Raw genomic sequence first — 72,089 nt, 5'->3', positions numbered from 1 at the left:
TGCTATTTCCAAAATGTCACCGGTATTTCCAAAACAGCCTGAAACCATCATCAGTCGACTCAGTAAGTTGAAATCGAGGTTCGAGTAAAGTTTCGTTTTTCAACTTTATTTGGTCAAATTTTGTGGGATTTTCAGTTCAGAAAAATCTGCTGGCTCCAAAACTGCTTCAAACAGTTTTGAAACAGTTTTCAATCAGTTCAGCAAGTCGAGAATAAGCTGAAGGTTTGTATTATTGAAATTTTTATTCGAGTGGTCAGGCGCTCAATAGATTTGGAATTCTCTCCACTTTCGATTATTGATATGGTTTTGAAGCTAGTAAGAGTGATGTATCTGGCTTTACCAGGTTGCAATTCAAGTTGAGAAAAAAACCTTGAGTTGGTCGGCATTTTATCTTAATTTGAATACTTAATTTGTTTTCATTTTTCCTGTTTAGAGTGTATTGGACATTAGGAAAAGAGTAAGTAATCATCCATCATCAATCTTTTTTGTGCATTTGAAATTGAATTCGAAATAACAAACAAAAATATGGATCGATATTTACATCACGACAATTTTCATGGTAAAATACAAACGCTTTCTTAAAGGAAGATAATGCTGTGAGTAGAAGCCTAGATTCATGAACAATGGACCTATCCAATTTTGAAAAGTTAACGATAATGATAAGCAGTGAAATTGGAAAAATCGATTTGTTCAATGTTCAATATGTTTACATGATGACCTCATCTAGACACCGAAGATCCTCCCAATTCCAGAAGTTATCGATGTACAAATGCAGGTTGCTTGATAGCAGTGCAAAATCAAGCAGTGAAGAATTTTGTAGCAATGTTAGCTACATTAAGATAAAGCCAATAGCTACGGAATTGTCTGAAATTGATAACCATGCCGCGCCGAGTTAAGTACAATAGAAATTGAATTTTTGAACAATCTTGATAGTTGTACACATTCAAGACCTCTCCTGGCTAATTCAAGTAACCTATGTGCAACCCTGCAAGTATATTTTTCGATTTAGAAGTCAAATTGCGATCAAAAATAAAATCAAAATCAAAATTCCGCGAATTTGACCCTGATATTTGAAATTTGACGCCTTAGATTGATTGGAAAGAGTTTCAAAGAGCTTTTAAGCAATTCTGAAGCCTTCATCAGTAAATTTTCGAAAGTTAGAATTCCCATAAGATTTTACTCGATGAAGTTCAAACGCTGAAATTCGTACATGTTCCATAAAATTCCACAACGTTGAGTTCCATGCAGATGGTTTTCAATGGAAATTCCAGATTTTCAAAAAGTGCCATCACATTGTTAAAATTGACTTTGCCATGTGAGTTGAGTAGACGTAAGGGATAGACTTATTCCTGACCGGCGAAAACTGACCTTGGAAAATTGATGAGTAAATGGTCAAGTGGGGGAGGGGGTGCGTTAACAACCATTCCTAATCGCGTTTCACTTTCCAAGTATGTACAGTTTGAACACTTTTTATGAAAATTCTTGAAAATCTGGAATTTCCAAAATATGACTTGGAAGCTCCACCTCTGATCGACTCAGCATGTCGAAATTTTATAGAGCAAAGCGAATCAAGCTACAACTGTTCGACTTCATCGGTAAAATTCTGTGGAAATTTCAAGTTTCAAAAATCTACTGGGAGACTCTAGAACTCCTCGAAACAGTTCAAAGTCATTCCTAATCGATTAAGGGAGTCCAAAAAAACTTAAGGCACATGCAAAATTACAGATTTTTCTACGTTAATTTGGCGAAATTTCAATTTTTTTTCCTTTGTCAACTCACATTTGATTTTTAAAAATTCACCAACAAATCGAAAAAGGTAATTAGGTTTAGGTAGTCAACGATGAAACGCTCAGAAGTCGGCCAGGGTTTCGAGGACTATTCTCTCGGAAGCAGTAGGTACATAAACAGTTTATTGCAACCGACCACGACGACCATTCAGGGTCGTGGATTCAATATCAATATTCAATATATCCAATTATCCAACCCCATTGCGAAACAATTTTTCTGTATATAACTATTGCGGATCATCACAATAATTAGGAAGTAATCATCCACCATCGATCATCATTCGGTCGAAAAGCTGGCATTCATAGGCTTCCTGTTCATCGGTTGGAAAAACTGCAGAATTCAAGACAATGTACCGGTCTCAAAATCAAGCAACAAGTAAGTAATTCAATTTTTTTTTCAATTTTTTGAAAAAACATTGATAGTTGCATACTTTTAGGACCTCTCCTGGATGGATTAGGATTCATTCAAGTATATAAGTATGTAGATATATTTTTCAATTATTGTATCAAATTTTTAGAAGTCAAATTGAGATCAACAATGAGAGAAGAATCAAAAATTCTTCGAATCTGACTCAGAAATCAGAATTTTGACACGTTTGCTTGATTGCAGAAAGAGTTTCGAACATTTTTGAGCAATTCTGAAGCCTCCAGTAAATTTTAAAAATTGGAGTTTCCATAAAATTTCGTTGAATGAAGCAGAAAAGCTAAAAATTCGCACTTCGTTCCATAAAATTCCACTACGTTGAGTTAATTACCTATACAGATGGTTTCAAGCTGGTCTGGAGTCTCTGATAATATTTTGGAAATTCTAGATTTTCAAAAAGGTGTCATGAAAACCGTTCAAATTGACATATTACAAGTAGAGGGAGCGGATCACCGCGCAGAAATTGCACTTTTTCAATGTTAGCCATTTTGGAGAGCTTTTCTAAACGACTAAGTATATGACACCCTCAAGCCCCTATACCTCATCATCCATCTTTAGGAACTTTATTTATCTGCCAAATTCGAAACCTATAGTCGATATATTGAACACTTGTTTAACCCAAATTTCAAGTTTAGCCCCCCCCTCACCCTACCATCAACTCCTACTTAGAAAATATGCCAAATTTTGACATTTTGACATTTAAAACGCTCGAAATGTACAGATCCATATTATGCCATCTTAACGATTAGGTATACTACAAAAAAAAAGTGAAGAGTAGGAAACTTTTTTTTTTTTGCAGTGACTCGTAAATACCCAAGGCTCAAATTTCGACTTTATGTACGACCAAATCTACCACTCTTCATCGCCACGATTGTTTTTTATCAAATTCGAAATCTACGACCCTCAAAACATAACATCCGGATAAGCTGGTCAAGTTTTTGAGGTAGTGGGTTCGAGATATTGGATTTCGGCCATTCTGGAGTGTCTCTCAGAGCACTGTGCAATTTAAGTACAATTTATGAAATTCTGTTGAAAGTAAAAATTAGTTCCGAATGAATATGCATACAAACAAATTCGGGAACCCCTGCTTTCCAGAAGCGCCATCGATGTAAAAAAAAAAAAACGCAAAAAAGCGCAAATTTGGTGGGGGGAGACTTTCTCATAAAATCCGTTTTGGGGTCCCAAAGAATAGCATTTCCTTCACTTTTTTGGATGCATAGCTTATGCTATCACAGACGAATACCTACATTTCAAAAAAAATTGCTTAAATCTAATACATATTTGGGCTTGGTTTGGCGTTGAATTATAGGGGGAGTGGGGATGACCATACGGCATGACTAAAATGTGCAATGACCAAAAACCATCGAAAAGATAAACAAGCCATCGTCTATTCGCTGATTGCAAGATAGTTTTTGCATTTGCTTTCACTATGGATTTTTGAAAAATCTTCATAGTTTGTGTACTTTCAGGACCTCTCCTGGATGGATTAGGATTCATTCAAGTATAGGTACAAGTACATATTTTTCGATTTTTGAAGAATTTTAGAAGTCAGAAATCTGAAATTTGACATTTTTGCTTGATCGGAAATAGTTTCGAACAGTTTTTGAGCATTTCTAAAGCCTTCAGCAAATTTTTGAAAGATGGAATTCCCATAAAATTTTACTCAATAAAGTTGAAAAGCTGAAATCCACAAATATGTTCCATAAAATTCCACTCGTACCAATACAGATGGTTTTCAAGCTCGTCTGTAGCCTCCAGTAATATTTTTAAAATTCTAGATTTTAAAAAAGGTCCGGTAAAAACTGTTCCAATTTACCTGTACTTTGGCACGTGAGTACAGGTAAGGTATATCTTGACTGGTGGAAACTGATCTTGTACAATTGATGAGTTAACAATCAAGTGTTGGGGGGGGGGTGCCTTGCTAACCAGCACTAATCACGTTAAGGCTTCCAAGTACAATTTGAACACTTTTTGAAAATCTAGAATTTCCAAATATGTAATGACTTTGAAGCTCCAGGACGCTTTGAAACTATCTGTAATCGACTCCATATGCTGAAATTTTATAGAGCAAAGTGAGTTTCAACTGTTCAACTTTATTGGTAAAATTCTGTGGAAATTTCAACGTTCAAAAATCTACCGAAGACTCCAAAACTGCTCGAAACAGTTCAAAACCGTTCCTAATCAATTAAGTGAGTCGAAAATAAGACGCCTAAGAAATTCCAACTCTCTTACGTTAGTTTGGCGAAATTTCGATATTTTTTTTCAGCTCACATTTGATTTTCAAAAATTCGCCAGAAATCGAGAAAAGCGCTGAAATTCGAACGGTTTTCCGAGTGTTAAAAGTTGAAATTTTTTTCTGCTCTGTTCCGTCTCGTTTTTTTTCTTTCTTTTTTTCGTCGAAATTTAGAAAAATAAATTCTTCAAAATGTCCGCAGAGGATTATTTTACGGAAAATATTCACGACTCCGACATCTCACCGGAGATGGAGGAAATTCTCCTCAATCGCGAATCAAACGAAATAAGAGATGATTTGGACTCAGACGATGGCATCGCTCGGCAATCATTGAAAAATGTGAAAGTATGTTTATTTTGAAATTTTATAGGTGGTCCATATTAGGGGTCCAAAATTTCGAACTGTCATTTTGACACTCATCACTCAACCATAAAAAAAACATACTTAAAGTTGACCTTCACCCCTGAAGTTTTGTACAGTGTTAATGGAAGGATGGAACTTCATTTTAAGCCTTATTTGTGGAGGTTTCTACCTCCTATAGTTTTCAAGTGGCAATCCTCCAAAAAAAAGTGGTCCATATTTAGTGCCTCTACCCTTACCAAAGAAAAGTACAAGAGACAGACGAGACAGCAAGTAATTAATTTTTTTTCAATTTTTGAAAAATCTTAATAGGTAGTTCTATACTTTTTGGACCTCTCCTGGGTGGATTAGGATTCATTCAAGTAGGTATATAAGTATATTTTTAGATTTTTGTAGGGAATTTGCAGAAGTCAAATATTGGGTTCAAAAATGAGAGAAGAATCAAAATCCTACGAATCTGACCCAGAATTTTAGCCCTTTCGGAGTGTCTCTCAGACCACTGTGCAATTTAAGCATTTATGAGATGCTGTTGAAGGTAAAAATTGGTTCCGCATGAATATGCATACAAGTTTGGGAACCCCTGATTTCCAGAAGCTCCATCAATGTAAAAAAGTGCGCAAGCAAGCGTAAATTTCTAGGTTAGGGGTGGGACTTACTCGCAAAATCCGTTTTCGGTTCCCACAGAAGAGTATTTCCTTCACTTTTTTGGATGCATAGCTCTTTTTTTTTAATGTTCAATTTTTTTACGGAATATGATGCTATCTCAGACGAATACCTACATTTCAAAAAATTTGCTCGAATTTAGTACATTGTCGGGCTTGGTTTGGCGTTGAATTGAGGGGGGAGTAGGGATATGACCATTGAGCATGACTAAAAATTTGCAATGTCCAAATTTTTAAGAGGTGCAAGTGGAAAACAACCAAAACCTTGGAAAACAACCAAAAGGTAAACAAGCTACGAGTATCAGCTAAGTATTCGCTGATTGCAAGATAGTTTTTACGTTTTGCTTTCACTATATTGGTTGATGGTTGCAATTGTTGCTAAGTTTGCTTTTAAGTTTTTTAAAATAAGTATCAACTTGAAGCTGATTTTTCATTTCTCAATCTTTTTTTTATATGTACATAAGTGATTTATAAAGTAGACTGTACCTACCTAGACCTACTACTTTTATTAAAAATGAATTCAAATAAATTTATCGTAAATTAGAACATTCAACTAAATAAAGTCATTCGTACATGAATAAAAAAATATTAAAAATTAAATTCCAAATCAGTCCCAAATTTGGTTTCAATAAACAGTAATTGCTGACTGATTTTATGTCGAAATATTGTTTGCTAATTGGCCATAAACTGAAAATTCATAAATTTATTGCCATTTAAAAATTGCGTAGAAATTTCTGATGGATACAATTAATTTCCAGTTTTCTACACCTACCTACATCGTAAGTACACGATTTCGATTCAACTGATCCAGTTTTCATTGGAAAATAGTTACCGAGGCACTGAAAAATGTAATGCCCAATTTCAAATTTGGTTCTATGATTTCAAAGTTCACCAATTTTATTATTTTGGTTACTATCCTAGATTTTTAAGGTTCGATAGACTGTATTGAGCAATTAGTATGTATTTCTGCTCTGATTGCGGAGTTTTTCCATCTATAATGCGACAGCTGTGAAAGCAACTTCAATTTCATGATCAGAGAGCCTATGTTTCCATTTTGCTAATGAGGGTGGAGGGAAAACAGTTTAATCAATTTCCAGTATTATTTCGCCGAATGGACTGGCTCACCAATGAGTAGGTAATCATCCATCATCATCATCATTATCATGATCATGGCCAAATAAAGTTGACTTCAAAAATTCCTTAGTTCTACAGGCGTTCTCTTGTATCTATGCATTTATTCACGATAATCAGCCAGTTCTACGCATTTTAAATTAAATCCGAAGTAAGAAACAAAACGATAAATCGATATTTCGGGATGATGTACATCACGACATTAATTTTCATTGAAAATTTAAAAAAAAGACGAGCTAAAATAAGACGAAATTCTGTATAGAAAAAAAAAGAAATAATGGAAGAAAAACAAGGTAAGTATATGCGACTTCAGATTTTATTTAAACTGCAAAGGTTTAAAAATAATTGCTTTTGGGATGATTAAAATTGAAGAAAAAATTGTCGTGGTAATAAAGATCATTTTTTGAAATTTTGAAAACTCTACCATGTCACAATTCAACGATAATTTCTATGAAATACCTACTGAAAAGTACAAGATCATTTTCTGACACACACATTTCTCTGGAGGTGATTTGCTAGAGCGGATAAGAGATACCTGAAGAGTATTACTGGTTGAAATTTGGCAACTCATCGGTAGTAAATTGTTGATATTATGTAAGAGTTCTAAAGACTTTGAAAGGTAAGACGAATTTCTAATATTCTGATATTTTGATATCAATGTCAGACTTTTCAAACCTATTCACTTACTGGAGTGCATACTTTGGTTCTATGATTTCCAAGCAAATCGTGCAAGTTGTGCACGAGTTTTTTTTTCAGTCCAACTTTACTGAACTGAACTGATTATCGAGCACGTCACCAAAATTCATTTTTTGTTGAATTTTATGAAGAGGGTGTTTATTTTGGGTCTCTCTGGCTTCTTTCCACGCGGACAATTGAACTTTTTCATAAAATTTTCTTGCCCAGTACTTTAGCTTTTGATTTTCAAAAGTTGCCACATGATAAAAATGAGCTTTTGCGTAAAAATGTACTTTTTTACAAAAATCGTTCTGGCAGCCGAACGTTTATACCAAACTGACTTTGTGGGGAGTGTTTTAAAAATGAAATTCTTCAAGGAATTTAGTTCTGCCAAGAGATCAGCGCTAAAATGCACTGTTGTTTTATAACGCGCTGTTGGAATAATTCGGCTCTTACACACTCGCGAATCGTAACATTATAAATAAAAACACCATCGGGGCTTAAAGCCTTTATTTAGAAACAAAAAACATCGCGTCTATACACACGTACATATAGCCAACTTCTATACGCACGCAACACAATACTACAACTGGTTCTATATAGCTAACCAGCCAGCCGCGTACGTATACTTGTAGGTATACAGTCGATCATCTGGGAATATATAGGGCGTGGCTAGTACAGTATAGTACAGCCACGATCTAACACTCCCCCTATTCACAGATGATAAAAATACAAAATTTTGAAAAAGACAAATCGCACCACGCAGAAGCCCCGCCACAGTGAAAGCCAAAATACTGTGACTATTTATAAATCGCACCTCATTATGAACAAATAAATCAATTTTGCATAACAACTAAGTAACAATTAAAATACATCAGAAATCATTTCAAGTCCAATTCCATGTCCTCGTCATTGGCAAACAATTCAATTTCAAAATCATGTTCCATGGACTCATTATTTGGACACGCATTATTTGGTGACACATTCATTTCTGAAACTTACAAAAATGTATTAGAAAAATGCAATAGTTCTTTCTCATCATGCAAAAGTTCTATATCTCATCATGCAACAATTCGTGTCTCAATTTCACGAATCTAGCCAGACCAAGTGGCTTAGTACAAATATCAGCAAGCTGATCTTCGGTGTCAATTTTCATAATTAGCACCTCGCCATATTTGACACATTCTCTAACCAATTGTTCCTCTTCCTCAATTACATGCTTGAGTTTAGGTTTACTAGTAACAGTAGTGCATTTGATAGCTGACTCACTATCACAAAATGCAACCACCGGATATATATAATCTCGCATCACACTTTTAATTGTGCTTTGAATGCACTTCATTTCTCTGATGCCTTCATTTAATACTCTAAATTCGGCTTCACAAGTCGAAGTTACGCGCCTCCTTCGTTTTCTTGCAGCCCAAGAAATCACATCTCCAAATACTTTGATAATAAAACCTTCAGTAGTTTTATTAGAGGGTTTCAGATCTCTATAACTGGCATCGGTATAAATTTCAACTTCATCTGTCAAACTAGAATATACTAATTTCAAATCTCTTGATCCTTTCAAATATCTAAGTACACGTTTGGCTCTCTGCCAGTCATAATTTGTAGGATTTGACATTTTAGTCGACAATTCGTGCACAGCATATGCAATGTCTGGTCTAGTACCATCTGTCAAATATCTTAAAGAACCGATCAACTTTCTATAAGGGTACTCAGTTGGTTCTAAGAGTTTTCTCAATTCACTTCCTTCGTCACTTTCTTCAATGGCTTTTAGTTCTTTTGTCATCACACCCTTTTCCACCATAGGTGTCTTAACAATCTTACAATTACTCATTTCAAATCGATCCAAAATATTATCGATATATTTTATTTGATCGAGAGTAATAATGTTCTTACCTCTGTCTCTCACAATGTTAATGCCTAAATATTTTTGTGGCTCACCTAAATTACTCAATGAAAAAGTAGTAGACAACTTTTTAACAATCTCATTCAATTCTATGGTATTATTACTCAACACTAACAAGTCGTCAACGTAGATCACTATTATCACTAATTTATTACCAATGTATTTGAAGAAAATACACGGTTCGTTCAATTTATTTTCAAAACCTAATTCCTTGAGTACAGACTCCAATTTTTCATACCACTTCTTAGGACTTATCTTCAACCCATACAACGCCTTTTTCACTCTACAAACATAATTCTTCCTTTGAGTATTATCCATCGCACCTTCAGGAACTTCCATAAATACTGGCTCATCTAACTCTCCATATAAGAATGCCGTCTTTACATCAAGATGGACAACATCCAGATTTAGCTTATTTATTAGGGAAAATATGACCCTAATATTAGGCAATCTCTCAACTGGCGAATAGGTCTCATATAAACCATACTCAGTCGGATCTTCAAAACCACGTACAACAAGTCTTGCTCTATATCTCACCTCTCCAGTAACGCTAATCTTCTTTCGAAATACCCAAGTGTAAGTCATCACTTTCTCATGAGGTTCAACTTTGTCTCTCCGTATCAAGTCCCACACATCATTATTTTTCATCGATAAATTCTCATCATTCACTGCTTCATGCCATTTCTCACAATCTTCACGTGAAATTGCATCAGTGTAAGAAACTGGATCTTTATTTATAACAGCCTGAACATCTCCATGATCTTCAAGTAAGGCCAATGCAAGCAACTTCTGATGAATATCAGACTTAATTTCTTCCTTCTCAGAAAGTATCTTTTTTGCATCTAATCTAGTGAACGGTTTATTCAAACTAGTCCTTTTCAACGCCTCTAATTCAGAAATCTCATCAGAAAACCATTCATAATAATTCAACTCATCATCAGGTAAAGGAATAGCATTCATTTTCAAAATTTTACTCACATCTTTATAGACAACACCTCTATTAAGTCTCACATCACGGGTCTTGACAATCTCACCTGTTTGAATGTCTAGCAACTTAAAGCAATTTGATTCATAACCAATCAGAAAATACCTTTTCAAGTTCTCTACTGGAGACTCTTTCTGAACATAAGTACGAGACTCAAATTTTCTCAGATCACTTCTTTTCAAAACCTTTCTATAAGCCAAACATCCAAAACGTGCCAAATGATTAATTTCATTTGTATCTCTGGGATCAAACTTGGATAACGGAATCTCAAAATTTATGCCTTTATGACAAGTTCTATTCAACACATATGTGGCTGCTTCTACAGCCAAAGGCCACAGGTTTGCTGGAAAACCTGAATCGAGCATAAAACATCTCACTGTGTTTTGAAGTTTACGATTCCATCTCTCTGACTTTCCATTCAATTGTTGAGTATAGGGAGGTGACACATCAATCTCAAATTTCTCCCTATCTTTGACCTTCAACATTTCACCTAAAGTATACTCTCTAGCACCATCACATCTCAAATAACAAATTTTCGCATCATGACCTAATTTATTTCGAGCACTCACCAAAAATTTCTCAAAATAACCAACAACCTCATCTCTAGATTTCATACAATAAGTATAGGTGTACCTTGAATACTCATCAACGAATGAAACAATATAACATTTTCTCTCTGGGAAGCTCACTGGCTTAATTGGTCCCATAATATCTGAGTTCACAATTTCTAATGGTTTCAAGGCTACTCTCCTATTATTCTTGAAAGGTAAACGAGCCATTTTGCTAGCAATACACACCTCACAATCCAGAATAGAATCATCAAAATTAATGCTCTCAAGTTTCTCATGAACAGTTGCCATTTTCTTTAAATAGGTTCCAGAAATATGACCTAAATTTTCATGAACTTTGAAACCTTCAGACTTTTTCAAGACCTCAGGTGTCTTGTTATCAACCAATCTGACCTTTTTATTTTCTATCACATCAGGTTCATCATTATGATCATAATTTCTCTTTCTAGTGCACACACCACTCATTATAAACTTCGTTTCATTGCAAAATTCCAAAATTTGCTTCTCATCACACAATTCAAATTCAACAAACCATAAATTATTCCGATAAACGCCATTGATTATAGTTTCATTTGTCTCAGGGTCAAATATACGCACCACTTCTGAATTTAGTAGAACTGAATAACCCAAATCAGTAAATTTTCTCAAGGATAGTAAATTTTCACTTCCTTTATCTGAATATAGCACATTGCTAAGTATAGATATTTTGTTTTTCTCATCACACACCAATACATCACCACATGTAGTAATGACCAAATTGCTATCATTACTCGCACCTATTAAGGACAGCCTATTGTTTGGCTTCCTAATATTAATCAACGCATCTCTATCTTTAATTAAATGTTCGCACGCACCACTATCTGCGATAAATGAGATCAACGACTTACTTTTACGTTGAAGCTGCAGAAACGCACCACCTATATTATTTTCTGCCACACCAGCTTCATTTCGGTCGTTTACTCTATCTGTAAAATTTATTTCTTTTTAGTTATAGCAGTCTCCCCCTTCTCCTGAGACCGTTTGAATTTTCTTTTCATACCTGTTCTTGGCAGATTATTCGAATCAGAGGACATTCCTTTACAGGACGACGAAATATGTGTTGCGTACCTTTTACACTTATAGCAAAATTTTATACCGCTATTAGGGTCAATAGGACACTCATGAGATTTGTGTCTGTTTGCACCACAATTATAACAATGTTGCTTTGGATCATTAAGGAAAGTCCTAGGCTCATTTCTAGGTTCATTTCTTTGAAAACGTCCAAATCCACGTCCACGTCCTCCTCGTCCAGATTGCTGACCTCGACCTCGCCAAGAACTACGCCCACGACCTTGCCAATCAGAATTAAAATTTTGACCACCAGAATGGTATCCACGACCACCACGATTGCGACCATGAAACACAAACGCACCCTGTTCACCTGAAACATTTGATTTCCAGGTTCCTTTATCCTTTTCGTTAGCTTCGAACCAAAGAGCTAACTTGTATAATTCCTCATAGTTTTTAGTCAGAAAACGGTTTTCAGCAGTAAGCTCAAATTGATCGTATTCTTCACGCACAGCTATGATGAATCGATTACACTTTGCTGAATTGTCAAGGGAGCTACTTAACATTTCATACTTTTCGACAGCTGCCTCAAACCGAGCTGCAAAAATAGCTACAGACTCTTTACGCTTATTAAACCTAACATCTTCGAGTTGTTTAAGTAGGGTTGATGAAGTAGTGTTAATTTCTGCGATTCTAAATTCACGAATTTTGAGGAGAGCCTCATAGGGATCTCGAATGCTGATTATTTTATTGTGATAAGTTTCGTCAATACGATTGATCAAAATGTGTCTCACTTTTGCCTTTCTCCGTTGAGTCTCACCTTGAGTGAAAACTCGTGGAGGGGGTGTAGTAGGTTCAACAATATCCAATAAATTCAAAGCGGACAACTCACTCGTAAAATTATCATACCACACATCGTACCTTACATGGGAAGTAAGCTTATAATCCGTTCTAATATTCAAATTAACGCTACGCTCACCGTCTGCTTCTCCGGGGTTTATGTTTCGAAATAATTCGCTATTCTGCTGTATCAAATTTGAAACCAAGTCAAGTAATTGATCTCGAGATTGATCTTGAGGAGGTATTGAACCACCTCTTCCATCTTGACCACGACCTTCACCTTGGTCCTGACCTCGATTACGACCTCTACCAGATCTCAACATATCTGAAATATTCGACGAATCAATTTATTCAATTTATTCAGATTCAAAATTTCAAATTTCCAACCTCAGCTTTTGTATATGGAACACTCATAAACATCAGCTACACGTATTCTCAACTCAGCCTCAGTATAAGGAACACTCATATACGTCAGCCATACGTAAGTAATGTGCTCAAACTATTCAACTGTTTCTCAAATTTGCTCATATGTCAAATTATTCAATATTTTTCTCTGATTATTCAAATTTAGAAATCACATTTAAGGTCACTCGTAGATTGATCATCAAGGTATGAGTGAATGCATAGAACCCACTCAAATTCTATATCCAATGATTTCAGACTGTAGGTAGGTATATGGAACACTCATATGTCTGAACCAAACAGCCATCTATCAAAAACCAAAATTCAAAAATCCTAATTACACGAACTCGAAAATTAAATTTATCAGCTCAAGACATGATATCAAACTAGACTCTTATGTTCTAGTTCAGTAAATTCATAGCAATCTACACAGCTCAAGATACGATACCAAACTAGACTCTTATGTTCTAGTTCAGTAAATTCATAGCAATCTACACTCAAAATTTGTTCCAGTAAATTAATTATCATAAATCCGAAATTCAAAGACATGCACATATCAAAAATTCAAAGACACATCAAAATATTCAAAGTCTAAATAATCAATATCGACTCACCCAACAGTTGATAAGAATACTTCGAGAAATGCGTAAGTACGCCTTTTCTATACCACGAGAGCACAGGAGCACAAGAGCACAATACAAGTTATCACCTTCACCAGGTAGCACAATATAAAAATCGTATTCTCATCTCAACTCTGTGCTGGTACCTTGCAGAGGTTGCAGCTGCAAGTTTCTTTCCACCCCTTTTTATCATTTCTAAAACTAGACGATATTTTTATTTTTCATTTCAAATAATTGTCAAAAATCGACATATTTATGGCTTGGTACCAAGTCTCGCATCTCACAACAAATATACAATATTTACTGCATCGTTACATTTATTCTAGAATAATAGGATTTTATAAAATCAATTTCCGTTCTCACGATGCGTACTGCTCATTAACTAAAGGCAGTAAAAATCAACGCACCTTTCCCACGATGCGTACTGCTCATTAGGCAGTAAAAATCAAAACAGTAAAAGTCAACGCACCTGCACATGTGCCCGCATCTCACATCTCTCAATTACCATACGCGTCTCATACGGCCAAACAAAAATAAAGTCGTAACATCGACTGCGCGCATCGCATCTCATAGGTACTCGTATTTACATACTCGACACTATCAAGGGCTGTGTCCACGCCAGGTACAAACAACGCTGTTAAAAATAAAAGGCCGCGTCTCGCCATCTCACCAATGTACCTCTCGTACCTACTGGCCATCGCATCTAACCGGCAAGTTTATCTAATAAAAGATAACGTTGACAAAAGTAACTAAAACCCTGTACCTATCACAGGTAGTAACTTTGTCTACGGCTGCACCAAGGCCACATGCCGCCACCATACCATGTCGTTAATGTTTTAAAATATCATCCGCGGGTATGTCCATGGGGGTTCCCCTTCATAACGCATCTTGGTGCCTACAGCTAGGGTAGAATACCTTACGCTGCTCTATCTCATGTGTATAACATGCACACATTTTCGTACCACATACTAACACACCAATTTGGCCATATAAACGCACCTTAAATAGGTAGGTACCTATCATTCCCACGAATGTGCACCTTACATGGGTAGGTACCTATCTACACACATACACCACATATTTATATTGTCTATAGATACGTATCTACGAGTATTTAATTCACATGCTACATGCATTACAATCTACAATATATGTACCTGCCTAAGTTGCAACTTTAGAGACTTCTAGTAGGTAGGTAATTAATCAAGCAATAAGTAAATGAATCAAAACAATCATACCCATCATGTACACAACGAAACAATTATAAAATGAAACGATCATACCCATATGTCAATTGTCCAATGTGCCAAGTGCCAATTTCAATCTTCGTATTCGTAGGTATCTGCTTTTCCGTTTTCTCAGTATCTCGTTTCTCTTCTCTGAATACTCGAATATTCGTTCCGGGGGGAATACTCCGGCTGCCTCCACCATGTTGGAATAATTCGGCTCTTACACACTCGTGAATCGTAACATTATAAATAAAAACACCATCGGGGCTTAAAGCCTTTATTTAGAAACAAAAAACATCGCGTCTATACACACGTACATATAGCCAACTTCTATACGCACGCAACACAATACTACAACTGGTTCTATATAGCTAACCAGCCAGCCGCGTACGTATACTTGTAGGTATACAGTCGATCATCTGGGAATATATAGGGCGTGGCTAGTACAGTATAGTACAGCCACGATCTAACACGCGCGTTTGATGTTGTACAGTCTTTTTTGAATGACCCTGTATCACGCGACTTCTCATGATTTTTCAAAATGTTGACTCCTTTTTTTTGGAGCACAGAGGGACATTGTGGGGTGGGACCCTAAAAATGAGTTCATATTTGTGCTTGGCGACCTCAAAAACATTCTATTTGATATATCACTCGACTTTTTGATGATTTTTTGAAATTTTGGCACCCTTGTTGAGGCACAGAGAGACATTGGGGGGGGGGATCCAAAAAATAAGTTCATATTCGTACTCAGCGATCTCGAAAACATACCATTCGATATATCACTCGACTTTTCACGATTTTTCAAAATTTTAACCCTCTTTTTTTGAGGCTCAGAGGGGCTTTGAGGAGTTGGACCCAAAACAATAAGTTGGTATTCTCATTCAGCTATCTCGAAAACATACTATTCGATATATCGCATGTCCAGATTGATATTTAAAATATATGATTCTGTTGGGTGTTACTTGAAAAATCAAGCACCCCCACCAACCCTCGGGGTAGCTGGGTAAGTACTGAGTTGACTTCGTAAAAAAAATTTGAGCGAAAACGAATGATATTAAGTGGTAACTTTGATCAATTTATTGGACTGACCTTTTTTGAAACACCTACTCTTTCCACCCCTTTCTTTAGACACCCCTATTGAGGGATGGGTATCCAGCGTAGTATCAAATTGTCGAGAATTTGAAGGGGAACATTTTTAGTCATGGTAGTTTTTCTCGTAAACGTAATATTTTCGGAGTAAATCGCAAAAAACGTGAATCGGAACCGGTTTCAGCCCCCTTAAAAAATCAGCTCCAGGGGTAGGAGGGTTGGTTTTTTTTGGTAGTTCAGGGGGTTCATCTAAACACAATCCCGAAGAAAAAATTAATGTGCCAATTTTTTCCTTTTTAAAACCGCTATTTGCTCGCTCTATGTTGCGAAACCTAAAATATTTATTTTTTTCCAATTTTTGAAGGAATTGGGACCACTTATGGACGGATCAGGATTCCTTCATGTAAAGTATAGGTATAATAGTCTGTCTCATTTAACTTGACAACTACCAATATGCTAACAAACCATTCAAACGCATTACGAAACATTTACAGCACAGCCAGGATTGGAATAGTAGGTAATCATCTATCATAATCAGTATCATTATCATAAAAAAAGTCGACTTAGAAGTTCCTTAGTTCTACAGGCGTTCTCTCATTTAGACATTTATCATCAATTTAAAAATTTCATTTACCTGATTTTTCAGTGTCCACTTCTTGTTGATAGATACCTAGAGGTAAAAAAAAGGTCAAACTAGGAACCATAATCGATAGGAAATCCAAAACTTGTATAACATAGTAGCCAAAATTTAGCTTCTCGCAGCAATTTGGACAGTTCATGATTTTTTACACCTTGAAAAATCTCGAATCACGCTCCTCTGCCCTCCAAATTGACTTCGATGGCTGAAATTTGGGCATGCACATCCGAAGGATGCCTCAGAAGTGTCTATTTCAATCCGACCCTGCCCTTTTTTCCGCAGAAAAAAGTGGATTTTCACCTTTATTAAATAACGTGTTTTGAACGAGACATTTGGACCAATTTTTTTTAAAAGTAAGAATTCAAAATTTTCTAAAAAAAACAACCTTCTTAAAAATTTTGTTGAAAAGCGAGGATTCTTTTATAATTTTTGGCAAACCGTAGGATTTTGACGATTTTAACAAAAAGAAGAAATTTGTGAGAATTATTGTCAAAAAGAGGCACTTTGGCAATTTTTGGCCAATACCTAAGCCGGGCTTTTAGATGATCTCGAATGGACTGAAGGAGGAAATAAAGAAGTTGACTATTTTAGTAAAAATTGATAATTTTTGAGAGTAAGTAATTATTAGTACATCTTTTTGCAATTTTCTTTTGAAAGTGAAGACATTCGGACAATTTTTGGTAAAAAACAAAACCTTTTGACAATTTGAAGCAAGCAAGACTGACTACTTTCTGGGGAAAGACGAATTTTTGGCAATTATTGGCCAAAAAATGATACTTTTTTGCAATCTTCGTTTTGAATAAGAGATATTTTTGGGTCATTTATTTCTTTTAGGCAAAAAAGCTGGATTTTTAGTAAATTTTTAGGAAAGGGAATGGATACTTGTTGAATTTTTTTGCGAAAAAGTGACAATTTTTGGCAAGAAACGAGGCTATTTGGAAATGTTGACAAAAGGTGAAATTTTTAGCTCGTTTATTCGGGGTCCCTGGCGATCGCCAGTCAACATCATAGGCCAGTCTGCCACTGCGAAAGAGGAAAGACACAGGTACTTTTATAGTTTATCCTTCTTCGAGGGTATTTAAAAAATTTGAAAAACCGAAATATTGAAAATTCGTCCGTAATTCGAATCAATTACGACGAGCTAGTACTGGAATTTCAATCCGAGAAAGACTAACATCATTCGTCGAAGACCCACCCGATGATGTTTCGTTTCCTAGCAAAATGAATTGAATATTCGCCAGATCGGAGGAAAATCAACCTATTCTACTCGGGTGGCGTTAAAATCCTAATTTTTGTCACGAATGTTATTCGTATTGTTTTTGAAATGCTGAATCGTTCGGAAGCGAGGCGCAGAGCAGCGGAGAATCAACAAAGAATAGTCGAGTCTCGAATCGGACGTTACATCAGAGGTGAAATTTCGGCCACTTGTTTGGTTAATTGTCCGTGGAGGAAAACGTACCAGCAGCATAAAAAATCGCATAAAAACTGCAGTCCCTCCGACTTCGTAATGCATCGACCTCGACAATCGACGACGACTGCAGCCGATAAAATGAAATTCAAAGTTAGGCCACCGTTTAAAAACACTATAAATGTGAAAAATACCTCTTTCGTTTCCATGGTCGACGATTTAAAACGTTTGAAATTAGACGATTGCGAAGCACAATCTAGCCTGAAATCGGCTTCGTCGAAACCGCCGACTGCTCAAGCTCAAAAATTCATCGCTAATACGAAACCTGCTGTGGTTGCAGACATTGCGAATAAATCGCATCGTAAACTGGACAATGCGATGAATGATAAAATACAAGATGCGTTTAAAAGAGCACCGGTTGAAATGCAGCGCAAATTAGCATCGTCCAATTTCAGCGAGAAAATATCTTCGTCCCGGGTCCTAAGGTCGTCATCGTCGTCTAAATATCATCACCGCAGCAGCAGCCGAAAACACACTTCGCATCTGGATGATAGCAGCAGTCTGAGTATGAGTAATCACGATAATAATAACGACTATATTAGCCCCTTAATGGAGCCATGTCGTTGTTTAGCCGATCCTGATATGGATAGTTTTTGCATGTGCCAGGACGATACGCTCAGGAGAATAATTCCAGAACCGGGATGGTATTTGAAAGAAATTAAAAAGAAATTACATCTCGTTAAGAATAATTCTTCTAAAAATAAATCGGTAGTGTCGCCTGTTTTGTCCCTTTACAGTAGCCATACCGAAGGATTGGAGAATTTCGAGTATTGGCAATGTAATTGAATATCTAGTAACCTGATTCTGATACGAGTAAAAAGTTGGTTATTAACGTGTAAATATCGCCTAATTATTAATTTGTTCGATTCGGTGGAAGTGGAATGAATAATATGCGCATTTTACCGACACTAGGTAACCCTATCAGGTTATTTTGAGGGTCCAAATTTAGCACCAACAATAAGGCGCTATACACTATACAGAAGATGTACTTTTCACAGGTTTCGACCTTCCAACACATTGTATGAGACAATTCAACAATATCAAAAGGTCTATTTTAATAAGGTAAGTTTTCTGTTTCAAAATTTTGTAGAACAGCCTTAAGCCTGAAAATAATGGCTTACGAGCTGAAAATTTGGCAAATGCAATGTGCGGGTACAATTTATAATGTTTGATTGATAGATTTTCGACTATGGTCGAGTTCTAATCAGGAATTCTTGGGCTATAAGGTTACAATAAATTTTTCATTTCGAATATAATTGATCACTTGAAATTGAAAATTGCAAATCGCAAAAAAATCGATTTTGGAGTTCGATCAATCGAATCTCGATCACAATTAATTTTTCATCAAAGATCTTGAATTTTTTCAAATGCTAAAATTGATTAATTATTTTGAAATGATCGATCACATGAAATCGAAAATCGCAAAAAAATCGATTTTGGAGTTCGATCAATCGAATCTCGATCACGATTAATTTTTCATCAAAGATCATGAATTTTTTCAAATGCTAAAATTGATTAATTATTTTGAAATGATCGATCACATGATATCGAAAATCGCAAATGAATCGATTTTTGGTATTCGATACATCGAATCTCGATCATGATCAATTTTTCATCAGAGATCTATTTTTTTCAAATTGAAAAATTGATAAGTATATCATTTTGAACATGATTGATCTTATGAAATCGAAAATCGCAAATGAATCGATTTTTCAAGTTCGATCAATCGAATCTCGATCACGATTAATTTTCATCAGAGATCTTATTTTTTAAAATGCTATAACTGATCTATCATTTTGAAAAGATCGATCATATGAAATCGAAAATAGCAAAAGAATCGATTTTTCAAGTTCGATCAATCGAATCTCGATCACGATTGATTTTTCATCAGAGATCTATTTTTTTTTTCAAATTCAAAAATTGATACATCATTTTGAACATGATCGATCTTATGAAATCGAAAATCGCAAATGAATCGATTTTTCAAGTTCGATCAATCGAATCTCGATCACGATTAATTTTTCATCAGAGATCAATTTCTTTTCAAATTCAAAAATTGATATATCATTTTGAACATGATCGATCTTATGAAATCGAAAATCGCAAATAACTCGATTTTGGAGTTCGATCAATCGAATCTCGATCACGATTTATTTTTCATCAAAGATTGATTTTTTCTCAAATTAAAAAAAAAAGGTACAATATACGTGCCTTTTGGGAATTTTGACCTTCGAACCCTTATGATGAAGATATCCCAATTGGCTAATTAACTTTTGAACCGGCCAAACCTAAATTGAAAAGTAACATTGTGAGTCTACATAATATGTGAGACTGTAATTTCCAGCTGTTCTGAAGCATCGAATCATATTTAGGAAATATTGCTGATTTTATTTAATACACCTATACAGTTATGTTATAGGTGCTAAAGATGAGACTCAAAGGTAAGCTTTTACTTAAAAGTTTCATTTTTATTGGTTTTAAACGAAATTTTTCAAACTTGAAGGGATATGATACAAACTTGTAGGTACAAAGGATGACTCCTGGCAATTGTTCTCAGACACACTATTCGAATTGAAGTAAACTCGAAAACTCAGGTGGCTCCAAAATTGTAGTGAGTTGAAATTCATTTTAGCTAAATTTTAATGAATAATAATTAGATATTGTGGTATTTTAGTCCTTTGAAGTTTGCATTTGGTGACTTGACTCGTGTTCTAATGGGTCAACTAAAAATACTTTTAAAAAGTCAAACAGGCCATTTGGTAATTTATTGAACCAAAGTGTTTCCTTTTTCAAGGTTTTGGTGCCCAATTTATTAGAAGAACAACGTTCCTTTCTAATGTTTTAGTAATTTATTAGAGTAAAAATGTTTCTTTTTAATGTTTCAGTAATACATTGAACGAAAAATGTTCCTTTTTCTTTCATATTTCTTTCTATTCGCACATTTTGAAATGATGTCTCCAATTTTCAATGATATTTTTACTCTTTGATAAAAGATGTTTCAATCTGGTACCTAAATGTGTCTATATTAGTGGCGGAAAATACGTGCCTTGAGTAGGTAAGAAAAATTGTTATTCTATGATAAATTACAATCATTTTTCCATCTTTGGTGAATTTTTAAAAACCCCGAATTCGGCTCAAAAATGTGAAAAAATTCAACATTTTACGAAATTTACCTTCGGTATTTGAAATCTAGTATCAACCCTATTTTCGACCTCCTGAATCGATTGAAAACGGTTTCGAACCGTTTTGAGCAGCTTTGAAATCTCCAGTCGATTTTTGAAAATATAATATAAATTTTCACAAACATTTGCTCGTTGAAGTCGGAAAGCTGAAATTCACTTTCTTCACAGAGTGCTAAAAAATTGAAGTGCAGGGTAAATTTCGGCATCCCATCTCCGTTTGAATGAAACTATGTGAAAATTCAAAGTTTCAGAAATCTGATGGAGACTCCAGTAATTTTCAAAAATCTGCCGGAGGCTCCAGAACTACTCTAAATGGTCTGAAACAGTTTCCAATCGATTTGACAGGTCGAAAATAGTGTATACCCCAAATTTCAGTTTTCTAGGTTAATTTGGTAAGATTTTGATTTTTTCCCCTTATTTTTGGGCTAATGATTTTCAAAAATTCATCAAAAATCGAAAAATGCACTTTAGCACTTCGTCTGCCTAAGTGCAATATTCCTTGTAAGTGACATAGTACCTAAACAAAAATGGAGTTATTTGTATTTTTAGAAAGGCAACACTGAATTACATCACATGACATTGAAAAATAAATAAATAAAAAATTCACTTTCAAAAAATCGTATTTTAAAAATTACATAAGTCCAGCCAGGGTATCTGAAATGTTTACAGAATTTGGACTTACAAGGTACAGTTTGAATAGTGATCATGAAAAATATTGTGTTAGTTCTTTCTGCTCAAATGGATGTAAATGAATTGATTATTGAAGATTTCGACTTTGTAAGTTTACTTACTTATAATTATGTATATTATTTCAGTTTCAACACTATTTTGAAGTATAAATGGTGGTAATAGAGTTTTTGGTCTTATACGAGTAGGTGGAGACAGCACTTGTTGAAACGACTGAAGAAGCTGTAGAAGATGTAAATAATTATTGTTCAGATTCAGATGACCAATTTTTCCACAAAAAAATACTAGTCTCAATGTCAGTGACCCTTGGAGCAGCAGTGCCACTGAGACTGCATCTCCCAGTCTTATTTGTCTTGGCTTAGAATATTCCAATGTGTTGGGTAAATTGAGAATAGTGAGGCCCAACCTCCCTTGTGTATTGAAGTGACCCTCTAGACACACGAATTAGGGATCCCTCCAGTGGGTAGTAAAGATACTGTGGGGCCCTTAACAGTTAATACCAGATTTAACCTTAACATTGGCGCCCAACGTGGGGGAGGTGCCTCTCTCGACTTACAAACCAGCTGGGGTAGTTAATTTTAATTTACGATGAAAGTGTGGGACTTGCCCAGGTGATGAATGGTTTAGCCACGCTCGTTAATGAGATCAGAACTGAGTGTGAAGCTAGGCAAAGAGACGCGAGATTAATCCAGATGATGACTCAAGCAGATCATGGACTAGGAGAATAGACACCAGGTGGAGATTTCACAAGATGGTGGGAGATTGCGTTCTCAGAGTCATACTGGGACAAATGTACCCCAAAAATGATCCAAATCCTCCTGATGGCTGCAGATTTGGTTTTGATAACCATTTCATGTGGCAATAACACCAAGGTGGCAGGGGGCCAGCCCACAGGCCACAAGGCTAACGTCGAGACGTGAGGTTTGACTTTGAAGACAGAGTGGGCCCATCAAGACCAGCAAGTATAGGTGGGCCACTGAGTCGCTTGGCACCAGGCGAGGATTCATCTCAAAGATTCCGGGTAATGGATGAAGAAGAAGCTGAGATGTTGCATCAGCTTGCTCAAGGTAGGTACTCCTAATACACCAAATCAAATGAGAGAGTATGCAGAGCTGGGTATACAACATAAACTATGCCGGAGGCACTGCCTCACTCAAGTTGTCAACTCTACAGATGTAAAGAATTGAGTATAACAATAGTACGCAATGCGAACTGCATATTAGGCAGTTTGAAGTGATGATAGAAAGCATGAAGACAATAGAAAGTTTGTATTGGAGAATGTTTGGTAAGCTTTTACTCAAAAGTTTAGTTTTTTTCGATTTTAAAAGGAATTTTTTCAAACTTGAAGGGATGATAGGTATGTACATACTCGTAGGTACATCAAAAGATGACTCTTGGCAATTGTTCTCAAACACACTACTCAAATTGAAGTAAAATCAAAAACTCAGATGGCCCCAAAATTGTAGGGAGTTGAAATTCATTATAGCCAAATTTCAATGCAAAATGATTAGATATTGTCAAATTCACTTTACATCCTAATTGTAATATTTTGAGTCTATTGGAGGCGGTTTCAAAGCTGTTCTGGAGCCTCCACCCATGTTTTGGAAATAACAGAACACATTTCCAATAAACGCTATTGGTGATGAATAGTGACCTATTTGGCCAATTACACGTCATTTTTCCAAAATAGGTTTTTGCTATAGATATTAATCTCTAACAAAATTAAGAACTGTATATTTTTTCAAATAATTTTCAATCATAAAATCACTGGAAAAATACACTGTTTTGAGCTGACAGAAACCAATTTCGTAATAATGACGTTGAATCGATCAAAAGGGTCATTAAAAATCTCACCAATCGTGTCTTCAAGTGCTAGAGTTAGTTTGGATGATATTTGGGGTTCTGAAAATCTGTACAATTTCCAGAGCATATAACTGGAGATTCCAATTCAATCACCTTCATGCGACTCATCATGCAGAAAAAATAGGGTAACAAAGTGAATTTCAACTTTTCAAATTCATCGAGTAATATTTTGTAAAAATTTCAATTTTTAACAAAATCTATAGTCAAGACTCCAAAACTGCTCAAAATAGTTCGAAAGCGTTTCCATTTGATTTGGGCGATCTAAAATACGGTACATATCAAATTACAGCATTCTCGGTCAATTTTATAAAATTATGAATTTTTTCAAACAAGCCGTAGAGGTTCCTACTCTGAAGCGTGCATAGATGGAGATGAAACGACGCATCCATACCTGATTCGAACAATATATGATTTTGGGTCTAAGTAGGTAGAGGTACGTACTATGTATTAATTCTGCAAGTTGGTAGAAAATTGTTCAAAAACATCCGTAGTTGAGAATTGAAGGTTTTAGAGAGGAGATAAAGTAAAGATCTAAAACCAAAAAATCCCATAAAATCTTTACCAATTTTGAATGTGATCGCGAATTTGGTTTGTTAAAGAAAAAATACGGATTGGATGTTCTGAATACGATGGAAGAGTTTAAAACGTGTAACTGTTGAGAACAGCACACCAACATCGCGTTTGAATAAAAGAATTATCGTTGCTGATAAAAAAGGAGAGGAAAAATTCCTGCTTCTGGATTGGAAAACGTATTTTTTTTCTCTGTGCCTTCAGTAGGTAAGAAAAATTGTTATTTTTTGATAAATTATAAAACTATAAATTATATGGTTGGAAAATTTGGAAAATTTTGTCTCGGACCAGTTGAAGTGCAACTTTTTTTAGAACTTGAATAATTAGATTACGCATTTTGAAAGCTTTCGTCCTCGCTTCGATCGGGTTATTTAAATAATGTAATATTGAAAATTAGAGCAGTTAACGACACAGCTGAGCATGGAGTTCGATTAATGACTACAAGCTCATGAATCAACTCTGAACGCAGGAGGATCCATAGTAAGATAATTCATTTTAAAGGTTGTATCCGATGTATAGAAAAATGTATACTGATTTCCAAATCAGGAATTTAAGTCAGAAATAAGTGCTATTTCTCTTGTTACGTTTTAAATAGTTTTAAATAAGTAAGTATTGTCCTGTCGTACTAACTATAGGTATTGTATTTTTCTTACTGTTATAAGTAGGTAAGTATTATACTTAGCTATTTAAAAAAGGAGATTTTTTTGTACAAATTTTTTGAAAATTAAATTTTTTGCTAAAAATTATTTTTAAAAAACTCATTATCAAAAAGTCCATTAAATCATTAGGAGAAATCATACTTCTATTTTTGGTGAATTTAAAAAAAAAAATAACAAATTTGACTCAAAAATGTGAAAAAATTCAAAATTTGACGAAATTTATCTTCGAAACCTGAAATTTAGTATAAAACCTAATTTTCGACCTCCTGAAACAATTGAAAACGGTTCCGAACCATTTTGAGCAGTTTCGAAGTCTCCAGCAGATTTTTGAAAATATATAAATTTTCTCAAGAATTTGCTCGTTGAAGTCGGAAAGCTGAAATTCACTCTATACACCCTAATTGTAACATTCTGAGAGTATTGGAGACGGTATCAAGCTGTTCTGGAGCCTCAAGAGCCATATTTTGGGAATTACGGAACAGCTGATTTTCCAATAAACGCTACCTATTGGTGCTTAGTGACCTATTTGACCGATTACACGCTACTTGTACTTTTCCAAAACCGGTTTCTGCTAGTGATATTAATCTGTGACAAAATTAAGAAATGTAAATTTTTTAAAATTTTAATTCGTAAGATCGTCGGAGAAATACCCACTCTGTTTCAAAGTGATATGAACCATTTTGGAAATAATGAAGCTGAATCGCGGTCAAAAAGGTCATTAAAAATCACCAATCGTGTCTACATATAAGTGCTCAAGTTAATTTGGACGATACTTGGGGTTCTGAAAATCTACGACAATTTCCAGAGAATATGGCTGGAGATTCCAGAACGACTCTAAACCACATTCATTCGACTCATCATGTAGAAATAAGGTTATACAAAGTGAATTTCAACTTTTCAACTTCATCAAGTGAAATATGAAAATTTCATTTTTTTTAAAAAAATCTAGTGGATACTCCAAAACTGCTCAAAATAGTTCGAAAGCGTTTCCATTTGATTTGCGCGATCTAAAATACGGTATATCAAATTACAGCATTCTGGATCAATTTTATAAAATTTTGAGTTTTTTCAAACAAGCAGTAGAGGTTCCCACTCTGAAGCGTGCATAGATGGAGATGAAACGACGCATCCAGACCCCGAATCTACTGCCGATGATTTTGGCACTAGGTACCTACTATTAATTCTGCAAGTTGGTAGAAAATTGTTCAAAAACAACCGTAGTTGAGAATTGAAGGTTTTAGAGAGGAGATATTAAAGACCTAAAGTCAAAAAATCCCATAAAATGTTTACCAAATTTGAATGTGATCGCGAATTCGGTTTGTTAAAGAAGAATTAAATACATGGTTGGATGTTCTGAATACGATGGAAGAGTTGAAAATGTGTAACTACTGAGAACAGCACACCAAAATCGCGTTTAAATAAAGGAAAGGAATCATCGTTGCTGATGAAAAAGGAAAGGAAAAATTGGAGATTCTGGATTGGAAAAGGTATTTTTTTTCTTCAAATTTTTTTTCAAAGAACTGAACGTAAAATCATTAACGTGTGGAGATTAATGGGGTCCAATATATGGAGTCTTTTCAGTCTCCTCATGTCGTCACTTTCGTCCAGGAGATGTATTTTGGGGAATCAAAATGGAGAAAAGTTCCTAAAATAACAGATTATTATTTTACGTTCGATGTGGCCAATGTCGAATATCCGATCAGATTTCTATACTTTATTGATAATAAGCTAAATGATTTTTTTTGTCAAAAAATGTTTTAATTTCTGCACTTCATTACTGATGAATGATGTTAAATTATTTTTTTGTCAAAAAAATCGATTATTTTCCAACAAAAAAAAACGACTAACGGTATGATTTCAATTTTGAATAAATTTAGCCTGTATTACCTATCTAAAAAATGACGTAAAACAATTAAAATATGGGAAAAATATTTTTCCATTCTTGGTGAATATTATTAAAACCCAAATTCGACTCAAAAATGTAAAAAAAAAATTCAAAATTTCACGAAATTCACCTTCGGTATACCTGAAATTTAGTATGAAGTCAATTTTTGCCTTCTTGAATCGTTTAAAAACGGTTACGAACCGTTTCGAGCAGTTTTTGAAGTCTTTGGTAGATTTTTGTGAAAATATAAATGTTCACAAAAATTTGCTCGTTGAAGTGGAAAAACTGAAATTCACTTTACACCCGAATTGTACCATTGTGAGTCTATTGGAGACGGTTCCAAGCTGTTCTGGAGCCTCAAGCCATATCTCAGATAAAACTGAAGACCGCTCACGTATTGATGCTAAAGTGAAACACTCAAGGGTAAGCTTTTGCTTAAAAGTTTCATTTTTATCGATTTTTAACGAAATTTTTTTAAACTTGAAAGGATATGATAGGTAGTACTTGTAGATACATCAAAAGATGACTCCTGATAATTGTTCTCAAAAATAATGCTCGAATTGAAGTAAAATCGAAACTCAGGTAGCCCCAAAATTGCAGCGAGTTAAAATTCATTTTAGCCAAATTTTAATGAAAAATAATTAGATATTGTGGTGTTTCAGTACTTTGAAATTTTGCATCTTGTGACTTGACGCATGTTCTAATGCGTAAACCAAAAATATCTACTTTTAAAAAGCTAAACAGGGGAGCCCATTCAGTAATTTATTGAATCAAAACTCAAAAGTGTTCTTTTTAATGTTTTAGAAATTTATTAGAAGAAAAATGTTGCTTTTCAATGCTTCATTTGCTAACTAAACGAAAAAATAAATGTTCCTTTTTAATGTTAAGTAGGTGAGTAATGTTTTAATTTTTTTTACGATGTTAACGGGACAGTATCTAATGGGAGGAGGGGAGCAAAGAAGTTCAGCCTGTCCCTCATTTCTGGAAACTCGACTACAATTAATAGGGAAAAATAAGTGCCTTATATTGAAAATTAGAGTAGTTAATGACACAGCTCAACGTGATATGCAGAATAATTAGCTCCGCACGAAGGAGGATCAGAAGTAAGATAATTCATTTTACAGGTTGTATCTGATGTACTCGTATAGAAAAATGTATCCTGATTTCCAAAAACTGAATTTAAGTCAGAAATGAAGTACTATTTCTCTTGTTAATTTTTAAATAAGTATTGTTCTGTTGCATGTAGTTATTAATAAAAAGAGGATTTCTCTTGTACATTTTTTTTTATAAATTCAATTTTCGCTAAAATTTTACAAAATTCATCTTCCTGTACCTACCTGAAATTTAGTACAAACCCTATTTTCGACCTCCTGAAACGATTGAAAACGGTTTCGAGACCGTTTTGAGATGTTTCAAATTCACCAGTAGATTTTTGAAAATATAAATTTTCACAAAAATTCGGTCGTTGAAGTCGGAAAGCTGAAATTCACTGTACATCCTAATTTTAGCAACATTCTGAGTGTATTGGAGACGAGACGGTTTCAAGCTGTTCTGGAGCCTCAAGCCATATTTTGGGAATTACAGAACAGATTTCCAATAAACGCTATTGGTGCTTATAGTGATCTATTTGACCGACTACACGTCATTTTTCCAAAAACCAGTTTCTGCTAGTGATATTGATTGGTGACAAAATTAAGAAATGTAAATTTTTTCGAATTTAAAATTGCCGTAGAAATACACTGTTTTGAACCGCGACAGAGACACCAATTGTGTCTGTAGGTATAGGTAAGACGTGCTCAAGTTAATTTGAACGATACTTAGGATTCTGAAATAATCTATAGAATTTCCAGAACATGACTGGAGATTCCAGAACGACCTTAAACCACCTTCGTTCGACTCACCATGTAGGTACAATTAGCGTTACGAAATGAATTTCAACTTTTCAACTTCATCGAGTGAAATTTTTACAAATTTTAAAAAATCTAATGGAGACTCCAAAACTGCTCAAAATAGTTTGGGGTAATACCTCATAATACAAAACTATATTCTATCAGTTCAATCAGTTGATTTCAAAATCTCGTTCAGTGCTCAAAGACAAAGCACTATACTTGGCCATTTTCATTATATTGACGAAAACTCGCAATTTTTACAAGTGTTTGCCATTTTTCGTGCAAATAAACATTTTGAAAAAGGTCCTTGGAAATCAAAGTTGTAGAAAATGAATCATCCAAATCAAAAAATCCCACAAAATGTTTAATACGGGATCATCAATGTTGAAAAAGTATTTCTACAAAAATACAGCATTTCATTGGTCTAAAATTCAAACAAAAAAATGTGAATAAAAACAAAAATCCGATTGTAAATCATGTCAAGAAGCTCATGTACGGTTCCAAAATTTAAAAATCGAGCTTTATCGACAGATTTCAATGAAGAAAATTGTCACTGAATAACTACTTATGTATGGTATGCTTGAAGGATGATAATACTGCACATTACCCGCAGAATGATACAGTAAATGCAACCTAAACTTGGTCGTTTGACTGGAAATTTCTTTAAAGTTAGCTAGATCATAAAATAACTTACTCATCCTCATTCACGAGTAGGTATTGATTTTACTAGGTACATTTACAGCGTAAAATTCGTACTCACCTGTAACAAAAAATGAAATAATTGATAAAAAAAAACAAGCTTCCACTAGTGAATGAAAATGATTCACCAGTCCGTACCTAAGCAAGTAAATTTTATTTTTTCTGACAATTGACGATATGATTAATGGGGAGGAGGGGGCTAGGGTGTTAAAGGACAAATATCAATATTAGGTCATCCGTTGGAAAATGTAATGCAAATTAAAATATAATGGAACATCATATGAGGGCCATTGACTCTTTTCAGCATTGAAAAGGTCAATTTTTAAGCGATATGTTTGCTTCATGTTTTTTTTTGACTTTTCATCGTCAACTTTTTATTACTTTTCCTAGCGATTGCTAGAACAAAAGAATTTTTCAGGAGTGTAAGACTATACTTGGAAAAATTCCAAGCTCCTGAAGCCATAGATGGAGCTGAATCATTGCCTTCGATGTAGGGTAATTTTTAGAAGAAAGTGGCATATTCGAGTATTTTGCCACTTTTGAGCAAGTGTAACTTTTTGAGAACTGATCTTAAAACGGTCGCAATGAGCAAAATTATAGGAGCTTATCAATCTACATTTTTGCACAGATGAGTGGGCCAACTCAGCCACCGATTTCTTACACTATATTCTCATATTTAAAAAAAAGAAACAAGTAAGCAAGTTTTCATTTTTGAAATGCTCTCAAAGACGTAGATATTTTCACGATTCGCAAAAAATTGAGCTATTTTTGCCAACTTTTTTCTCCAATGAATGTACTTAACACTTTTTTATAACTACGCTCAAACTTACCTACTGCGTTGTGTAGGTACACTGTACCTAGCTTGTCTATCTTAACAGGAATAATTTAAACACAGCAAAGTTACAGTTTTTAATAGAGTATTTTGTGTTCATTTTGTAAATTCAAAGTTGAAACTCGAATGATGTGTCTAGAAACAAAAGGGAAAAAATACGATCGTTCTCCAAAGATAGCATTATGCATCAAGAAACAGGTACCTAAGTAGGTAAGTTTTTATTTAAAAACGTGCTGTTCAACTTTCATCATTTCACGAAAACTGCAGCAATTTTGCAAATTTCATCTTCGAATACTGAATGAAATTAAACGAAGCAGCTATTGTACGATTGTCTCTAACACATGGATAACCTCTGACCATAAATGGTTGAGCAGACTCTCCAAAAAAACACCAGTTGACCATCTTTCCGGACTCAACTCTTTTCACAAAGAGTCAAAAGCTGAACTCTATTCAAACTTTTTCATTCGAAGAGTTCAATTCATCTACAAAAAGAGTTCCAAATCTTTTTTGGGATGTTGTATCGACTTAAGCCATGGCAATCAAAATTCAAAACCACTTTTAAGATTCTACTGACGGTTGAAAATTTACAAATCGCTAATTTTATGGCTAATTTGTGTTTTGAAGAATGTTTTCTTCCTAAATTTCGCATCGCATAATGACATATACCCTATCTACCTAATAATGGCAAAATATCGTAAGGTATCATTTCTGAAACTGATGGAATATATTTAGTGAACTCATGTGATGCCAATTTTGTAGTCATTATCGCCAATTTCAAAAAACCGAAAAAATTTGCCAAGTTTTTAGCTATTTTTATCGATTGAAATGGGAAATAATCGTTAAAAAATTGGCATCACTTCAACGAAATATAATTTCTATTGTTTCTATAGCACGTGGTGTGTACCATTTCAGCCTAACCCTAAGCTTATTCATAATTATATTTCAACCCTCTAAGCAAGTAACTTTATTTTTTCTGACAACTGACGATAGAATTTATTGCCGTGGGGGGGGGGGGGGGTTAAAGGACCAATATCAATAGTAGATCATCCGTTGGAAAATTTAATGCAGATGAAAATGTCATGGAACAGCATGAGGGCCACTGACTCCTTTCAGCATTGAAAAGGTCAATTTATAAGTCAAGTTTGCTTCTTTTTTTTCCCATTGACTTTTAGAACAAAAGAAGTTTACTTACGAGTGGAAGACTACTCAGAAAAATCCCAAGTTCATGAGCCGCACAGATGAAACTGAATCAATAATGCCATCGATGTAAGGTAATTTTTGACAAAAAAGTGGCATGTATGACTAATTTGTCACTTTTGGGTAAGTGTACCTATTTTAGAAGAACTGAAGTGGCAGGGAAATGTGCAACGTGTATGTTATGTTACGTGGCGAGTAGGTATAGTTGCCTCCTCGGAGATAAAGTCTATAGACGACGCAAATAAGTACCTGTGTTGGTTATAGAGACTTTGACGTTTCTAGTCCATGTTCTCATCAATTACATGAACGTGTTAATTACTCAAGAATATTAAAATAAGAAGAAATTTTTTGTAATACTTGTACGAGTTTATTTTATGGTAGATACAGAACTACGAACCCACCCCCCTCTCGTCTCATTATTTCTCCGACTGAGCATATGTATAACGTGATACGCAGTGGCAACACTGCTAGCCTCTCCACTGGCGCCCAACGTCTTTGAGTATAAATATAATGATGATATGGAGCGATAAAAACGCAGCTTCAGGGTTTCACCTGTAGAGCGCTCCAAACGTGGTCATTCGCGTACCCGATGCATTTTAAATGGGAGGTCCGTCAAACTACGTCATCCTTGGGTACGCGAATGACCAAAAACCCTGTATTTTTATCCCTCCATATCATCATTATATTTATACTCAAAGCCCAACGTGGGGCTGCATTACAAAGCAGTCTTGATCGAGCAGAATTACATATACATTTACCGAAACAAACAATTCCACGACGACTTTTGTGAGGTAAGTTTTTATTTAAAAATGTTCTCGAATGTTCAACGTTTCATCATTTCATGAAAATTGCAGCAATTTTGCAAATTTCTTCCGCGAATATTAAATGAAATTGAAGGAAACAGCTACTGTATGCTGACCATCTTTGCAGACTGAAATCTTTTCAAAAAGAGTCACAAGTTGGACTCTATTCAAACTCTGTCATTCCAAGAGTTCAACGTACTCATCTACAAAAAGAGTCAAAAATTGAATTCTATTCAAACTCTTTCATTCGAAGAGTTCTACTCTACTACAAAAAGAGTTCCAACTTCCAACCCTTTTTTAAACTGTTTTTCCGTCACTAGTGTCTGAAGCTGAACTTGTCAAAAATAGTTTGGAAACCCAGTTTGACTCTTTTTATTTCAAATGAGATTTACTTATAACTCTTTCTAACTCTTTTTCGATCCAAGAGTTTGAAACTCTTGTGAAGAGCTTTCAAAAGAGCTTTTCGTACTCTTCTGAGATCTACGACTCTTCAAAAAACTCAAGAGCCCAAAAATGTGTAGTTAACACTTGAACGGGTCGGGTGGACAATCTGTCTCGCCCCCCCCCCACCCCCCATCAAGGATTGAGAGTATATACACCTCTACATCTACATACATATTAATAGGTTTAGTTTCAATCCTATACATACCTAAATTGTGTAAGTAGCTTAGATATAAGGGTATTAAGGTGCTCTAATTCCGACCACTTGCTGATTTCATTCAATAATAATGTCGGAACCTTTCTGGAAAAAATGTATTCCTGTTCCTTTTTCACAGACAAAACGAATGACACCAAAATTGTCATCCTGAAGACAAATCTTAATTATAGGTAGATAAAGCAGAAAGTTGGTTGTGAAAGGTCGAAAACATTTTGGCACCTCTCACATGCAGTGTGTTTCGTGACTTCGCTAATTTATGTGATTTTAATTATGTGAAGTATGTTTTGAGAAGTAAAAGAGACGAGGAATTCAATGAAATAAAAATTTTTCAAATTTGACGAAGTTAAGTTGAAAAATTTCATGCCTATACCTAAACCTATTAGGGTATGGTAGCTATTGCTTGAATGATTGATAAAGTTATGGAAATATTTTAATTACTCGCAAATAAATCGATTTTGTACTTCTTTTTACACATTTATTTTTAAATTTTGGGGGTGGTTGGAATGAGGACCAAAAAATTTGAAATTCAATTTTGAGTTGTTCATGAAAAAATTTCGTAAAAACTCTCACAATTTATTTATGTCGTTGAGCTTTTGGTATGTAGTGGGGGAAGGATCAAGGTGTATTTTAAGCCATTTCCGGGATTTCTATCTCAAAACGTGTTCGATTGGCAGCCAAAAGATTATAGAAAATTCCCTTAGGTTAATCAAAAAGGGAGATTTAAAATCTACATAGGTAGGTAGGTTATTATTTTAAAATTTAACAGATTTTGGTAGGCATACTGTGTTCGTTAGTTTCTAAGAATATTAGAAAATATACCTAATATAATCAATTTTTAATTAAAATACTACGTAGATTGGGATCTTTATGAATTGAGTTGAGAGTCACTGAGAAAAAATTTGGGCTCCGGAAGTGTCACTGGAGGGGAGACATGAGTACTCAAAGAGGGAATATTTTCGAGAAAAAAAAAGGTCATAAGTAGGTTTTTTGCTATAGCCCCTACAGACTCTTTTTGGAAAAACTTACCCAATTTCAAAAAATAGTACATATTTGAGATTCTGTATCGACCTAAAAGGCATAGCCATCAAAATCCAAAACCACGTTTAGGGTTCCACTGAGATGATTGCCACCAAACCCTGAGACCTTCGAAACGCTTATTTTAGAGCAAATTCGGGTTTCAAAAGAATTTTTTTCTCAAATATTTCGCATTATTTGAGACAAAACGTATTGGAAAATACGGTTTCTTAGAACTGGAGGAGTATTTTTGAACGCAAAAGTGCCAATTTTTCTGTCATTATTGTCAATTTCAAAAAACAAAAAAACAAAAAAAACGAACAAAATTTGATATGGTAAGATTTTAACCATCGTTCTCGATTTTTTGAAATTGACAATGGTTAAAAAAAATTGACCTGTATTCCTGAATATTTTTCCAATTTCAGAAACTTTATCTTTAAGTATACGTTTTTTTTCTAAATTTAAGTGATTTTCATATTTTCAGGCGTTCTGTAGAACTCCAAAAGTGGTCTTGGACTTCGACATTAAAAAGCCTAGGTCAACGCAAAATCTCAAATACATAGGCTCTATCTCTTGAAATTGGGCCATTTTTCCAAAAGCAGATTGGATGGGGGTGGAAAACCCACGATTTTATCAAACATGTTCCCTCTTTAAGGACTCATATCTCCTCCCAAAAGGTACACCATACCACCGGAGTTGGAAGTAGTTGTTGAAAAAACCTTCTGCGAACGTTTAAGGATTTGCAGGATGGTATCTTTTCAACGATCAGGAATTGAAAAATGAATAGGGCTTTCCTGTTTTGAACGTATACTGAAAAAGTGTTTTTTTTTTTTTTTTTTTCAAATGAAGATACCTACATATATTATTCTGGGGTAACATGGCTCACCTTCTGGGCATTGTGTGTGAGCTAAAAAAAAACTTATTGAGAGAGTTTCAACTCAAAATTATTGTCCACATCGCATTTGAACGAATGTCGATTCTAGAAAAACGAATAACTCGACTTTCATTTCATTACTGTCTGCGATCGCCCTCGAGCACAAATGTACATTATTCACACAAACTTTGTTAAAAAATTTTCGATCCACATCCAGAAGTGCTAGTAAGGAATCATTATTCTTCATCACAGCATCCGATCTCCCTCGAGTAGAGAAAACCGCGCCAGAAGCGCTGAGGCTCATTATTTTATTTTATTTTTCACTTTGATCTCGTTTTACAGAGATAACTTTTCAATGAGAAATTAAAAGAAATGCGTGAGTTTTCGAGTCGACATAAGTAGATACCTATATAAAATATGAAATGATTGGGTATTTCTCCTCATATAACAACTGATACAAATAGTCAAAATGTGGCAAATTCTTCAGAATCTCAAGCTCAGGTGGCAAATGTTGCATCAGTTTCTCGTCGAGGAAGTACCTAATCATTTTTTGTACTGTTCCTCCTTCGAATAAGAAATCCAGATAAAAATTTTTATCATTTTTTTTTCTCTATTTCGGTATCAGAAAAATTTATGTACTGAATACGTCATTTTATCCGCACAAAGAATTCCCTGCTTCAATTTTACCCATTGGTTTTGGCAAGTCATTGTCTAAGTTTATTTTTCGAAAGTAAAAAAGAATCGACCGCGACGGGTAGGTTCAGGTATATAGGAGTACCTTTAATTAACACTCGTCTATCGTGGCACGAGTCAAAAATAAACAAAGTGGAAAAAAACCAAGTTGGCAATGAAAGCGAGAATGGCACGAGTTAACAGGTTTAGAAGAGGGATAAGCATGGGATAACGGCTGAATGTCCGCTCACGCCCACCATCTGTTGCAACGGCTGTTTTAAAAGACTTTATTCGAGGTATAACGACCGCAGTGGCTTTCACCCGAAGGTGCTTAGCTTCTGGCCAACGAATTATAACTTACCTATCCGTTATTATATAACGTTAAATTTTAGCCAGTTCACTTATGTATGTAGGTACCTACGTAGTTTGAAAACATTAAAAATAGGCTGCAAATGGCCAAAAAAAATGCTGGGACAGCAAAATCTGTTTTTTTTTTTTTTTAAATTAGTAACGAATTGGTTGCAGGTTCTGGTACATATGTTAAGAAATGTATCTATACATGTATTCGAACTTATTTAAAACATTTCGCTTTCATGTAGGTAAATTGATTTTACATATCTTCGACCTAAATCTATAGAGAATTTACATAACTTAACAAATTTCCTAAAAAATTGGCAAAACTACAAACGACTGAATTAATGGCAAAATAATCGTGTCGAGCATTTAAAATTTGTCAAATGATTAATTTATAGGTACTCGCTAAGTGCACCAGCTGAAGATCTTAGAGAATTTCTTTTTTAAAAGTGGAATTCGAGATTAAAATATAGTTATGACCAGCTGACTCGAAACAATTCTTTTACGTATTTTTGCGATAATAAACAAATAACTGGACGATGAATAATCAACGATAACGTTTAGGTAATTTGACAGAACGAACAGCTGATTAAACATACGTAGACTTTGGAAATCTCTTCTCATATACTTACTTAATCGAGTATTTCTGCTTAGGTACGTATTTTTTTCTTGAACGTTTTCCTAGATTTGTGTCGGTTTTTTTATCGCTATAAAGTAGTCTAAACAATATGGTTCGTTCAACTATGGATATGTACCTACTCGACTCACATGGGAACCTCTTGAGGTGTCACACTACGATTTGAACGGGACCGCGATTTTTGGAAAGAGCATAGTCTAAAACCCCAAAACCAAATTTTCAGCTGCCCAGGTTCATTTTTCGATTTTTGGCGAATTTTTGAAAATTCAAAATTGACTGTTTTTGGCGATTTATGCCTTTTTTTAAAAGTACGTACTTGATCAGTAAAAATGGTCAAAATAATTCCCAAAACTAATATTAATTACCCAAATCCAAATTTCACAATTTCCAGCCATTCTGGAGCCTCCAGCGCGATTTTTCAATTTCTCCAGAATTTTGAATTTGCTCCAGAAGGCGTGACGAATATGCAGTTGGGTGGCTAAAAATCGAGTTGTGTACGTAAGTACCATACTCGACCTGTTTAACGAGTTTATCTACATTTGAGCCGATTTTGGGAGTGACACCTCGAAAGTGGCTTTTTGACCAGCTTTTTTCAAAATTAAAAAATCCAAAAAATCAACATTTTCCCGTTTGAGTGGAAATTTTTGAAATTTACGCGAATCGCTGTATTTTGTCCAAAACTAACCTCGCAAATCCAAATTTCACAATTTCCAGCCATTCTGGAGCCTCCAGCGCTATTTTTCAATTTCTCCAGAATTTTTAATTTGCTCCAGAAGGCGTGAATATGCAGTTGGGCAGCAAAGAATCGAGTTGTGTATTATACTCGACCTGTTTAATGAGTTTATCCACATTTATTGAGCCAATTTTGAGAGTTGGAGCAAATTCAAAATTCTGTAGAAATTGAAAAATCGCGTTGGAGGTTCCAGAATGGCTGGATATGGTGAAATTTGGATTTGGGTAATTAATATTAGTTTTGGGACTTATTTTGACCATTTTTACTGATCAAGTACGTACTTTTTATTAAAGAAAAGCATAAATCGCCAAAACAGTCAATTTTGAATTTTCAAAAATTCGCCAAAAATCGAAAAATGAACTTGGGCAGCTGAAAATTTGGTTTTGGGGGTTTTAGACTATGCTCTTTCCAAAACTCGCAGTTTCGTTCATCGGAGTGTGACACCTCAGTGAGTCAGTCAGAAGGGTCACAATGTATGGTAAATTCGAGTTTATAATGAGCTGGATTTTTCATTCTGATCCTTAGATAACTTACGGCATTTTTTGAAAACTGGAAACGCTGAAGATCTGCCAGAAGCTCTTGAAAAGCTCGAAACCACGACTGATCTACTCTGGGGGTTGAGAATAGGATGTAAACCAAGTTTCAACCTCTGACGTCGAATTGATCAAAATTCAATTTTTTTCAAAGAAAAGTGGCCGTTGAAATTTTAAAAATTCGTTAAAAATTGAAAAATATGTCGGTGGTGTATTTTAGGATCCTCTTCTCGTTTTTCGTTGTTCAATTTTGACATTTTTGTGCTATCTGGGATATCACCTTCGTGAGGAATTGAATCAAAACAATGAACGACGAAAGAACTAATTGGAACACTACAAGGGCACTGAGTATTGGTTTTCAAAAAACAAGTAAATATTCGAACTCACCAGTGAACCTCTTGGACACTTTTTGCTATTTTTTTCACTGAAGCATTCGGCTCGAATGTGTAGTTTTTCACTTCTTTATCAAGTGCCTAAAAAATTTGATAACAATGACGGATTGCAGGGCATCTTTTTGGTACCCAAATTTTTCGAAAAAATGCTGCAAATGCCCTTTCAAACCCCATGTCAAAAGTGACATTTAAAGTACTACAATTGCAGTGAAATATTCCCAAAGTTATGATTGCCCAATCACCCAATTTGAGATTTTATGGTATTAATAATTTTGGAAAACAAATTTGGGCTCAATCTTGAAAAGATTTGTAAGTTATTTATTTATTTATTTAGTTTAAAGTCACTATCGACAACATTAAGGCCATTAAGTGAGAAGATAGATTTCTTTTCAATTTTTTTTTTTACCCTTACTCTTCTTCGTTGATTCAAGTAAAGTCCCATTAGGTTATTTATTTTTTTAATCCGCGAACCGGTTTCTTTTTCATCTTATGCTATCATATGTTTGAACTATACCAACTATTTTTTCAAATCCATACGAATATTTCCATATCCAGGTGTATCTACCTGGCGTAAAAGTGAAAATTCACTTCGTACACGTGGATCACTCGATCACTGATTGGTTGTTACTCGCCATCATGATTTAAACAGCGCAATCGCAGTTCACCTTTCATGTGGTAGATGGGCGGTGCTCAGGTAACTAAATGATCGTGTTTGTATAGGTATAGGTACTATAGGTGAGCAATAGTCGTTTTTAGAATCAGTTCATATCGTGATATATAACTATTAGTTTACCCATGATTTTTAAGCTGTTGAGGTCGAGTACAAAATTTAATGAAGTTAGCTATCGACTGATTTTTACGATTCGTGATTTTTCATTTTGTGAACCGGTTTCGAAATATAGTGCGAAATGTCATAGAGGATGGATGAGCATGTTAATTAAATTGAATTATTCGCAGGTAAGACTAACTTCACCTTTGATTTATTACTACATACTTTTTTTTAAATTTTTGTAAAGTAATTACAGTGGGTAAATTGTTTAAGTGATTTTTTAGGGAATTTTAAATTTTTATACAGGTACCTTTGGTTTGATTTCAAATTGTTTCATTTATTAGCTGAGCATGAAATTGATCAATTTTTTGGCGAAGAAAGAAAGTGGATGATGGTTTTAATTTCTTCCATTTCTCGAAAGCATATGAATCCTGCTAACAGAGGGATCTTAGGAAGTTGTGCACTCACTTTATAATTTTTCAAAATTTTCCTTAATTAGATTTTTGAAAATTTTAAAATAATTTCTTCACAACGAATTTTTCATTCTCAATCAACGAAACTGTGTAATTATACGAGGATATTCTTGAATTATTAATATTGACCCACCAAATCCTAATTTCGTCATTTCCGCGGATTATTGTTGAATTTCCAATAAAATATAAATTTTCCAAATGCCATCCAAAACACAGAAATTGATTCGAAGTGCTGGAGACTTAATTTACTCTTAATTTTTCAAAAGCTCAAATCGAAGAATCCTATAAATTTTCGTGAATTTCAACGAAACACAAGAGACATTTTTTGACAAGTTACACATAACAAATTCTGAGATGGCGCTGATTGGATCCCTTTTTTTAAATAATTGAACTCCTGTTGAAAGGGCCAGATGCTTGAATTATACCTAAGTTTCTCTGTGGACAAGTTTAAAGAAAATGTTGAATATGAAATTTCGAAAGATGTGAAAAAATCGTTTAAAAAATCAGTGGATAATGGAACGAGTAAAATTTCATTTCGAGTAGACAGATTCGAGATTCGAGTTTAATCGATGGTATAATTTTTTGTAAAATTAGTGCCTGTTACCTATTTGAAAAAAATTTTTAAAAATGAAAAAAAAATGAACGAAGGATTAGAAACCTGAAAAAATGACATTTTGGGTAAGAAAATTGCATGAGGTTCATTCTTGCCTAGTCCAAAATCCTCTTATCAAATCAAAAACTGAATCCACTTTGAAATGAACAAGAATCATTTTTGAAATTTGTACTTAGATTATGTCCTGTGTCCTGTACTTATCTAGTCCATTGAATTTGAAAATGAAAAATAAAAAACGTTAATTTTCAATGAAAATAATTTTAGATGAAATAATGCCTCGCTCACGAACTTTGAATGCGTTTCAAGAATCGAAATCAATTACTACGTTGACCGAAAGCAACATATCTCTGCATTCGACTAAATCATTTTTATCGTCAGTGAACGTCACAGCGACAAATTCGTGGCCTCAAAATACGGATTTCAGCTTACTGCCGAGTCCAACAACGCCTATTAGTAGTCCTATGACCTCAGGTACATATTATAGAGACAGCATTAAATGTTTTTTAAATACGAATATTGCTGCATGTTGACTTGAAAGTAAGTAATTTTAATAACTTGAAATTTTTCCTTTACAGTTACCGATGCACGTCTAAGAGCTCTTTCGAGCCCTTTTTTCATTCCTTTAGCTCCATTTTTATGGCCTCCCAGTAATATGTTATTTCCATACCCTCCTCAGTTGTTTCAAGATAATCCAGCCGATAGATTTATCACGCAGGAGAAAAATTTTACATTGCCCTTTACCAAAGTGACAAGAATTACCGGTAAGTTGATTTCGTAATTCAAGCAGAATAATTATTTTTTACGAAAAAAATCGTAGAAAAAAAGAGAAGTTTAAGAAATATTCCAATTACTCACCTTTCGTAAAAATTACATTTTCAAGAAAGATTAAAAGTGAATAATTTTTTCTTTTCGAAAAAAAATTGCAAACAGATGTACCTAAGTAGTTATATAGTTTCTGATTCTCAAAAATGACTGATTTTTACTAAAATTATCAAATTTTTGCTTCAACATTTTTTTCCCCTCAAACGTTTTGGAAGTCCGCATTAAGATATAATCCATAGAGATTGGAAAAGTAAGTATCTTTTTTTGCCAATAATTCCCACAAAAGTCTTCTTTTCGCAAAAATTGTCAAAATCCTGCTGTTTGCAAAAAATTGTAAAAAAACTCGTTTTTTAACAAAAATTTTCTAATTTTTGCTCTAACATCAAAAGGCATTAAAGTGCGTATCAAGATATAATCCATAGAGATTGGAAAAGTAAGTATCTTTTTTTGCCAATAATTCCCACAAAAGTCTTCTTTTCGCAAAAATTGTCAAAATCCTGCTGTTTGCAAAAAATTGTAAAAAAACTCGTTTTTTAACAAAATTTTCTAAAAAATAGTCCCTTTTACAAATAATTTTGAATTTTTACTTTTTCAAAAAAATTTTTCCAAATGACTCGATTTTCTGTCAGAATCTGTCAGAAAACTATTCCTTTTGTTAAAATTGTCAGTCTCGTTTTATTTTTCCAAGAATTTATAAATTTGCTTTTTTCGTCAGAAATTGCTAAAATCCTTACTTTTCTGCCAAAAAGTCTCACTTTTTCATCAAAAAGTTTCGAAATAGGTCGAACTTTTCAAAATTAAATGAACTTTATTCGCAAATAATTCTTTTCATTTGTGACTTTTTTTCTGTATTAGAATATTTTGATCGGGTTTTGTCACTTTTTGGCCACTTTTCAATTACTTTTTGGTCAATTTTTCGAGATTTTTCAGTTACAAAATTACTTTTTCGTGGGGGGGAGGGGGAATTGAGTACGAGCCCTGCCCTCGTTTTCACTCGAGTCTATTTACTTTTCATTTTCAAAATTCAAATACATATTAAAAACTCATCATTCAAATATTCTAAAATTTTGGAACAAATAAGAAATTAACAAAGGGTATTCCTGGTTAAGATAGGTGAAATGGCCCTGTTCTCAGATTTGGAAAATCATGATGGATTATTGTTGGGTACCTCCAATAAAAATTTTCGACCGGAATTTCCGCCCCCCAACCCACCCCCCTTGGTCAGTATAGCCAAAAAACGCGTTTTTTGCGCAAAAAATTCGGTATCCATGAGTGGTGGGGATAAAATTCTGGTACCACGCGGAATGTGTAGGGAAAGCCTGGGCCTTTCAACACGATTTTTTTCAAAAAATTTTATCGTAGTGGTGGGGGTAAAATTGACAAAAGAAAACTTTGAAACGCCACAGCTCCGAACTGAAGGGTACTACACAAAAACTGTTTTCGCCAAAATGTGTCTTTTTACTAGTATTTTCTTCCTACTAATCCATGAAATTGAAATTTTGTCTGCAAAAGGCTCATATTCGCAAAAAACCCTGAAAAATACGCGTTTTTCGCGATTTTTTGCAAAATTATGCGAAGTATGCAAAAAGTGTATAGAACAAAAAATGTTAAGCGTCGAATTTCACCCTAGAAAACGTGTTCATAAGGTTGTCAAAACGCTCATCTACTGAAGTTAGCTTAAATTGTAACCATGAGCTCTCTGAATAAAAAAAATACCAAAAATATTAAAATTGAGGTCCGAGCGATTCAGTTATAATTTTCACAGTCTTCTCATTTTAAACACGTTTAAACAATGCTTGGTCAAAAAAATCCTTCAAAATGAAAATATTGCAAGTCAAACTTACAAAAAGTTACCAAGAATAGGCAAATTACCCAAAAATTGTTCAGAAATCTAACTCAAAATCAGTATTTGCAGAAAATACAAATTTCAATTTAATTTCAATTTTCAAAAATTTCAACAAGATCTTTTTCAAATCCAATAGGTACCATACATACATGTTCAACAAATCTTACCAAAATTCAAAAACTTGACCCATCATGAGGGACAAATTGTTTGAAAAATCAATGTTTTTAGCATTTTTGAAGATCCTTTACCCATACCACATATTCTATAAAAAAAAAGTACACTTTGTGTATCTTATCCAAAGATTGATGTGATAAACATAGGTACCTACCAATCATTTTATTTACAAGTATAATTAAACATTTTTTTCGGGTCAGAATTTTCTATAAAATTATAAGTATTGATTTTAAAAATGGAAAAAGCAGCTCTTTTGAGACAAATTCTGATAAACGTTAGGACTTTTTGACAATTTTTTCAAAAACTGTACCTTCAATCTATTTTGGCCAACACGAGATTTTACTAACCATTTTGGCATAAAATAGAATTTTTTGGATAATTCATCAGCAAAAGGCCTTTGCCCACAATATTTCGTCAAAAAAATGGAACATTTTGGCAAAAAGCAGGAGTTTTGTTTTTGGCAATTTTTACAAAGTTAGGAGTTTTTTTATAATTTTGACAAAAAAGGAACTTATATTTACGATTCTGACGCAAACGAGATTTTTTTGACAATTTAGGCAAGAGCAGAACTTTGCAGACATTTCTGGCAAAAAACATAACACGGACTTCTTAGGATCATTTTGGCAAAAGAAGGAAATTTCGAAATTTTGGCTAATATGTAACAAAGTTTTTGGTCATTTCTGCAAAAAATATTAGGACTTTCTCAATAACGCCAAAAAAAAGGTATTTTCTCAACAATTTTGGCAAAAAACGGGACTTTTTTGGAAATTTTGACAAAAGTTGGGATTTTTTAATAATTTTTTTTACAATTTTGGCTAAAATGATACCTATTTTTTTTTACAATGATTCCGACGATAAGATTTTTTGAACATTTTGGCATAAAACATGTGCTTTTTTGGCAATTTTTACAAAAAATCAAGATTTTTTGATAATTATGTCAAAAAATTGGAATTTTTGAAATTTTGGACAACAACAGGTTTTTTTGCTCATTTTTACAAAATATATTAGGATTTTGATAACATCATTCAGAAGAAAATGTATTTTCGACAATTATGATCAAAAACAGTGCTTTTTTGATAATTTCGACAGAAGTTAGAATTTTTTTATAATTTTTACAAAAATATGACTTTTTTGATAATTTTGGCAAAAGCAGGAATTTTTGACAAGTTTGCAGTAGCGATTTTTCGCTCCATACTACGTAGCAACATGACCAACGTGATAATCAAATAGTGCAGGTGGCATAAAGGCATAATACCTCATCTCATGACTTTGCTGCAAAGTTGTGATGTGTGCGCGCGCTTAGCTCAGTAGATGAGCGTCTTGACAACCTTTTGAACACGTTTTCTAGGGTGAAATTCGACGCTTAACATTTTTTGTTCTATACATTTTTTGCATACTTCGCATAATTTTGCAAAAAATCGCGAAAAACGCGTATTTTTCAGGGTTTTTTGCGAATATGAGCCTTTTGCAGACAAAATTTCAATTTCATGGATTAGTAGGAAGAAAATACTAGTAAAAAGACACATTTTGGCGAAAACAGTTTTTGTGTAGTACCCTTCAGTTCGGAGCTGTGGCGTTTCAAAGTTTTCTTTTGTCAATTTTACCCCCACCACTACGATAAAATTTTTTGAAAAAAATCGTGTTGAAAGGCCCAGGCTTTCCCTACACATTCCGCGTGGTACCAGAATTTTATCCCCACCACTCATGGATACCGAATTTTTCGCGCAAAAAACGCGTTTTTTGGCTATACTGACCAAGGGGGGTGGGTTGGGGGGCGGAAATTCCGGTCGAAAATTTTTATTGGAGGTACCCAACAATAATCCATCATGATTTTCCAAATCTGAGAACAGGGCCATTTCACCTATCTTAACCGGGAATACCCTTTTCTCAAACACTGTTTTTACTTCTCGAAACTCGAATTTTTGAACCCTTTTACCCTTGCTTCGCTGGGGTCAATTCTTATCTCTAAACATGAAAAAAAAATCCCATTTGGAAACTTCCATAAATTCAAAAATGGGTTAGCAAGCCGAAATTTACTCTGCAATCTAATTTTAACACCCTCTGAAGACGACTTCAGGTGGGTTCAAGTAATTTTGGAACCTCCGGTGACTTTTGGAAAGCTTTCATGGCGTTTTTAGGAAAATTGAAATTTCCAAAAAGTAGCTGGAAGCTTTAAAACCACTTGAAACCAGCATGCAGTCGACTTCATGTTATTGAATTGAAAGTATGTAATTTGCAGAGTAAATTTAGGCTTTTCAACTTCATTTGATGAAATTTTGTGAGAATTTCAAGTTTCAAAAATATACTGGAGGGTCATTCCACGTCAATCGGACCAAGAAGTGGTAGGTGGGTTCACCGATTTTTTTGAAATTTTTCCTGTGGAAAGACCTTCCAAAGGGATGACCAATGGCGCAAATCGCAGCCCTCTAGCCCATTTTTAACGGCAGCCAGGGGGTGTCAAAGTTTTCAGTGATCCTAAAATACCATCCATTTCATCAGCGGATTACTCGATAACCGCGATACCTATCAAAATGGAACTTTTTCCGATAGTTAGGGGTTTTAAAAGGCTTTTTGGTGATATCATAAAAATCAGTGTTGCCACTTTTTTTCGTACAAAAAATTAGCTGAAAAAGTTTCAAAACGTAGTTTTTATATCGTTCCGACTCTCAAAAATTCTGAAAAAAATATATTATGGACAACTTTTCATGCTGAACAACATATTAAAAAATTGGGATGGTAACTTGGCACAAAGTCGATTTAATAAAATTTAAAGTTTGCGAAAAAATGCGATTTTTTTATTTAAAACATGAAAACAAGTTTTGATAGGTAAAGTTGACCCATTTGACCCCTATTTTTACGTATCTGTTGAAAAAGTTGAAAAAACCCTTTCACTCGATGAAATAAACTCCTCACAAGAAAATCAAAATTCGAAAAAATTCAATTTTCAATTTCAAACATCAAAAAAAGTTTAAATTTATTCAGTTGTCTTATTTTGACCTCTTTCTGACGTATTTCATAAAAAAGTTGATAAAAATTACACTCACAACAAAAAAATAAAAATTCGTTCATTTTTTGAATCTTTTCGAATTTTGATTTTTTTTGTGAGGAGTTCATTTCATCGAGTGAAAGGGTTTTTTCAACTTTTTCAACAGATACGTAAAAATAGGGGTCAAATGGGTCAAATTTACCTATCAAAACTTGTTTTTATGTTTTAAATAAAAAAATCGCATTTTTTCGCAAACTTTAAATTTTATTAAATCGACTTTGTGCCAAGTTACCATCCCAATTTTTTAATATGTTGTTCAGCATGAAAAGTTGTCCATAATATATTTTTTTCAGAATTTTTGAGAGTCGGAACGATATAAAAACTACGTTTTGAAACTTTTTCAGCTAATTTTTTGTACGAAAAAAAGTGGCAACACTGATTTTTATGATATCACCAAAAAGCCTTTTAAAACCCCTAACTATCGGAAAAAGTTCCATTTTGATAGGTATCGCGGTTATCGAGTAATCCACTGCTGAAATGGATGGTATTTTAGGATCACTGAAAACTTTGACACCCCCTGGCTGCCGTTAAAAATGGGCTAGAGAGCTGGGATTTGCGCCATTGGTCATCCCTTTGGAAGGTCTTTCCACAGGAAAAATTTCAAAAAAATCGGCGAACCCACCTACCACTTCTTGGTCCGATTGACGTGGAATGACCCTGGAGGCTCCAGTAATTTTCAAAAAATCGCTGGAGGCTCCAAAACGACTTGAAATTTACCTGCAGTCGACTTCATAGCGTATTGAAATTAGTTTGCAGAATTAATTTCGGCTTTCCAACTCCATTTTGATGAAATTTTGTGAGAATTTCGAGTTTCAAAAATCTGCTGGAGGCTCCAGAACTGCTTAAAATGGTTTGAAACAGTTTCCAATCGATTTGGCAGGTAGAAAATAGGGTATATCCCAAATTTCAGCTTTCTAAGTCAATTTGGTAAAATTTTGATTTGTTCTCACATTTTGGCCAATATTTGATTTTTGAAAATTCACCAAAAATTGAAAAACGCACTTTAGCACTTGAAATTTTGACAAGTGATGAATTTTTGCCTGCTCTTTCGATCTACCCTTGTACGGTTTAAAAAGTTTTATGCTAGTCCTATATGTTGGAACGCAAAATCTGCGATTTCGGCTGTCCTGTCAATCAGAATGGCCGCCGTTTTGTAAGAAGGGCCACTTGTTTTTTGAAGACAAGAACTAGAAATGTTCCTTAGGACTCCCCCTTCAAGAAAAAAGTTGTCCAGAGGATCAGCAGGGGCGTGCTAGTGACCCTTATGCGAGCCCCCCGACTAAGAATTGTAATTTCGTCTTTTATTTGTATTTCATCTTGAAAACTCGTAATTTTATTCGGCGAAATCAACATTTCTTTTCTCATACTTATCAGTCAGCAAATTTTCAGTCGGAGCCCCCCTCCCCTTCCACACTCCACTCTTATAATAAATGATAGAAAACAACTGAAACAGAAACATTAGGAGAAAGATTCTGGAAGAGGAGGGAAGTTTAGGACCCCATTCGATCACTCCACCAGGGACCTCTAATCGACCCAGTCCACGCCTGTCATAATGACAATTTTATAGTGAACAAATACGTGTAACTTGTCTTCAAATTGGAGAAAAATTAATCAGAACGTGTTACAGAAGATGAAGAAGAAGAGGAAGAAAGACCACTAAATCTGAGTATAAAAAATAGAAAAACAGCCGAAATATGGAATCCTATAACTTCATGCGAATTAGAAGAAAAAACTTCGCCACAGTTACCAAATACCGACCCTGCTCAAAGCAAAAAAAAGTATCAGGTAAAAAAATATCAATTATTACTACATAAAGGGCCCATTTCAGAAATAGTGATTTTTATCTCATTCCTGATCGGTGCTTTCATATCGAAAATTAGATTTTGAGACAATCCTTCGAATCCATCATCTCAAATGACCATTTCCCAAGGTTGTTTTTTCATGACGAACTTACTGAATTTTCAAAATCTGGTTTCCGAATTCCAAGAATGAATTTTTCCCAAGAATTGTATTTTCAAGTTCAAAATGTGAGAATTTCTAGCAATTTTAGTAGCAAACCAAAACTTTCGAACAATTTTGATGAAGTTGAAATTTTTTTTAGAACTTGACGAACAACTTTTTGGCTAATAATAAAAAGAAAAAAACTAGAATTTTTGGAATTTTGGAAAAAAATTTCGACGAATGACATACTCGTTTTTTTGACAATTTTGAAAAAAAGCAGGATTTTTTTGCTAATTTTGACAGTAAAAAGTACTCTAGTAAGATTTACTTATTGGGTATTTTTGATGAAAACTTGATATTTTTCAGACAATTTTATCAAAATAGCAGATGTTTTGCCATAAAAACATAACTTTTTGGAAATTTTGACCAAAAAAGGTTTTTTTTTGAAATTTTGTCAAATAAGTGAAACAAGACTTGGCTATTTCGACAGATGAATTAAAGAAACGTCCATCCTGATAATATACGGTCTTGATTACAGTGTTTACAAAAAAGTAAGTAAATTTTTTCACATAATTTTGTCAAAAAAGCTTTTGTTTGATGTTTTACAAAAAAGCCATGCATTTTGAGACAAAAAAACGCCTGCGTGGAAATTTTTACGAAAAAAGAGGTGTTTTTTGCAATTTTAGCAATTAAAAAAACAAGACTTTCCGGATATTCTGACACAAAAATAGGCATTTTCATCATTTTGATGAAAACGGTTATTTTTACGAGAATATACCTACCTGCAATTTCTCACAATTTTGTAAAAAATAACTTTTTTGAGAATTTCAACAAAAAAGTAGATTTTTTTACAAATTTTAACCACTAAATTTTTGTTTTGAAAATTCCAACAAAAAATCAGAATTTTTTACAATATTTTATTGGCAAAAAAAGTAAAAAAACTGTTGCTATACAAAAACAATAATTTCGACTCAAGAAGTACTTTTTTTTGGCAATTGTAGAACTTAAGATTTTTATCAAGATATATGAAAGGTAATCGCATTAATGAGCAATGACCATTTTTCTTCGTTTTTTTCTTTTCATTTCATGTGATGATGTCAGTGTACTCAGTGTGGGAAAACTTTTAAACGTTCCTCGACTTTATCAACACATCTTTTGATTCATTCAGACGTACGTCCTTATCCGTGCGATTACTGCGGTAAAAGATTTCACCAGAAATCAGACATGAAAAAACACACGTACATTCACACAGGTAAGAATACATAAATACCTAAAACACAATCGCACAATTTTTTTCACTCTTATAAATTAAGTAAAGTAAACTGTAAGATTATTGATCCAAATACTACGTAATCTCAAATGAATTTACTATCGTTCGATCGAACCGCCAACCGTTTTAAACGGTTTTACTGACTTTTTTATTCTTTCGTTTGCCTCTAAACGTACTCACAGAAAACAGTTCCAGCGTTATAACAATGCACCCGAGAAAACACCTGATAAGGATATGGCTATAGGTGTTTATAAGTTATCAGGTGTCTTCTCTTTTGTTTCTTCGACTTGACGTAGGTATTTTAAAGGCAACGACTGCGACTCGCCGTCTGTCCGATAACATGAATCTCGAATTGCGTTCGCGAAAATACTTTTCTGTATAAACAACTTAGGTATTAGGTAGGTATATTTTTTCACCAACATAAATACCTATCTACAGGTAAAAAATGTACCACATGGCACGAGTACCTCTAAAAAATGATCAATTTTCACGCGTGAAATCAAATAATTATTTTCGATTTATCGTACCTACAGTTATATTACAAGAATTGATAAAGTGATGAATAAAGAAGTGAAACGCGTTTTAGTTGTTAAAAGCTTAATACGACGAACTCGGTCATTGAATGTAGAAATGCAGGTGATGTTTACAATGTTCATTTAAAATAATATGTACAATTTAATGCATACGGGTACCGATGGTAGGTACATCTAAATAATGTATACGTGCAGATGTAAATTTTTTTCCATTTGCATACTATATTACTCGACTGACTCTGAGTGATATGTTAACCCTAAAAAGACACTTTATCATCGACGTGTGTGCGAAATACCTACCTGTACCGACCTACCATCCACAGTCACATATCGCTCTCTATCTTTACTTCGAACTCGTACAAATCGAGAATCAGGGTTGATGACGAATGCAGCTATACATATGTACATTCGCATAAACCACAAGCCTACCTCTATCTAATCTTTTCCTCTTATTTATCCAGCGGAATTGGAATTGCGAAATTATTACTTAGAAATTGCGAGATTTTTAAATATCGAATCGTAAACAAAAATCACAAACGTGTGTTCGACTACAATAGAAATTATTCTTACATATTTTTTTCCACGTTGATAAGGTAAGTTTTTTTTTTCGACGTGGGACTGATTTAACAACGACGTTGCAATTTTTATCAATTATTAGTGACTCGTGTGGGAGGTAATGCTTCGATAGGCGAAGAAAAGTCTGTTTCCAGAGTTTTTATCTAGGTACCTAGCTACCTACTTATTATAAGATCTCGCAAATTTCTGCATCATAAACCAATAGGAGAGAAATCTCACAAAGAATAATAATATCGTAATTCCATGTCAGGATGAAGTTTCATCAATTTCACCAAATAATCTTCAAAATTCGTTTGAGCTGGTTCAAATCCAAAATTATCTCCATCCATTGATCACTTTTGAAAAAAAAAAAAAAAACTTAAAAAAATAAGTATACTGTTCTGGAACGAGTGAACGAAAAAATCTGAAATTCGGTTTCCACCCTATTTTTGACCTCCCCAGTCGATTTATTATAGTTTGGAGTTGTTCTAAGGCCTGTAACAGATTTTTGAATTCTTCAGTATTCGAAAAAAAAAATCGATAAATAGGTTCAAACTGAAATTCAGTACCTACTTATAAACTCGGATTTACCACTCAGCAGGTTAAAAATATCCAAATTTGAACATTTTTAGATTAAACGTTCGCGAATGGCGAATTTATCATTACACGGAAAAAAAAAAGTATAGGTAATTTTTATTATTTTAGCACAATAACCGGATCCCATTCGAAAATACAGTAGAATTTATTTTAGAACTTGGTATTTTCAACTGGTCACACAAAATTATTTTTAATGTGATGGCATGGTAAAAATTATTCCTCCATAATGACTTTTACTGTACCATGATAGTAAAAATTACACGAACCAATAATGTAAAAATTAATGTGTGGTGAAGAAAGAAATACTCCACTTGAAGTAATTTTTACTATTTGAAAAGTAAAAATTATTCTATCGTAATAATTTTTACTATATTTCAATAGTAAAAATTACTCGAACCAATTGTGTAAAGATTATTAAGCGTTTAAGTAAAAAATGCTCGTTTTGAGATAATTTTTACTGTTTGAGAAATAAAAAGTACTTGTGGTGAGGTAATTTTTACTTTTGAGCAATGATTTCAATTTTCAAAATGAAATTTTAAAAAATTAAAATAAAGGGGAAGGGATGCGCAATTTTGATTTTTTTTGCACCGTTGGATTCTACTCGATGTGGAGGATTTTTGACAATTTTAATCTTTTACGAAAATTTCCTAACCTATTGACCTAACCGGGAATCGAACCTGGTACCCTACGGTTTCCTAACTACCTAACTTGACTACTCGGCCATGACCACGCTACTTATGAAGGAGGATTAAAAGAACATATTAGTTTGCAAACGCGTGGTGCTATTTCAAATCACATTACTTACTATTTATTGCGTGCAGTTTGATTGGATAGCGCTTTTTCACATGTTTGTGTGTGTACTTTCTGTGTTGCTGGTATATCATACTCATAGATATGCCATTTGGTGTTTGATTGATTCAAATATTTACCTATATAATACATACGTAATTTCTGTTTTATTTCATAACATTCCAGTGTACAGACTAATTTTATTGTTTAAAAGCTTGTGTTGGGAATTCGAGGTTTTTATCAAAGTAGATCATATATTTTGTTTTCGCAATTTGAAAAAGTTGTTCAACAAATGTTGAATTAAACTGAAGTTGAACCTGCTTAAAGAGAAATAAGAATCTGAAACATGGCGACAGATTTCAAATTATTCTTCTTTACATTTTTACAAAATATCTACGAAGGATGTATGACGAAGTATAAGTAACAAACTACATAATACTAGTCTGAGCAAAAAAAATTTGTGAAAAAATTGCATATGTAGGTAATTTTATTGGTTGACAAATCGTTTAAAATTCAATTTGGCCGCAGTCAACTATTTTTAAACTCAAAAAGTTGGAGTTTTCTAATCGCATTTGCGTAATAATAAGATTGCTACTCGTAAATAAATCAACAACAAAATCGCGTCGAATCATTAATATCGAAAATATTTTTTGAAAAGGGGAAAAAAATAGAAAAAAAAGGCAAATACCTATTCTAACAGTTAGATTAGAAATTTAATAGTTGAAGGAATTTGAAACAAAACTAATTAAATTTTATTTTTGGATGGGAATTCAATCACATTAAAAAAAAAGTTGAATAATTTTGCGAGTTGAATTCTAAAAAGAAAAATAATAATTCAATGCAAAATAATTTTGAAAATACGTTATATTTTCAAATATTTTAAACCAGATTAAGCAGGAAAACAAAAACTTTGAAACGGAATCCCAATTCAATCTAAACTTTTTTGATCTATAAGTATAGGCTATGCTGATCTTGAAACAATAAAATTGATTCTTTTCAGAATTCTGAACAAAACGCTTACAAGGAAAATAAAAAAGGTCAATTTCAAAATGTCAAAAAATTCCAACCTTTAATTGGATTTCAAAAAAATGGATACTTGGGTCTAAGTAAAAACAGATGTTTCAAAATTTAATTAAAAAAAAGAAAAAAAAAAGGTACCTATAGTCAGGGGGCCCGCATAAGGATCACATGCACCCCCTGCCGATTCTTCGGGACAACTTTTTTCTTAAAGGGGAAGTCCTAAGGAACATTTCTAGCCCTTGTCCTCAAAAAAAAAGTGGCCCTACTTACAAAATGGCGGCCATTTTGATTGACAGGTCAGCCGAAATCGCAGGTTTTGCGTTCCAACATAGGACTTTCACGGAATTTTTTAAACCGTACAAAGGTAGATCGAAAGAGCAGGCAAAAATTCATCACCTGTCAAAATTTCAAGTGTTAAAGTGCCTTTTTCGATTTTTGGTGAATTTTCAAAAATCAAATTTTGGCCAAAACGTGAGAAAAAAATCAAAATTTTACCAAATTGACCTAGAAATCTGAAATTTGAGATATGTCCTATTTTCGACCTGCCAAATCGATTGGAAACTGTTTCAAACCGTTTTGAGCAGTTCTGGAGCCTCCAGCAGATTTTTGAAACTCAAAATTCTCTCAAAATTTCATCAAATGGAGTTGGAAAGCCGAAATTCATTCTGCAAACTAATTTCAATACGCTATGAAGTCGACTGCAGGTGATTTTCAAGTCGTTTTGGAGCCTCCAGCGATTTTTTGAAAATTACTGGAGACTCCAGCAGATTTTTGAAACTCGAAATTCTCACAAAATTTCATCACATGGAGTTGGAATGCCGAAATTCATTTTACAAACTAATAGGGTTAGCAAGTCGAAATTTACTCTGCAAACTAATTTCAATACAATATGAAGTCGACTGCATGGTGGTTTCAAGTGGTTTTGAAACTTCCAGCTACTTTTTCGAAATTTCAATTCTCCTAAAAACGCGATGAAACTTTTCAAAAAGTCACTGGTGGCTCCAAAATTACTTCAACTTGCCTGAAGTCGTCTTCAGAAGGTGTTAAAATTGAAGTGCAGAGTTAATTTCAGCTTGCTAACCTTATTTTGATGAAATTTTGGAGAAATTTCTGGACCCTCCAGTAATTTTCAAAAAATCGCTGGAGGCTCCAAAACGACTTGAAAATCACCTGCAGTCCACTTCATATTGTATTGAAATTAGTTTGCAGAGTAAATTTCGGCTTTCCAACTCCATTTGATGAAATTTTGAGAGAATTTCGAGTTTCAAAAATCTGCTGGAGGCTCCAGAACTGCTCAAAACGGTTTGAAACAGTTTCCAATCGATTTGGCAGGTCGAAAATAGGACATATCTCAAATTTCAGATTTCTAGGTCAATTTGGTAAAATTTTGATTTTTTTCTCACATTTTGGCCAAAATTTGATTTTTGAAAATTCACCAAAAATCGAAAAAGGCACTTTAACACTTGAAATTTTGACAGGTGATGAATTTTTGCCTGCTCTTTCGATCTACCTTTGTACGGTTTAAAAAATTCCGTGAAAGTACTATATTGGAACGCAAAACCTGCGATTTCGGCTGACCTGTCAATCAAAATGGCCGCCATTTTGTAAGGAGGGCCACTTTTGTTTTGAGGACAAGGGCTAGAAATGTTCCTTAGGACTTCCCCTTTAAGAAAAAAGTTGTCCCGAAGAATCGGCAGGAGGGTGCATGTGATCCTTATGCGGGCCCCCCGACAGGTACCTAAGAGAAAATTTACAGTCACAATTGCGTAATTTTTACTTGGACATAATTTGTAAAAATACCCTTGCAATTGTGTACATCGTTTTACAAATTATTTTTCCAGTAAAAAAAAAACGCGAATTGATATCAGTAAAAAAATTACCTACTTTGAATTTTGTAAAAAAAAAAATACTATTTAGAATAGGTGGTAATTTTTACTTTTAGCGCAAATTAAAGTGAACTTGAATGATTTTTACTATGAGAACGGTAAATTTTACATGATGTTAGGTAAAACGTATTTTTTGGCCGACATGTAGACCTATTAATATTGACACAGTACTTCGTGTTTTCCATGTAGTAAGAATTACTCTCACAATGCGTAATATTTACTTAGAAATAATAGTAAAAATTACTTTTATAACTGAGTAATTTTTACTTGGGCAGAATAGTGAAACTTTACTATCCGTGAATAGTAAAAATTACTGTTACAATCCCAACAGATAATACCACCTGGTGCAGTACTTTTTATTCAATCATACAATTTTATTTTTTACTAGAACAGAATAGTAAAAATTTACCATCCGTAAATAGTAAAAATTACATTGAATTTTGTGAAAAAAATACTATACAGAAAAGTAATTTTTACTTTCATCACGAATTGAACCACACGTTGAGTGATTTTTACTATGAGATTAGTAAATTTTACTATGAGGTTTGTAAATTCTACCTAATTTTGGGTAAAATATATTTTTTGGCGGACATTTATTATTTTTTAACGGGTAATTTATGTTAAAATTTTTTTCCGTGTAGGTATTTCAAAAATAATCAGAGGAGAAAATTTTGAATTGGGAACGAAATAAAATATTTTTGAAAATATGTGCTCGAGTCAGTCAAAAGGGTCACAAGTATGGTAAATTCGAGTTTATAAGAGCTGAATTTCATTTTGATCCTACAAAGCTCCCAGATAAAAAGTCATGACGTCTTTTTCATGACCAAAATTACCGCATGAAAATCCCTCCCCGCCCCCCCCCCCCCCAAAAAAAAATCAAATAGGTTTCCATTTTTCACAGAATCAAAAATTATAGTATTTTCATTTTTCTGATTTTCTGAACAAATTTTTGGTTTTTTGATTTTTTTTCCTTCATTGTAAGGATGACTTTTATGACCATCCACCAAAATTCATGATCTATTTTTCGTCATTATACCGCAGGAAAATACCCCTCCCCCCAATCAAAAAAAAAATAACTTGGAATTGCGAGGAAATCGAACAGGGTTGCCATTTTTTACAGGATCAAAAATGAGGTACCTATATTTCAGTTTTTTCATTCATCTGGTTTTTTAAACAAATTTTTGATTTTTTTTTCATTTTATGGGCGTTTTAAAAAAATTTCAAATGTGTTTTAAGAAAAATTCATGACTTTTTCTTAATTTTTCATGAATTTTTCTCAACTTTCATGACATTTTCTCAACTTTTAATGACTTTCATGACCCTTATTTTTCACTTTTATACCGCATAAAAATACCCCCCCCCCCCAACCAAAAAATTAAATAACTTAAACTGCGAGGAAATCGAACAAAGTTTCCATTTTTTTTACAGGATCAAAAATTGGGTATTTCAGTTTTTCCAGTTATCTGATTTTTGAACAAATTTTTGATTTTTTTGATTGCTTTTACATTTTATGGACTTTTAATAAAATTTGCAAGTGTGTTTTTCGAGCAAAATTCATGACTGTTTCGTGATTTTCATGACTTGCATGATCGTTAAGACACCCTCTATTTATGGCATTTTTCTTAAAAACTGAAAAACCGGATGATCTGCTGAATAGCTCGAAACCACGACCGATCTTCTGTGGAGGTCGAGAACATGATGGAAGCCAAATTTCAACATTTGACGTCAATTTGATCAAATTTTAATTTTTTTTATATAGGAAATTGGGCAAATTTAGAATATTAAGAATTCGCTAAAAATTGAGAAGTGAATTTCCACACTTAAAATTTGTGTTGGTGGTGTATTTTAGGATCCTCTTCTAATTTTCCGTTGTTCAATTTTGACACTTTTGTGCTACCTGGGATATCATCTTGGTGGAGTTGAATCCAATGTGAGGCTGGTGTAAAAGGGCACTGAGTATTGTTTTTCAAAAAGCAAGTAAATATTTGAACTCACCAGAGGGAACCGCTTGGACACTCTTTGCTATTTTTTTCACCAGAGCATAGAGCTCGAATGGGTCATTCTTGTCATTCTTTATCAAGTGCCCAACAAATTTGATAACAGTGAGAGATAGGCTACTTTTTCGGTAGGTACCAACATTTTTCGAAAAAATGCTGCAAAATGTACCCTTTCAAAGCCCATGTCAAAAATTACCTTCAAAGTACAATTGCAATGTAAGATTCCCAAAGTTATGACTATGCCCAATCACACAATTTGAAATTTTATGGTATTATTTCGGAAAACAAAGGGCTCAAAATCACACCTTTTCTCGATCCCATCGAGAGAGCCCTTGAAAAGATTTGTAAGTTGAAAGTATCACCCAAAAAAAAGATTTTCCCAGTAGTAACATCCCGATCGCAATTTTTGGGATTCGATGTATTTTTTTTAAAAAAAAATTGAGCCTCAAAGAACACCATCATCCGAACTTTTTTCAAAATTTGAGTCTCTAAATGCGATTTCAATTCAAATCTGATCAAAAATGTATTTTTTTTTTTTAGAATTATCATTTGTCGTAATTTGAATTTCTTTTGCCAATTTATGTCATTATTTATACTCGTACATCAAAACGAATTTAAATCCTCATAAGATCTTTCACTTTTTTCGTCTGAGTACGAGAAATTTTTTTTGTTTGAATTTTTCAAAGGGATCTTCACGCTCTGAAGGAAAATGTGTAAAATCCGTGACATTAAGAGATAGAGAAGATTCATAAAATATTGTAAAAAGGTAACCTAAAGTAAATAATTTTTTTTTCAGGTGAAAAACCACACAAATGTACCGTCTGTGGTAAAGCTTTCAGCCAATCGTCTAATTTAATCACGCATTTAAAAAAACACACCGGTTATAGACCATTCTCGTGCAGTTTATGCGAAAAAGCTTTCCAAAGGAAAATAGACTTACGAAAACACGTCCAAAATCAACATCCTGGACACCCACCTCAACAATATCACATCAGTAGTACAACTTCAGCGTCAGCTGTGATTAATACCACGACGAGTATCAATTCGGAGTATAACGAAAAACCTCCTAAGATGGAATTTAGTAAGACATCGATGAAGTCTTGAAATAGCTAAGTAGATACTTAATTTTCAAATCATTTCTTTTATTATACGAACAACTGATGAAGAATAGAAGACTAAAGTGAAAATATCTTAAATGTTCCTATTTTTATTGTTGTAATTTTTTATTACTTTCATTTTTGTTCTGAGATTTTTTTTTTATTGAGTCAAACGAAGGTAATAGGTAAGTAAAGTAAGTACAAGAAATATGACCCTAAAATTTTCTCTATTGTTCATTGTTTCTATCTATTTGACTGAGGATGATTTAATTATAACGAATACCTAATACAAATAGGAAATAAAACAATTTACTTTATAATTTTATAGTTTTAGATCTTTTTTTTTTTTTTTTTTTTTTTTGTAAATTTGCACTTGGATTTGTTCTATTTTATTGAAAATAGGTAAATTAGCTAATGCACCAAAGATTTGTACTGTTCGTTCGAGTTCACCCAACTCAAAAAAAAAAATCTCAAGGATGCCTCTACCTTCTTTCTTCGCTCATATTAATTGATGAAATATGCGACCAAGCTAAATAAATTTTGCTCAAATGAACTGAAAAAATGTTTAATTCAATCCGAATGAGGGGAGGCAGCCTTGACATTGATTTTTTTTCAAGAGTTGGAGAACATGCGAAGGAACTTCCTTTTTTTTTTAAATGTATGAATGTATAAACGAAAATAAAAACGACGTTTTCGAATATAGGTCCTTTTATTTGTATAATATTAATGTACCTATTTGTAGTGTATCTATTTTACTCGAGTAACGGTTATAAATAACTGGCCATCGTACTTCGTAGGTAACGATTAATCCATCGATAAGGATAAAGACAACAAAATGCTCTTCGTAATAGTCGGTCTACCAATGACTGAAATAATTTTTTTTTTTTCATACCTACGTACTCGTCAATGCGTAAAATTAGAAGGTGCTTGATGCGCAGCATGTGGATAGCGTACCCAACTGGTTTCATTTTACCAACACGCGTTTCGGAGCACGCTTCACAGTATACGCGTGTGCGTCATGTGGTCCATCACCTGCCCCAATTGCCTTTTTTTTTCAAACATACCTTCTTCTTCGTTCATCGTACCGTCATTATCATTTTTATGTGTTATTCATTCGATAAAACTAGGTACTGTTGTAAGCTGACATCGCTTCTCGTTTTTTTTTCAGTTCACCCACCCCGCAAGAGAGTTGGTTTCTAGCTCGTTAGAATTGTATTAAAAATGAGTGTAGAAGAGCTACTTATTACGTACATATGTAGTAGCATCAAAATTAGCACCAAAAATGAAGTACTTAATTGAAAGAGAAAGTCGTATACTTAAGCACATTTATAAATAAAATTGAATTTTTCATTATACAAATAAGAACTCCCAGTCTTGGTTTCTTGGCTGACTATACGAATATAAGAGATAAACGAGTACATTCGAATAGCAAAATTCACTGCAGCTCAAACATATCAACTGATTTTTCGAAAAAGAAAAGAAATGTCATTTTGTAACCCAGGAAGAAAAAACATTTATGTTTCCATTTATGTATTGAGAAAAAAACAACATGAACAACTGAAAGTTCTGTTTACCTGGTATATCATTTTTTTTAGGAAAAAAGTAAGCAATTTTTTTCAATTTTTGTCACGCAAAAACAAACACGAAACTTGCAAAGCAAAACAAAAAAAAAATTTTAACTCAGCACATTGCTGATGAGATGAGTCGATTATGGGCGTTCGACTAATGGACTTGTCAATCATGAATGTTTTATGTTTTTGTGATTTTTCAGCAAACCAGCTTATTTTCGAGGTGGAAATGGATTTTTCAATACATCAGCGATACGAAATCGAAATTGAACCTATTTTTGGGGTTCAATTAATCGATTTTTAAGGTCTGGTCAAGGCCCCAAACGTGAAGATATGTAGGTTTCGCAATCCAAGTAATGATTCATTAAAACAACGTGAACACCTGAACAGTCTTTATACCTAGTATAGAAAGTAAGTGAGTAATTTTTTTCAATTTTTGTCACGCAAAAACAAACACGAAACTGACAAAGCAATACCAAAAAAAAATTATAACTTTGCACATTGTTGATGAAATGAGTCGATCTTGGGCGCTCGACTAATGGATTGTCAATCGTGAGTGTTTTTGTGATTTTTCAGCAAACCAGCCCATTGTTGATTGGTTTAACAAAACTAAAAATATCCAGGTACCTACTACCTACCTATATGATTTCTGTATAGACCAGAGACCTAAACTTCGATAACCTCACGATCAGCTCATCGTCGGTGACCTGTAAAAAACCTCCTATGTGTCAACTTTTTCGAAAAAACGGTTATTGGCTCTCTGGATTCGTATTTTCAAGGCGCATCGTCTGAAATTACCTCCTATGTGTTTAGTACGGAATATTCCTAGTAGAGCGAGTTCTTAAAATCTCCTATGTGCAACATGCCGAAAATGTGGTCTAAAAAAGCTCCTATGTGCAATAAAAAAACAGAAAACCTCCTATGTGCAATAAAAAAACCTCCTATGTGCAATAAAAAAAAACCTCCTATGTGCCCTCCTATGTGCACTCACGTGTTGAAATAGTCAGGTCCAATGTGTTGATTATAGATCTACGTTGTTGATATTACAAATTATGATCGAATATGTGGTTTAATGGTTTATAAAATTGTAATTTGAATTGCTAGAATAATACAATGTGTTTCAAAAAAAAAAAAAAAATATCTCCTATGTGTTCATTTTTCTGTTTTTGAAGTTTATTGAAGGGAATTATAAAGATTTCAACCCAAATTCAATTTTAAAGCATTCCGCAGATAAAAATAAAGAAAGTGTTTTAAAATAATCCGTTTTCCCAAAATGCAAACAGACGTAGAACGTTTTTTAGCTCTAGTGAAAAATTTTGATTTTTTTCACATAGGAGGTTTTTTATAGGTCACCGACGTCATTCAACCCACCGCGAACAAGTAAGTAAAAAACCTACAAGAACCAGATTTATTTCAAAGCAATTTAAAGCAACAGGTGCACATCGTATCGTGTGTTTCAATTCGCACCTGAAACATTCAACCCTTCGTATTCCTCTCCATTTACTTTACTGTTTTACATACACATACTGTATTTTTAAACTCGATGAAATAGTTCCAAAAGTACCTATACGCAGAGTAGGTCAAATTATGAAATGCCTAATTAGGCGAGGAGTATTTACCTGCAATTAATAATTATTATTCGAGGACCATGTTCGCAAAAGAGGTACCTACCTATTTCGGCAAGACATATCGCAGTTGTTATTTGTAGATTATAATTAGTCACATCTGCACAACGTTGGTTCTAATCAATGATCTGGGGTCGTTATATCGCGAGTATAAAATTTTATACTATACAAGAATATATTCACAACTACATAGGTAAGTACATCATTATTTCTGTAATGGAACCCAAAGCTGAAGTAAGTAAATCAACTTACTTATTTACAGAAAAATCAACAAATTCTTTATTATTTTATTACCTATATGCAGTGAAAACGGGATAAAATTATGCTTAAGAAAAGCGATAACTACCGGTTTGATCATTTTTTTTTAATTTAAAAAAAAATTGAACTTGAGCGAATGCTCAATGATATGTTGCTGGAATGTTCGAAGAGGATAAACTTAAGCACGACGAAGTGCAATCAAAAATAGAAAAAATAAACGAAAATATACATGAAACTCTAAAATTACGAATTGTTTGAATTTCTATTATGGAACCCAAAGCTGAAGTAAGTAAATCAACTTATTTATTTACTGAAAAATCAGCAAATTATTTATTTTTATATGCATGAAAACGGGATAAAATTATGCTTAAGAAAAGCGATACCTACCAGCTTGATTATTTTTTTTTTTGTAGTTTTAAAGAAATTTTTACATTATTTTAGGCATTCTTTGAGAGCATTTTTCACAAATTAAACTGAGCTGCAATAAGGTAAGTTATTTTTCCCTTTACTGAGATACTCATGATTCACTGCATTCCGAGCAAGCCATTTCACAGCATGTGCATTCTGCAATCATACTACAGCAAAAGAATTCTAGCTCATTGTCGCCCCAAGCTAATTCAGCGTACAAATTGGAAAAATTCTCGCACAAGAATTTGTACTGAAAAATTGGCTAATGTTGTTCAAAAACAAAAAAATATGAATTCAAATCATCACTCGATTAGAAATCGTTCGATTTCACCGGAGAAATGAAGCCGAGCTAGAAATGAAGCCGAGCTGGTAACGAGCATATTTTTTGCAGCTTTGTATCACATTCAAAACTGCGTTTAAGAACAAATTTCACCAGTTTGCCCAAAAGTGACCACTTTAAAAGTAAAGAACGAAATTACTCCAAATTGAGCTCAAAAGCTGAAATTTGATTTGCATTATATGTACTATTTCTGACACACTGAGCCGATTGAAAACGGTTAAACCATTTTCAGTGCCCAGTTCTGAAGCTTCCACAAAATTTTCTGAAGATGAATATTCAACAAAAGTTTATCCAAGTGGTAAAGTTGGGGAGCTAAAATTTACATAATGCTTTAGTTTGCAAATTTTTGAAAAAAACTTTTGAAAAATTTGCAAACTAAGTTTCATTAAAATCGACCATGGAGACGAAAATAAGCGCCCTATGAAAAAAATTATATCGAGGAAAATTGTAGAGAATTAAATTTCCAATCGACATAATGTCGTTAGTTTTTTTCTGGGATGCTTAGTTTTTGATTTTTTTTTACAAAAAAATAAAACGTGAAAATCGGGGTACTGACTTTTGGCCTACTCTGTATTTGAAATTTTTCCAAGTGTCAAAGACGCCTAATAGATTACAGATTCACAAAAGATGAACTATTATATGGAATTCATATGTAGCTGAAGTAAGTAAATCAACTTATTTACTGAAAAATCAGCAAAAATTCATTATTTTCAAGTATAGTATGAAGTTAAAACTGGATAAACTTATGCTTAAGAAAAGTGATATCAGTTTGATCATTTTTTAATAATTTTAAATAAATTTTTACATTAGGTATTTTAGGCATTCTTTGAGAGAATTTTTCACAAATTTTGCATTTTTTCACCAATTTAAATGATTTTGAGCTGCTGTCGTAGTATTTTAAGGTGCAATTTTTTGTGAAATTTTATACATTATTTCTATTTTACCACGCCCTTCAAAAAAAAAAACAAATTTATGATTTTGATGATTGAAAAACTTTTAAAAAAATTGCTTAAAAAATACCACGACACGACAATATTTCAAAATTATCAAAGTTAGTAAAGAAACGCAAAATTTGCGAGGAATTCTCTCAAAAAATACCTAAAACAATGTAAAAATGTCTTTAAAATTACAAAAAATTATAAAATTGGTATTATGTATTAGAATGACCGTAGTAATTATGTAACGTTCTCCGAAATTTTTAAATTGTGTCGAGTAGAAATAAATTGATGATACATAAGAGATCTATACAAAAATTAATAAATTGAGTACTATTTAAATTCAAAAATATCAATTGATCCCTGATTGCAAGAGAGGTTTCATCTTTTTGCTTAGGTATATACATAGGTATTATATATTATGTTTTCAAATTTTACATCTTTACGAGTCCGAAGTTCGAACTTTTTTTATCGATATACTACAGATATTTTTTTCATTTCCTGATTGAATCCCACAGAATTAAATATGGAGTTGCAAAACATAATAATTTTGTGAGTTTTGGCCATATGAGTATTTTAGAAAAACTCGTGAATATCGATATGTCTCGATATTTATTTGAAACTGAATAAAAATTACCTTACGTGTTGTAAACTGGAGTGTTATATCAACGCATTTGCCTAATATATACCTAGGTACACATTCTAATTGTAGAAAAACGACTGATTGTAAGAGGGTTTTTGCTTTTCGCTCACCAGCTGCTTTGTTGTTGTTCTTTTTTTTAAAGCTTAAACTTTAAACGAATGTAATCGGTAAATTCGATGGAAATAAAATTACAGGATTTTGATACAAGGTGGAATTTGCATTTCGAGTTGCCATTCGCAGAAAAATTTTTACCTCCAGAGGTGCCCCTGGAGAGAAGATATGGGGCATCAAAGAAGCAACATTTTTGAGCACAAAAATACATTGTTTCTTCGCTCCACCTCCTATATCCAAAAGTGTTTGGAGAAAAATGGCCCAATTTCACAACCAAAGTGCCACAATCAACTACGCCGGTTAGAAGATTAAACTGGGCTGCAATAAGGTAAGTTATTTTTCCCCTTACTAAAATATTCACGATTCACTGCATTCCGATCTGGCCATTTCACAGCATATACTATACAGCAAAAGAATTCTAGCTCATCGGCGCCTCAAGCTAATTCAGCATGCAAATTAGAAAAATTCTCGTATATTTGCAAGAATTAGTGCTGAAAAATTGGCTAATGTTGTTTAAAAACAAAAAACATAAATCAGAATTTTTCTCAATAGTTAGACCAAAGGTGAAATAATAAGTATAAATTTTCTGCAGGATTTCGTCGATTAAAAATTTTCCCAACTTCCTCCTTCCCGCGATTTAAAAACTGCAGAGTGTTTTTCGTCTTCAAAATTATTGATTATTCATGATCGTTTACAATTATGTACCTACAGCTTTTGAATCATTAAGAGGGAAATCACTTTTCTATTTTTGGTGAGTTTTTAAAAAAACCAAACATTAAGAGGGAAATCACTTTTCTATTTTTGGTGAGTTTTTAAAAAAACTAAAATTCGGCTTAAAAATGTGAAAAAATCAAAAAATTTTCGAAATTCACCTTCATGTTCCTGAAATTTAGTTTAAACCCTATTTTTGGCCTCCTGAATCGATTGGAAACGATTTCGAACCGTTTTGAGCAGATTTGAAGTCTTCAGTAGATTTTTGAAAATACAAATTTTTACAAAAATTTGCTCGTTGAAGTCGGGAAGCTAAAATTCACTTTAAACCCTAATCGTAACATTCTGAGTGTATTGAAGACGGTTTCAAGCTGTACTGGAGCCTCAAATCCATATTTTGGGAATTACAGAACAGATTTCAAATAAGTGCTTAGTAACCTATTTGCCCGATTACCCGTCATTTTTCCAAAAACAGTTTCTGCTAGTGAATTAGTGATATTGATCTACGACAAAATTAAGAAATGTAAATTTTTTCAAATTTTCATTCGTAAGATCACCGGAGAAATACTCACGCTGTTTGAAAGTGATAGAAACCATTTTCAAAATAATGAAGCTGAATTGCGGTCAAAAAACTCATTAAAAATCACCAATCGTGTCTATAAGTGCTCAAGTTAAGTATATAATTTGAACGATATTTGGGGTTCTGAAAATCTACGACAATTTCCAGATGATATGGCTGGAGATTCCAGAACGACTCTAAACCACCTTCATTCGACTCATCATGAAGAAATAGAGTGACAAAGTGAATTTCAACTTTTCAACTTCATCAAGTGAAATTTTATGAAAATTTCAATTTTTTTAAAAATCTAGTCGAGACTCCAAAACTGCTCAAAATAGTTTGAAAACGATTCCATTTGATTTGCGCCATCTGAAATACAGTATTATATTCAAATTACAGCTTTCTGCGACAATTTTATAAAATTTTGAATTTTTTCAAACAATCTGAAGTGTGCATAGATGGAGATAAAACGACTCTACGACCAAACTTTAAATGAAGGTGTCTTTGACTATACTACGTATTTAATTCTGCAAGTTGGTAGAAAATTGTTCTAAGGCATCCATAGTTGAGAATTGAAGGGTTCAGAGGGGAGATATTAACGATCTAAAATTACACTATCTGTGGTTTTTACCTCATATAGGTACGAAATAACTTTCATTAGTTAATTTCAAAATCCCACTCAGTACTCAAAGCCGAATCACTATTAGAAAATGAACTTCCAAACCGGAAAATCCCACAAAATGTTTAATATGCGATCGTCAGCGTTAAAAAAAGTATTTCTACAAAAATACAGTATTTCATTGGTCCAAAATTCAAACAAAAAAAATTGAAATCCGATTGGAAATTATGTCAAGGAGCTCGTGTACGTTCCAAAAAATTAAAAATCGAGCTTTATCAACAGATTTCAACGAAAAAACATTGCCACTGAATAACTATTTATGTATGGTATGTACCTATGCTTAAAGGATGATACTCTGCACATTACCCGCAATATGATACAATAAATGCAACCTAAACTTGGTCCTTTGACTGGAAATTTGTTTAAAGGTAGCTACAGATCATTAAATGACTTACTCATCCTCATGCACGAGTGTTGATTTTATTATAGGTACTTTTACAGCGTAAAATTCGTACTCACCTGTAACAAAAATGAAAGAATTGATAAAAAAGAGCACCATAAATTAAGCGGCTTAAAATGATTCACCAGTCCGTACCTAAGCAAGTAAATTTTATTTTTTCTGACAATTGACGATAGGATTAATGGGGAGGAGGGGGTTGGGGGTTAAAGGACAAATATCAATATTAGGTCATCCGTTGGAATATTAATGCAGATTAAAATGTCATGGAACATCATATGAGGGCCATTGCCCCTGCAGAAATTCTGTGACAATGACCGACAGTAATTTACAGTTTTTCATCGATTGCTGACAGTTATACTCAGTAACAGTTAGTTTCCTGATGATTTCCAAATGTTACCAACAGTTATTGCCAGAGACATGTCGGCTACTTGATAGTTGACTCTTTTCAGCATTGAAAAGGTCAATTTGATACTTCAGGATCTTCAAGAGGAGAAGGATAGAAAGGAGCCCGAAGCTCTATTTATGAGAATGTTCGAACCAAGAAGACTCAGATCTGCTAGGAAAATTAAGTTTAACAGAAAATTTGATAGTGAGTTTGTGCTTTAGGTTTACTCAGGCCTCTGCGTATTAAATTTTGGAAATATAATTTTCAAAGTATATTTAATTGTTTCGTTTTTGACTAATTTTTATTTAATAATTTATTTTCGAAAAAGTGTGAGTTCGCATGAGAAAATTTTGAATGAGTGAAAATCTTTCGTAAGAAAGAAATCAGATAAAATTCAGAATTTGGTTTGGGCTAGGTTCGAATTTGGCGAGAGAAAAATTGCGAGGGCAAATGCCTTTGAAAATTCCTATTTTGATAAGTGAAAGAATCAAATTTTTTTGGCTCAAACATTTCAAAATTTGAGTAATTTTTTATGAATTTCAGTTTTGAAAAAGAAATGCAAAAGACCCTAACGAAGTGAGGGCAAAAGCTCTCAAAATTTTGTACTTGGAGAAGTAAAAAAAAAAACATTTTTTTCATGTGAAGAGTTTATTTGTAGATTTTAAAATTTTTAATTATTTAATACTCATATTTTTTCATTTTTATTCATTTTTTTTTTTGGAGAATGAACAACTTTTTGTGCCTGGTGCACAGTGACACACCACCACAGACAAGCGACGAATTCGTTGCAATTGCAATGACCACTCTGTCGATCACTGATTGCAAGAGGGTTTTTTCTTTCTTGTTTTGTGTTTTAAATATAACCGTGATCTCCTCCAGTAAAAATTCTGAGTTTTAGTCCTTTTTATGCAGAATAACATATCAAAAAATTGGACTGGAATTTTTTTTCATTTTCGAGAAAAAAAATTACAAGTTTTACAGTTGTTGCAAAAGTACCAATAGAAACCTAAAAAATAAAAATTTCAGCATTTTTGTAATATTTTACCAATGTTTGGACGAATATGTGAAAAAAATCCCCCTCTCCACCAATTTGTCAACGAATCGATGAAAAATACCAAATCTAAAGCAGCACACAGGTCGTTCATGAAACTTTGATAAAACCAAAAATACACTAAATGTCAATGACCTAGATCGACGCAGAATCTCAAAAATACTACGTACTTATCATTTGAATCGAGTCATTTTCTCCAAACCTGGCTGAGTAAAGGATAGAGCGAAAAAAACCATGATTTTTTAAAAAATTTCCTTTCTTTTAGAACCCATACCTTTTCTTCAGAGGTGCCCCTGAGCTAAAAAATTTTTACACGACTCTCAACTCAATTAGCTATGGAGGTCTCCACCGAATTTTGTCAATAACTTTCGACCATTTTTTTCACTCGATCCACCCTAATATGCAACCATTTAATCATGAACCATTGTCAAAAATGGAAACCATTGAACGAAAGTTCATGTTCAGTAGAATGACCCATCAAAATCTCTGAATTGAAGTGATCTCAACCGAATTGATTCCATATTTTGTTCAAAATCTATCGACTATTAGGAATCATCAATAAACCATTTTCAACGAAAACGTCCCTACGAATCGCTTCCGAAACACCGAAAAAGAAAAATTTAAACGTGCATCGATTCGGTGGGTAGTGGATAAGGAAACATAATCCACAGTAGGTGCATAAAGCAATTTTCAGTAAGCGATTGCAAGAGGGTTTTTGCTTTTTGCTCACTAGTTGCTTTTGTTTTTTCGTTCAAAGCTGCAACTTTCGACGAATGCAATTAGAATTGTAATCTGCAAATTTAATGAAATAAAAAATCGCAAGATTTCGACAAAATCCCTATTGACAATTTTACTAGCAGAATGCTAGCATTAGTAGCACCCACCTAGCATGAGTAGCAGGAAACTAGCATGATACTAGCGTTATGCTAGCATGAAATGAACTAGCATAACATGCTAGCAAAATGCCAGCTTATTACTAGCATGATACAAACTAGCAAGAAGTATGTTAGCGATACTGGTAGTTCCAGAACGGCTTGAAACCACCTTCAGTCGACTCAGTACATTGGAATTGAGGTTCAAAGTACATAAATTTACGCTTTACAACTTTCTTTGGTCGAATTTTGTGGGAATTGCAACTTTCAAAAATCAAACCTGTGCAATCGTATCGTAGTGATACCTTAGGTCTGCGAGGTACCGAGTAAGTAAGTAAGTTCAAGTTTTTTATTTCAACCGAAATTCCTTGGCTCTAAGTAGGTATGCTTAGAGTGTAATCAAAGTTGCATAAACGATCTGTGCTGTTATAGATTTTTTTCGAAGTACACAGGTACATATCTACTCATAAAATTAAAATAAGTATCTTCAGACAGCCATTTAACCCCTCCAGAGCACTTCAAGGGACGGATTTTGAAAATCATCACGCGAGAAGTAAAGCAGAAAAATAATTTGGCCTTTATGTCATATTTGTGTCTAATTCAGTAATATCCAACAAAATTTCACGACTTGATGAAAAATCCTCTCTTAGCGACATAATTTTTTTTTTCATTTTTTGTTCAAAGGCATTTCTTTCACCAAGTTTTTATTTTTGCTCAACTTGTGAACTGCCAGACGACCTTTTTTACTACCGTTACTACAATTTTTTTCCTCATTCTTTAAAAATATTTTCAAAAAGTGCTTTTGTTTAAGGTTTTGTACTCGTGTTGTTGCATTATTTTTGAAAAAAATTTCCAAGAAGGATTTGAGCTTTTCCAAAACTTTCATTTTCCAAAATGATTTTTCTTTGAAAGCTAAACTTTTTTGTGATTTGGTCAATTGGGCAGGGTACTCTATTACACCCATTGAAGCAATTTGTTTCCCGAACATGGGAACCTAAAGAACCTCCAAAGGGTTAACATATAATTTATGGCACCAATTATCGTGTGCACGAAGCGCAAACATGATATTTTTAGTACGAGTACAAACGATTCTGAAAAAGTATTCAAATTATTCAACGTATAGTGGTCACTTTTTCCACGAGTCATGTTTCATAAATCAATTGTTACTGCACCTTCCAGAACTGTGAGGGACAATTTTTCGAAACTTGATTTAATTAAAGTAAATCTTATCCTTTCTGAATATAATAGAAATTATTGTAAATTAAAAAACGACATCAAAATTTTGAACCAACAAATCGAACTTCAAAATGAATTAATTGAAAAACAGAATGGAAAAACTGTTGATCTATGTAGAATCCAAATTAAAGCACATGGGCGAAAGCTCAATGTTATTGCTGGAAGGTTCAAAGAGGATAAACATAAGCACATCGAATTGCAATCAAAAATAGAAAACATAAACGAAAAAATCATGAATTGTTTAAACTACATACCTACCTATTATGAAATAACCCAAAGCTGAAGTAAGTAAATCAACTTATTTACTGAGAAATCAGCAAATTCTTTATTTTATGCAATGAAAACGGGATAAAATTATGCTTAAGAAAAGCGATACCAGTTTTGATTATTTTTTTTTTGTTGTTTTAAAGAAATTTTGACATTATTTTAGGCATTCTTTGAGAGCATTTTTCACAAATTTGGCATTTTTTCCCACCAATTTCAATCATTTTGAACTGTTGTCCTGGTATTTTGAGGAGCAATTTTTGGTAAAATTTTGTACACTATTTCTATTTTATCACGCCTCTTAAAAAAAAAAAACAAGTTTATGATATTTTGATGATTGAAAAATTTTACAAAAAATTGCATTTCAAAATGTTCCAAGTTGGTAAAAAAATACAAAATTTTCGAAAAATTCTCTCAAAAAATACCCACTTAAAAAATGTAAAAATTTCTTTAAAATTACAAGAAAAAATGAATAAACTGGTATTATATGGGAATGAAATTATTCTGTATAAACATTATGTAACGTTCTCCGAAATTTTCAAATTTGTGTGGAGTAAAAATAAATTGATGATAAGTTCTGTACAAAAAAATGTAGAAAACAATAATTTTACATCATAATATACCAAGACATTGTAAGTTCAAAAATATCAATAAAGTCGTAAAAAGTCAATATTTTTATATTTGATGTTAGCTTTAAGTAGGTATTAAGATATGTTTGGTAGGTACTTTTGAGTAACCGTTCCGAGTTACCTTATGTTACTGGTTTTAAGCTCAAAAGTTAAAAATTTGAGCCCCTACCTCTTTGAGCTTTTTGCTCAGCAAATAATTTGTACATGACTTGTTATTATTGTCTGTTTTACGTTGAAATAAACACTGTGACAGTAGGGGATGCGCCCACAGCTTCCACCTAGAGGGAAGATGTGTTCCTCCGGAGTGGCAGCACTGACTAAGTAGTGCACTCTGTCGGATTAGTTCGAGCTTTGCCACTCCGCAATCCGAGAAGTGTAAAAGCTTCGAGTATATTTGAGGAGGTTGGTGACAAAGTTAGACAAACGCCATGAAGTTAGTTTCGAGAAAATTGAGGTTTTTTATCTACGAGTAGTACAAAAATATGCAGCGCTGAATTTTCTACCTTACTGTGAAGTGTGGATGAAGTTGAGTATTGACTCTTATGGGATTTTTAACGCTCTTTTCATTGCCGAGGTCAGTTTCTCACAAAATAGTCCATAAAAGGGTGAAATACGCGTTCAAAGTTTTTGAGGCAAAACTTTGACTGAGTTTTGTACCCTTTTATGAACTATTTTGTAAGTAACGGACCTCGGCAATGAAAAGAGCGTTAAAAATCCCATAAGAATCAGTACCTAACTCGATTTTTTTGGAAGTGGCGTTTGTCTAACTTTGTCACTAACCTCCTCATTTTCACTGGTGCTAGCGTTCGGTATCATTTTAGAGCTTCCATTGGGAATCGTCATTCCAAATGCCTTTTTACAATGTTAAGTGTCTTTTATGTGTAATATTTGCGTCGGGTTTATATCAGAGTATTTACAATAAAAGTTCTACTTTCATTTGCGGTCATTATTGATCTATTTCGCGGTATTTCCATACCATTGCAATAAGCAATATCTTTAGTAAGAATATCTGGCAAGACTAGGTTCCCTGGGCTTAACCTCGTGTAAACGTGGTGGGAATTTTCCCTCTGTAAATCAAGGATAATCCCCCACACTACATATTTGGCGCCCAACGTGGGGCGCCAAATATGTAGCCTCGGGTCTGTTTCCATCTGTAAACAAAGGATACTCCCCGACGCTACAACACCTATTTTAATATTTGTCTGTGTCCGAGTAATTTATTGCACGTGGTGCACCACGTTTTGGTTTTAGATCAAATTTCGTTATTTTCTGAGTAAGTATCTTTTCAGTAGAAAAAGGGTTTTGAGATAACATCACTGATTACAAGAGGGGTTTCATCTTTTTGATTAGGTATGTATTATTTGTTTTTAAATTTACATCTTCACACGTCCACTTCAAACTTTTGTTTATACCTACACTTAAGATATTTTTTATTTCTTGATTGAATCCCACAGAATTGAATAATCATAGAATCGCAAAACATGATAATTTTGTGAGTTTTGGTAACTTAATATGAGTAGGTATTTTAGAGAAACTCGCGGATATCCATATGTCTCGATATTTCTCTAACAGACATCAATTATTCCTCGATATTTATTCGAAACTGAATAAATAAAAAGTAGGTACCCGACTTAATTGCGCAGTTTCAGAATGTAAAAGGAGAAGTTCTGGCTCGATTGAATAACAGTAGTTTTTGGTTTTGAAGAAAATGACGTAAGCTGCTGATCTCCGGTCAATGAACCGCATTTAAGAGTGCTTATTAGACAGTAAGTATAATTATGAAT

General features: G+C 33.6%; 1 protein-coding gene across 1 annotated transcript; it reads left to right on the top strand.

Moving 5' to 3' along the window:
* The first annotated feature begins 38,979 nt into the window (after window positions 1–38,979).
* LOC135847661 (zinc finger protein with KRAB and SCAN domains 1-like) lies at window positions 38,980–57,885 on the top strand. Its single transcript, XM_065367314.1, has 6 exons — window positions 38,980–39,160; window positions 40,323–40,529; window positions 40,634–40,819; window positions 47,574–47,731; window positions 48,989–49,139; window positions 57,331–57,885. Exons 2-6 carry the CDS (start codon window positions 40,331–40,333, stop codon window positions 57,636–57,638), a joined length of 1,002 nt encoding a protein of 333 aa, XP_065223386.1. The 5' UTR covers window positions 38,980–39,160; window positions 40,323–40,330; the 3' UTR covers window positions 57,639–57,885.
* Window positions 57,886–72,089: the final 14,204 nt, after the last annotated feature.

This window comes from Planococcus citri, chromosome 1, assembly GCF_950023065.1.
Source record: "Planococcus citri chromosome 1, ihPlaCitr1.1, whole genome shotgun sequence".
NCBI lineage: Eukaryota > Metazoa > Arthropoda > Insecta > Hemiptera > Pseudococcidae > Planococcus > Planococcus citri.
This window is presented reverse-complemented; position numbering and strand designations above follow the sequence as displayed.

Excerpts from the sequence above, each read along its gene's own strand:
- LOC135847661 (XM_065367314.1), top strand. The coding sequence starts at position 40,331 with ATGCCTCGCTCACGAACTTTGAATGCGTTTCAAGAATCGAAATCAATT. Across the intron at positions 40,820-47,573 it reads CAAAGTGACAAGAATTACCG|AAGATGAAGAAGAAGAGGAA; the intron begins GTAAGTTGATTT and ends AACGTGTTACAG. Across the intron at positions 49,140-57,330 it reads ACACACGTACATTCACACAG|GTGAAAAACCACACAAATGT; the intron begins GTAAGAATACAT and ends TTTTTTTTTCAG.